We start from the raw sequence: 72,089 nt of genomic DNA on the forward strand, positions 1-72,089 counted from the left end.
GCACGGATGAAATGTTGAGCTGGCCTAGAAGACACACGTAAATCAAAGAAATGAGAGTAAAAGAAATGACAAGATAGTGTTTAAAGTGGTTCGGATGCTTAAGGAAGCAAGTCCTACGTCCACTGATGTTGTATTAATCATAGCGGTCAGGTCACGTTTCGCGAGCTGACTTTTACAAATGATTACAAGAGAGAGTGATCTAGAGAGAGCGTATATGCTGTTTCTTTTTTGAAGAGATTAGCTAATCCCAAAATTGAGAGAGGAATCCTCAATTTATAGTGGGATGGATTAAGGTTATGATTACTAAATCTGTGAGTTGGTGGGATTATCCGTACAAATATTCCTTTGTGTCCCATTGCCCACCTTCCAGAGTGATTTACACGATTTGGTGCAGGAATTGGACATGTGGAAGCTCTCCAGCTCCTGGCTGGTCTGGCGCGCACCCGTTGCACTGACAGGAGCACGCTGCTCCTTTCCTCACGTGACTCGGCTGCGGGTGTATCCATGTTCTGACTTTTGCATGCTGACTGGGCCTTACGTCAGCCCTGCATTCTCTATGCATAACAAAAGTCCTCTAGTTTTTAAGGTTCGAGGATCGAACCTTGGAAACTATAATTCATGCCGTGACTGGATGCTTTCGGGAAATTCTGGTGATTCCGACCTGTTTGAAAAGAGGTCGAGGTAGCACTTTTTGTGAATGCGACCTCGCATGGTCATCGCTTGTTAAGGATGAGCGACCTGACCTCTTCAGGCATTACCTGTTGTACTTTCGATACGGATACATTTAATGAACAGCCTCTGCTCTAACAGACGTGTCCTCTGCGTAATAAGTGCCAACCAGGCACATTAAATGCATGATATGCTGAAACGACATCCCTTATTAGAACATTAAATGCATGACATGCTGAAATGACACCCTTTATTAGAACATTAAATGCAAATTGGGGCGCAATTAATGCGGAGGTAGAGAGTGCCGTCGCTTTAGTTTTTCAACGGAAAAGGATGATGGTTTGGTTTTCTTGAATCGTGACAGTCACCCTTCCTCACTAATCTGCGACACGTGGTCATGATCAATGGTGAGACATCTTTCCACCCAAACGTCGTTTTGATTTTGGGAAAACCAAGCGCCATTTCTTTTGCTATAAAAACTCAAATCCATCTCAGGCAATGTCACTACACTCATCTTTTTCAGAGAGAGCAAGAGACTTTCGCAAGCTTGGATTCTTTGCCTTCCAAACCAGTGTGTTTCCAGTATCTAAAACAAAAGAAGCCATTTTCGTATTCCGAGAGGTGAGAATCGTTCCCTGTTTTTATTTTCTTACTCCCAATAGTTGTTAAATGACGTTAGTCTTTGGGTAGTTGATCGGAGACGAGACGTTCATGTTGGGTTCGAGCCGTGAATGGCGGCTCGAATCATTCTGTTAGGGTTTTTTCTAGGATTTAGGTAGTTTGTTTTCTTCCATGTCATCGTACGAAATAGCGTACGATGACTAAATGACCCCTTACCTCTCGCTTTTGCAGACTGTAGTAGAATGGACCCCTCAACGACCAGATCCGAGGAAGGGATCGATTCATCTACGCAAGGTACACCTGCGAGTCCCGCTCGTGAGGTCTACTCGATACTTACTGGGGAAGAGCTCGAGAGCGTGATAAAATAGTACGGTATTGATGTGGAGGTTTTCCACAATAGGACACGCTCATCGTGATATCCGTCAAGTGGAATGGCCGCGATCTCTGAGGAGATCTTCAAGGCTGGGGGGTTGATCCCTTTCCACCCTTTTGTCAGGTCGATCCTGGATTATTTTGGGATCGCACCGATGCAACTCATGCCGAACGCATACATGATTGCTGTTGCCATGTACATCGCATGTCGAGAGAACGGGTTGGGTGAGCTAACCACTGTAGAGCTCGGCTGCTCATATTTTCTAAAAAAGTGCAAGGACAAGGATTCCTATTACTTGTCCAGGTGAACTACCATAGCGGCGGGTATACACAGTTACCCTAGCAATGCAGGGACATATGAAAAAAAGTTTTTCTTCTTTCGTTACGACAGCCATTCCGCTTTCAAGACCCGAGTAGGTTCTTTTCCCCTGATTAATTCATTGAGGCTTTTTTTTTTTTTTTAACGACCTCTTTCTTTCTGGTAGTTAACAAGACGACCGATTTAGGGATACTCGCAAACCCATACAGAATCGTAGCCTTTGGCTTCCTGCCTGAAGCGAGTCGCAATGCGAAGAAGATCGTGACAACTGCGAATCTGCGGAGATACGGTTTCTTAAATGTAGATGCGTCCTTAGAGCTCCCATTGTGTAAGTCTTGCTAATTAGGTCATTTTTTTTTTTGGTCTGCAATGAACTTTTGCTAACGATGCTCATATGCAACAATCATGTCCCCGAAGGTGCCAGCGCTGCCATGACGAAGGCAATACTCCTTCCCGCGGGCGAGGACTGCTAGGGCGATCGAAGCTGCTCCCAGTTCTCCCCCGATTGAAGGGGTAACATCGGGCATTCTAGTGCGACCTGCTGGGACTTCCCAGCCTTCGGGGGGTACCTCGGTCTGACCAGCGGGCACTTCTTAGCCTTTGACTGCTCGCCCGAGGCTAAAGACAATGGCTCAGCGACCTAAGAAGAAGAGAAAGCAAATTCAGGTTGAGGAGTCAAAATTCGAGCCTGAGGGCGACCAGCCCAGGAGGTCGTGGCCAAACATCGGGCGAAGATCGGGTAAGGATCCGGCAAGTGACTCGACCTCTATCGAAGGCACAGAGAAGGAAACTCCAGTGCTGGACTCGATGGGAAACTTGCTGGAGCACTTACAGTCGATAGTCTACACTTTGCTAGAGTACGAGCTCTCGGGCGTTCGAGGAGTTCATGGGTTCCAACGACGTGGAACTGATGTCCACATCTCTCCAGCACTTAAGCAAGGAAAACGAACTATTCTTAGCGAGGACTTCTCTTTGTTCCTTTTGATAAACTGACTTGCTATTCTTTCTTGTTTGTAGGCCCTACTTTCCATGCAACTGTCCCTGCAGAAGGTTCGGCTGGGAGCTGCTAAGGGAGAGGTCACATTGAAGGAAGAGAATGCAAAGCTCAAGCGAGACTTGAAAGCCGCTGAAGCAGAAAGAGAGCTATCCATTGAGTTGGTGAACTGGTACCTAAGTGAAAGGAATGCGGCTCTTCGTACAATGGACTTCCAAAAGGTCGAGCTTGAGAAGCATGGGGAGGAGGTAAAGGAGCTCCAAGGAACCATAGCCAAACTCTCCAAGGAGGTCAGCGAGAGAGACCAGGAGCTCAAAACGACCTCTCTATGGGCCTTGTGAGCAGAACAAGAGAGGGAGGCCTCCGAGAAGCAAAGGCAGGCTCTCGAGACCGAACTCCAAGCAAGTCAGGGAAAAGTTACTTCCTTGACCGAAGAGATGCAGAATCAGGTAGTGGAGGTCGAGGCGAATGCTGCTGAATGGGCGATTGAGTCCATCTATGCCTTGCGGCCGAAGAATCTGCATATTGATATGTTCGATCTCCAAGAGGACTGACGGGAAACTTTCCTGTCCATGAAACTGGTCGATAATGAAGAAGCGACAGTCGCCCAATGATCCGACTAGGGGGAGGGTTGGGGATACGCCCTGGAGAAGCTCGCAGCCAACCAGCCTTAGGACGATGAGGTCGGTCCTCCAGGAGTTAGGAATCAGGGCTAGTAGTTGTATTTTTAGGGTCTTGCCTGCTATACTCTTTATTAATGAAATACATTTTGCCTTTACAATCTATTCCCTTTATTATATGAGTTCACATTCTAATTGTTTATAACATTGGGACAAATCTATGCGAACAAAATTACATTCGAAGACTATTACAAACGAACAGGATAATACACATTATTTACATTTACAAAGGTAAAAAAATAGTCTTTACAAGGAAGAGCTGAGCTCAGAATTACTGATAATATGGTTGGAGATGCTCAGCATTCCAAGCTCGGGGTACTTTGGAACCATTCAGCCTTCTGAGGTGATAAGTCCCCGGTCTTATCACTTTAGCGATGCGGTATGGGCCTTCCTAGTTTGGTCCTAAAACTCCCGCACTCGGTTCTCTAGTACTAAGAAGAACTTCCTTCAAAACAAGGTCACCGACCCGGAAGTCTCTTCTCCTGACCTTAGAGTCGAAGAACCTCTTCGTGCATTGCTGGCAGGCCATTACTCTTAGCTGAGCCTTGCTGCGATGTTCTTCAACTAGGTCTAAACTTGCACGCATAAGTGCTTCATTGTTGGCTTCGCTATACAGGTCCCTCCGAAGTGAACCAGTTCCTACCTCCACATGGATCATCGCTTCACAGCCGTATGCTAACAAAAAAGGGGTTTCTGAGGTAGAGGTTCTCGGAGTTGTTCTGTATGTCTATAGGACTTTGGGGAGGTCGTCGGCCCAATTCCCCTTGGCTACGCCAAGCTTTTCCTTCAGAGTGTGCTTGATGGTTTTGTTGACAGCTTCAACTTGACCATTTGCTTCCAGCCTTGCAACTGAGGAAAATTTTTTTGTGAATACCCAGTTCGTCGCAAAATTGCTTGAACCTCATTGTCGAACTGTTTGCCATTGTCCAGGATAAGAGTATAAGGAATCCCATAGCGGCACATAATGTTCTTGAAGATGAAGTCCTTGAGCTTTTTGGTTGTGATCGTGGCCAATGGTTCTGCTTCGACCTACTTAGTGAAGCAATCCACCGTGACCACGGCATACTTTACTCCCCCTTTACCAACTGGCATGGGACCGATGAGATCGATTCCCCACATGGAGAATGGCCAGGGGTTGGTCATGGTTATCAGTTGGTGGGAAGGAGCTCGTAGTACGTTCGTGAACCGTTGGGCTTGTCACACCTCTTGACAAAGTTGTAGGCGTCTTCTTGGATTAGGGGCTAGTAGTATCCTCGACGGACAACTTTGGTGGCGAGAGATTATGCGGCGGTGTGATTACCGCAGATCCTTTCATGTATCTCCCTCATAATGTAATCTGTTTCTTCAGTGTTTACACATCAAAGAAGAGGGGTGCTAAACCCTCGCCTGTACAGTTGGTCTCCGATAAGGGTATAACAAGCAGATCTTGTTCGGATGGTTCTCGTCTCGACCTTGTCATCAGGCAAGGTTCCATCTTTGAGATACCAAATGATAGGGGTCATCCAGGAATCTGGTTCTGTTACATTTATGGCCTGTTTGATTGGGTTGATACTAGGGATCTCGATGAATCGAATAGGAATGCTTTCCAGTGCATCTGAGTCTAATGACGAGGCTATCCTTGCTAAGGTGTCTGCCACAGAGTTGCTATCTATAGGAATCTGTGTGATCGTGAAGTGCTTGGATGGCTCGAGTGCTATCTTAGCTTTCTTCAGGTAGCTGATCATGTTTTCTTCCTTAGTTTGGTACTCCCCCAAAATTTGGTTGACCACCAACATGGAGTCACTGTAATACTGATCGCGATTGCACCCATTTCTCTGGCCAGCCACAATCTAGCGAGTAGAGCTTCATACTCGACCTCATTATTGGTTGCCTTAAAATTGAACCGGAGAATGCCATGAATGCGAGCCCCCTCGGGACTCAAAAGAAGACTTGCCCCTGCCCTTTTTCTGTTCGATGATCGATCGACGTAGAGGCTCCAAGTCGATAGATTTTGGACAGTTTCCTGAATGACTTCGCTGGGCTATTGCTCCAACTCATCCGTCGGATGATGTGAAAATTGTGATATGAAGTCAGCAACAGCTGCCCTTTGATCATTGCTTTTGGTCTGTACTTCAGATCGAACTGGCTTAATTCCATGGCCCACTTAAGCAATTTACCCGATGCCTCTAGTTTCTAGAGGACTTGTCTGAGTGGGTAATTGGTTATTACATGGATCGTGTGAGCATGGAAGTAAGGTCGCAACTTCCTGGAAGCGATTAGCAGGGCATAAGCTAATCATTCCATTTCTGGATACAATATCTCGACATCTAACAGACGCTTGCTCGCATAATATACTGGCCACTAGACCCTATCCTCTCCTCGAATTAAGGTTACACTGACCGCGAACTAAGAGACGGACATGTATAGGAGGTGGATCTCTTGCGGGAAAGGCTTGGACAGAAGGGATGGCTTCCCGAGGTGTTCTTTAATACTTTGGAATGCTTGTTCACACTCAGGAGTCCCCTCGAACTTTTTATTGGCCCTTAGGACATTGAAGAATGGCAAGCAGCGATCTGTTGCCCTCGATATGAAGCGACTTAGTGTCGTTATTCGCCCATTAAGGCTTATGACCTGCTTTTTGTTGGTCGGGCTTTTCATGTCGATGAGAGCTTGGATTTTCTCGGGGTTGATCTCAATTCCCCGTTGGTTAACCATGTATCCTAGGAATTTTCCTCAAGATACTCCCAATGAGCACCTGAGGGGGTTTAGCTTCATTCTGTAATATCGGAGGATGTCGAACATCTCAGCAAGATGCGCTATGTGATCTGAAGCGACATGTGACTTGACTAGCATGTCATCTACGTAGACCTCTATTGATCTGCCGATCTGTTCGGAGAAAATTTGGTTAACCAACCGTTGATAAGTTGTGCCAGCGTTCTTGAGGCCGAAGGGCATAACTCTGTAGCAGTACAACCCCCGATCTGTAATAAAAGATGTATGCTCTTCGTCCAGCATATACATCAAAATTTGATTGTATCCCGAGTATGCGTCCATAAAACTCAACAGCTCGTGCCCCGAGGTGGCATCCATGAGTTGGTCGATCCTGGGAAGGGAAAAGTTATCTTTGGACATGCCTTGTTGAGGTCAGTGAAGTCGACGTAGGTCTGCCATTTGCCGTTAGGCTTCTTTACTAGAACAAGGTTTGCAACCCAGGTCGGATAGAGTGCTTCTCAGATGGATCCATTTCGGAGGAGGTTATCCACCTCAAGCTTTAAGGCAGGATACCACTCCGGATTCATCGCTCTTCTCTTTTGGCGAACCAGCTTGGCTTCACTGTCGATGTTTAATGCATGGCAAATAATATCTAGGCTGATCCCGACCATATCCATATGTGACCATGCGAACGCATTGATGTTGTCTCTGAGGAAGCTGGTCAGTTCGGTGGCGAGCTAGGGATTGAGATTACTCCCATCCTTAATATTCTGCTCGGCTCGCTCTGGTCGACTGATACTTTAGACAGATCCTCAACTGGCCCATTGGAAGGGTATTCCTAAATACGAGGATCCATATTATCCTCGGTTGGACTAGGCTATGGCTTGATCTGGTTGATCGCCATCACCTGTCAGGGAATGCCGCGCGAGATACCTTTCCCTTTGCATGCCATCTGTACTGCTTTCATATAACAGTCACGAGATGTGCGTTGAGATCCGCTAACTTCCCCATATCCCCGTCGGGGTAGGAAACTTAATCTTCAGATGGTATATTGAAGTGACTGCCTTGAAGTTTGTTAGCAGAGGTCACCCCAGGATACCATTAAAAGCGGATGGGCAATCTACTACTAAGAATTCAGTTACCTTGGTCACTTCGTCAAAGTCACCTAGTGTGACTAGAAGCAAGATCGTTCCTTTGGGAATCAGATGGTCCCCTGGAAAACCATATAGGGGGAACGAGGAGGGCTTCAGGTTGGCCTCGTCCAAATTCATTCTTTCGAAAGTTGTCTAGAACAGGATGTTCACAGTACTTTTGTTATCCACCAACATTCTGTGGATGTAATGGCGCCCTATCAAGGGTGTAATCACAAGAGCGTCATCATGGGGATGATGCAATCGAACTGCATCTTTTTCAGAGAAGCTAATTTCCTCCTCCCTGCGAACCTTTTGTGGTTGCCACGTCATGTTCACCACATTGATAGGGTCATGATGGGCTGCGCAAGCATACATTTCCTGCATGCCTCGCGAGTTCCCCACAAAGTGCAGTCCATCGAAGATCAAATTGAGGCTGTATACCCTTTTGCAATCATGACGCTTCTTCCCCAGTTCCCCTTGATTTTTCTCTTGCGTGGGAGTGGAGTCATCAATATATTCCTTGAAATGCCCCTGCTTAATGAGGTCTTCGATCGCCTGCTTGAGAGCTCAGCATTCATCGGTGTGATGCCCATTATCCTAATGAAAGCGACAGTATTTTTTACTATTCCTGGCTAATGGGGGATTTTTCATGGGCTCTTCCAACTTGTCAAGAATAGTTGATACAGATGCATTCAAAGGCATATACTAATTTCTGTCATGATCGCGATGAGGAACTGGGGCGTAAGACTTTTTAGGCTCATAGTGCGATTTCTTTCATTTCCGTTGATCGTCAGTAGCCCATTTGAGATCAACTCTCCTGCTTTCCTCTTGACCAGACACACTACCTGAAGTGCAGGGGTTATGGCGGTGGATCGCCGCCATAAAATTTTCTATATAGAGGTACTTCTCTGCAAGGTTATAAAAGCAGGTGAGGAAAACATCATCCTCAACCTGTAGCTCTTTCCACAGGTCAGTCTGTGGATGAACTCCTACTATTATGAGAGTCCGAACAGACTCTTTAGGAGTGTGAGCTACTTTATTAAGCTCTCTGTGGAATCGATCGATGTATGATTAGAGGGATTCATCCCTCTCTTGCCTTATATTGCTGAGGTTGCTCAAAGGCATTGAGAACTTTTGGTTTGCTTGGAAGTGCCTGAGGAATGTCGTGCTCATCTGAGGCCACGAACTGATCGATCTTGCTAGGAGCGACCTGAACAATCGTTTGACATGAGCAGTTAGGGTCACTGCCAAACAATGGCATTTTGCCAAATCTGAAACCTGGTGAAACTTCATCAAGTCATTGAATTCATATAAGTGATCCTACGGATCAGAATTTCCATCGAACGCCGGCATGTCGGGCATTCTAAATCTTGATGGGAGTGGGGCAGCTAATACTATCGGAGAAAAGGGAGACGCTGATGCGACCTGTCCTTGCTCATTTTGCTGAGCTTTTAGCTAGTCTAAAGCTTGCTATAGCTCCTCAATCTGGGGTAGTGGAGCTATCTGGGGATTGCTTTCACCCATGCAAGTTCAACCCTTACGGTTGCGATTGAGAATAAGTCCGAAGATCGGACTCCTCTTTGCCTCAACCGATAGTTCCGGCTGCTTTCGATACATGCTGGCTAGAGCCATGTGATGGCGATGACTGGTGTGAGGAATTTGCATGATCTCCACAGTGGTACAAACTGCCTCGCATAGTGTGGGAACCTCCCGCACGACTATGTTCAAGATTATTTCTTTGGCTGTGATGAGAATCGCCTCGCCTAGTACTTTTATAGGGGTTTTCATGCGACGCGGCATGGGATGGTTCGGGCTATACCCTTTCACCGAGTCTTAACACCACAGGTATTCTACTCAGGGCGTGGTCGGTGTTTACCGGCCCTTTAGAGCTCTTAGGCCCATTTTTTGCCACTTGCTTACCATTCTTTCGGCGTACTGCAGTGCTTACGACATGGGCTATCGCCCTTTGCTACACTTTCGGGTGACCTGCAGGTGTTTTTGGCGGTTGCACTGCCTCATTTGATTTGGGTGGCACGCCTTGATCCAAACGGTCCAATCTTTGCTTGATCGTTTGGAGAGTATTGTTGAACCTCTCCAGGTAGTTCATGATGGCAAGGTCAAGTTGTGAACTTGACGGGATATCTCCCACGACATTCAGCGGAACCAATGATTCTCGGGAGAGGTATCCTCCTACATTTGGGGGATCTCCTTAGCACCCTGATTGGTCCGCTCAGTTTCAAGTCGGCGAGCCATTTGCTTTTGTAGGACCAGTAAGTTAGAAATTCTCCTGATGAAGGACGAATACTAAATCAGGCCTTTCCTCTAGCGCCAAACTATTTTGACACCAACCAAACGCAAGGTGAAATGCTGAGCTAGCCAAGAAGACACACGTGAATCAAAGAAATGAGAGTAAAAGAAATGACAAGATAGTGTTTAGAGTGGTTCAGATGCTTAAGGAAGTAAGTCCTATGTCCACTGATGTTGTATTAATGATAGCGGTCAGGTCACGTTTTGCAAGCTGACTTTTACAAATGATTACAAGAGAGAGTGAGAGAGAGAGAGCGTATATGCTGTTTCTTTTTTGAAGAGTTTAGCTAATCCCAAAATTAAGAGAGGAACCCTCAATTTATAGTGGGATAGATTAAGGTTATGATTACTAAATCTGTGAGTCGGTGGGATTATCTATACAAATCTTCCTTTATGTCCCATTGCCCACTTCCAAGTGATTTACGCGATTTGGTGCAGGAATTGGACATGTGGAAGCTTTCCAGCTCCTGGCTGGTCTGGCGCGCACCCATTGCACTGACAGGAGCATGCTGCTCCTTTCCTCATGTGACTTGGCTGCGAGTGTACCCATGTTCTGACTTTTGCATGCTAACTGGGCCTTACGTCAGCCCTACATTCTTTATGCATAACACTTTGCATCACAATGGATATACATGTTCAGACTACTTGTAAAGTTTATGTTTGTCAAAATGTGAAATTTGATGAGTCTTATTTTCCTTTTCCTCGTAAGTCTTGATTGACTTAAAATGCATAAATGATTTGCTTTTTTTGTTTTTTTAATACATCAATTTCCACGTTCTTTCCTTATTTGGTTCACTTCAAGAAAGTAAGCGTAAAACATCATTTATTTACTAAAGAAATCGATTATAATTTCAATGTGCATATATAATTCTTTCAGTTGTTAGTAACTCTTTTTGATTGGCAGTCCATGGTACTTCCACTCTTCATTTATTTACTCAAGAAATTGATTATAATAGTTAAGAACAGTAATTCCATCCAACACTTAGACCTGAAAAACCTTCCTACATCAAAATGGCTCTTTATTGTCAGGTAACTTCAGCGCCTTCATTAACTTTTAAAAGATTGTCGCCTTTAAACAACTCCTTAGTTGGATCATCCAGCAACATCGTTACTCGAGCTAGTAGATCAGTACTCAAATGTATAGCTGCAACCAAAATGTCTGATGAAACCATTGTTAGACGATCAACCAATTACCAACCTTCCATTTGGTCCCATGACTATGTTCAATCACTTACCAATAAATATGTGGTATATTTCCACTGGCAATTAACTTTTATTGTGCATATTGTTCTTATAAGTATTTATAAGTTATTAAAACTAATTAGTTCCGAGATATGCAGGGAGAACCGTTTACCAAACATTTTGAAAAGCATAAGGAAGAAGTTAAGCTGATGTTGAATTCGATGGATCCTTTACATCAGCTAGAGCTCATCGATGACTTGAAAAGACTTGGAGTATCTTATCACTTTCAAGATGAAATAAAAAGAATCCTAAATAAGATACACAACAATAATTCCAGCTATTATAAGCAAAGAAAAGAAAGTTTACATGCAGTAGCTCTTGAATTCAGACTTTTAAGACAACATGGGTATGATATACCTGCAGCTACATAATATATATCTATAACATACACTAAAAGTTGCAATTTGTATTCATTTATAGATAATTTCTACCAAATATAAAATTTATCTACCTCGATTTTCAAGGAAGCATACTGCTCAGGGTCTATTGCTTTTCTTTTTTGGCAAACCGGTTTGACCGCAGTGTTAATATTCAGTCCATGGCATATAACATTCGGGCTGATCTTGATCATGTTAGCATAAATCCATACGAACACGTCGATATTTTCCATGAGAAAACTTGTCAGGCCTTTGGCAAGCTGCGGGTTGAGATTACTCCTAATTCTCAACACTCGGGTCAGCTTATTTTGGTAGACTGACACCTCAGATGAATCCTCAACCGGCCCATTGTGAGGGCACTCTTGGATGCAAGGATCCATGTTATTCTCGATCAGGCCGAGCCGTGGCTTGATCCTATTGATTGCCATTGCCTGTTCAGGGATGCCAACTAGTATTCCATTTCCCTTGCACACCATCTGGACTGCTCTTATGTAGTAGTTGTGAGATTCACATTAAGACCCGCTTACTTCCCTTATCCCCATCAAGGTGGGGAACTTTATCTTTAGATGGTAGATAGAGGTGACTGCCTTGAATTTTCTCAATAGAGGTCATCCCAAAATTCCATTGAAGACAGACGGACAGTCTACCACCAAAAATTCAGTTATTTTAGTCACCTTGTTAGTTTCTCCTAATGTGACTAGGAGCGAGATCATTCCCCCAGGAAGTAGATGATTCCTAGTGAAACCATAAAGAGGGATAGAGGCAAGCTTCAAATCTGCCTCGTCTAATTGCTTTTTTTTTTTTGAAAGCTCGCTGAAATAGGATATTCATAGCGCTATTATTGTCCACCAACATCCTGTGGACTTCGTACCAACCTATTTTAGGCATGATGACGAGAGCATCTTCATGGGGATGATGCAATCGCACTGCATCTTTCTCAGAGAAGGTGATATTTTCCTCTCTGCGAACCTTAGTGGGTCATGGCATCGCGCTCATTACTCTTAAGGGGTCATGATAGGCTTCCTGAGCATACCTCTCCTAGGCACCTCGAGAATTTCCTACGAGGCATAGTCCTCCAAAGATGATCCCCATACAATAGAGGCCTTCGCGACCATGACGCTTCTTCCCAAGTTCTTCTTGATCTTTCTCCTGAACGGGAGTTGGGCCATTGCCATATTCTTTGAAGTGTCCCTGCTTGATGAGCTCTTCGATTGCCTGCTTGAGAGCTCAACAGTCATCGGTATGATGCCCATCCTCTCTATGATAGCTACAATACTTTTTATTGTTTCTCGCTGAGGGAGGATTCTTCATGGGCTCTAGCTCTCTGAGCAAGCTGGCCTCCTCTGACTTATCTAGAGTGACCGATACTAAGGCGTTTAGAGGGGTGTATTGATTCTTGTCGCAATCGCGACGAGGAACGAGGGCATAAGATTTCTTGGGCTCAAACCGCTGCTTCTTTCCTTTTTGTTGATCGTCATTAGCCCATTGCAATCAGCCTCCCTATCCTTCCCCCTGGCTGAGGGAATTGCTCGAGGGACTGGGGTCGTGGTGATTGAGAGCGGCCATGGAATTTTCAATTTAGAGATACTTTTTAGTGAGCTTGTAGAAGAAAGTGAGGGAAACATCATCCTTGGATTGCAGTTCCTTCCATAAATCTGTCTGTGGGCGAACTCCCTTGATAATGAGAGTCCAAACAGACTCTTTGGGAGTATGAGCCACTTTGTGGAGTTCCCTGTGGAATCTATCTATGTAAATTGGATGGATTCATCTATCTCCTACCGTATGTTACTCAGATAGCTCAGTGGCATTAAGAACTTCCTGGTCACCTAGAAGTGTCTTAAGACTGACGAACTCATTTGATGCCATAAGCTGACTGATCCCATGGGAAGCGACATGAACCAGTGCTCAGCATGAGCAGTTAAGGTAACTACTAAGCAACGAAATTTTTCCAAGTGAAAGACTTAGTAGAGTTCCATAAGGTCATTGAACTCATACAGATGATCCTGCAGATCTAAATTCCTATCGAATGCTCGCATGTTGGGTATTCTAAATCTCGATAGGAGATGAGCAACTAACACTACAGGAGAAAAGAGAGATGCCTCTGTGACCTTCCTACACCCATTCTGCTAAGCCTTAAGTTGATCAAGAGCTCGCTATAGTTCCTCAATCTAAGGTAGTGGAGCTGCCTGGGGATCACTTTCCGCAACGTGGGTTCGACCTTCAAGGTTGCAGCTGAGGAAATATCGCTAATCAGGCTCTTTCTCAACTCTGCTGAAAGCTCCGACAAACCTTGACATACGCTGGCCGGAGTCGTGTGATGGCATTGAGTGATTTGGAAAATTTTCTTGATCTCCACGATGGTACAAATTGACCCACGGACGACGGGGATCTCCTGCACGACAACGATTGAAGTCGTCATTTCAGTGGTATTGGGAATCTCTCCACCTTGCACTTTTATGGGAGTGCCCATGCGACGTGGCATGGGACGGCTCATGCTGTGATATGTTGCTAAGTTGTAGTGCCACGGGTATTCCACTCGGTGCACGACTAGTGTTTATTGGTACCTTGGAGTCTTCTGGTTCGCTATTTCCTTTCTTTGACATGCTGCAATATGTGCGGTATAGATTTTCACCCTTTTTCGTGCTTTTACATGACCTGCAGACTTTTTTGGTGGTGGCACTGCCTCGTTGGATTCAGGTGGCACGACCTAATCCAATCGATCAAGCCTTTGGCTAATTATTTGGAGAGTATTATTGAACCTCTCCAGGTAACTTATGACAGTTGGGTTGAGCTGCGAGCTTGAAGGAATATCCTCTATGATAGTCTGTTGGACTGGCAACACTTCGGGAGAAGTGTCCTCATGTACCTAGGTGATTTCTTTATTTTCATAGTTGGTTTGTTCAGATTCAAAACCACAAGCCATTTGCTGATTGGTATGACCAATTAGTCAGAGATTTCTAATAAAGAGTAGATACTAAATCAAGCATTTCTTCTAACACCAAACTGTTGATGCTTAATTTTGATACCAATGACTCACACGTGTAAAGTGCTAAGCGGACTTAGAAATCACACGTGATAAGGAAATGAAAATAAGACAATGAATGAGAAGTGATATTTAACATGGTTCGAATGCTCAAAAGCGAATCCTACATCTACTGCTATTGTATTCATAGATGGGTAAAATCAAATCTCGTGTAGCGAATTGAGTTACAATCTAGAGATAATACAAAAAAAGAGAGAATGTGTGTAAGCTATTTTAGAAAAAGATTAGCCAATCCCGAAGAATAGAGGGAAGTCCTCTATTTATAGTGGAAGATTTCAAGGTAATGATTACAAGTCTGCAAGTGGGTAGGTGCTGTGCAAATCCTTCTTTGCATCCCATTGGTTATCTACATGAGAAATATCCTCAACTTGTGTAGGGTTCGGATAGGTGGATAATCCCTAACCGCTCGCAAGCCTGGCACTCACTTACTACACTTACAAGAGCCATGCTTCTTACATCACTGCGTGACGTGGCCTCACTTGGACAGCAGGAAACCTTCCTGAGCCCTGATTGACTCTTGTTGATGAGAGTCAACATCAGCCTTAACTTTTCAGGCATAACATAATTAATTTCTAAACACAATCTCAAATATCAAAACAATTCCCAAGTACAATCTTCAGACATGAAAATAATTTGAATTAACAAAAATCTCTTATTGACATAATCAACACGGTACAAGCATAAAATCAATAACTTCAGACACAAATTCAATACAGTATAAAAAAAAAAAATCAATTTCTTCATTACACAAATTCAACACAATAAAACACAAAATCAAATTCTTCAATACACAACTTCCATCATAAAATTAATATCTATAGCACATTGTATTGAAGAAAGTTGATGATCTAAACTTGAATTTGCGTATGTTGAAGCCACCACCCATAATACCACTACTAATTCAATTGGTATCGAAGCCACCCACCCTTGATTTGAACAGTGCGTATTGAAGCCACCACCCATAGTACACTACTGATTCAAGTCCACATATAATTGAGAGAAGTTGCCCCTCACTTGCTTCTTTGTTGTGTCCTAATTTCTTGAATTTAGGATATGGAAAAAGAATGAGAGAGGGAAAGAAGAGAGAACAAAGAAAATGGCAAGAGAATGAGAGAAGAAGAATACTGAAGAATCCAATTCATCACAAGATAACACCTTTAGATATGCCCACCACCATTGGTAGGGTGAAAACCATGTAGAACTCTTCTATAGCCTTTAACATTTTCTTCAAATCTAACCTCTCTCCATCACCACCACTGTCTTGCTCAACGCCACTAATTTAAGAATATTGAAGAACCCGACAATGTGAAAATATGGCATAATAAAAACACAACGGTCAGAGATTCTCGCCTTTGTCTAGATGCATAGAAACTAGCAACTTATGCGTTAATGTTCTAGGAATCAACATTACACCTTTCACTCTTTCCGTTGTTGCCACAATTGTCGATTGCTATTGGATTGCTGGAGAGATGATAATCTCGGCCAAATTTGAACTGACCTTACACGACCATATTTGGCCTTCCTATTGCCGACGAACACTCAGCCAAGAAAATGGCCGTTACGCCTTTCAATAACGATACTATTTTTTTTCCTTATTTCTTTTACCTATTTAAAAGGATTATGAACGATCTAAATGATTCTTTGGTTTAGTTTTTTTGTTCAGGGTGCATTTGGTTTATATAATATTTTATGAGAAATGTGTTTGGTTGGTTCGAATAAATTGGTGAGTATGTTATATTAATATGTTTAGTTTGAAAGATAAATGGGTGAGTATGTTATTTAGATTATTAAATTTTCCTCCTTTTTAAATGTTAATATAATATTATTTTTATTATTATTTCTTGAATCATTTTTAACCTCCCACATTTGAAATTTTGCTAAAACAACCCAGCCATATAAAACTTTAATTTATAGCAAAATCACCTCCACCCACCCCAAGCCACTGGCGACAGCCAACCACCACTACTAGCAGCTATTGGAAGTCTCCGTAATGGCACACGACTGGCAGGATCTGGCCAATCGTGCACAGGTAAGACCGTTTTTAGAGATCCATGGTCGAAAATGATCAGATCTGGTCGTTTCATGGCCAAAGATATGGCCATAGAAACAGCCTTACCAACACACAACCAGCAAGATCCTATTAGTTGTGCACCATTATGGTGACTGCCGCCAACAGTGGTCTTTGGTGGTTGGGGGTATTTTCTTAACTTTTAAACCTTTTTGTGGCTAGGGTGTTTTAGTTAAATTCTCAAAAGTAGGGGGTCTAGGTAATGGCTATTTGGTAGACATTTGAGGGCAATTGTATCCAAAATGGTATTTGATTACGGCAAAATACATATAAGAATCAGATTACATGATAATCTTTTAATAACACCTCTTGGGAAGGGTATCTGATTACCCCTTATTTAACCAACAGTAAATACTATTTGCAATAAATGATACTTATAATTTTAATATTTGCAAATCAAACAAGGGAATCTTGAAAATTAAACGAAGATTACCCTCATAATATTATGTGACCTCAAACCAAACGGACCCTCAAGGTTATTTATATTGGGTGAAAAACCATGAATACTATTTTACTATTAAACTAAACATATGAAAACAAAATTTGGGTGTAACATTGATAGTCTCAAAAACTTGGGTGGGAAATTGTTGTTTCGTTAGTGGGAAAGTATGAGTCGACCTAATAAAAAATATATTATTTAATTAACATAGAATACCAAATTATGTAAGATTATACTAGACTTGATAGTCTAACATTTAGTTATAGTGATTTGAGGTTCTACGAGGCAAGTAAACTGGAATTTGTTTTAAAGAAATCATAGTAAGTATATGTGTTTTGTTTTGAAATATGATTGGTGAATCAATGATTATGGCTTTGCTTGTGGAGCTGATTATTGCTTGTAGGTCAGATTTTCATTTATATGTTCTGATCCAAGCATAATCAGATTTTTGTTTATATATTTTGATTATATTATGTTCAATTTCCCCTTTGTTATGGAAAGTCAACTAAGTTATGTGTTAAGTGAAAGAAACTTTGTGAAATGATATCGTGATATGTACATGTTTTGAAAGAAAATGTTTTACAAAAGGATTTATGAAAAACTCTGGTTTTCATACTAAGTTAACATTCACATATTATCGAAGAATGAATACACAGTCGATTTGGCATAAAGGGTTCTACGGTTCCAAGTTGTCTAAGATAATTATGATTTCAATTATTCCAATTAATATATAGTTGATGGATTTTTAATAACCATGATTTCAGTTGTGATTTGTTCACGTCATTAAAATTACTCCCTTAATATCTTTTAAATGTAGAGAGTGACAGTGATTTTACAGCTAAATCTCCTTCAAACAAAACCTAGATAATTTAGGAATTAATTAAATTAATGAAGATGATTGTATAAGGAAATTTCTCTTCTATATATTGGTTACAGTTGTCAGCCAAGTTGAGTAGCTTGCAAGTGGCTTAAGATCGGCTTGCATCAGCTATAGTATCTAGCGGAGTTTGAGCTTGCTAGATTTTGGCTCGACAAGCTCGAGCTCGAAAAGCTCGATTGGAAAAGGAAAAAAAGGGAGAATTGGAAAGTTTTTTTTGTGAGCTCGAGCTTACCACTGTAGCAAATGAGTCGAGATTAATTAACCCAAAACTCGACTCGGCTCAGCTCATTTACATCCCTAAATTATAGGGAAAGGTTTGTGAGCACCACATTTTTTACACAAATCATGACATAATTTTTGAGCCTTTAGCTTTAAGTACTTGAATGGTTGAGATTGAATCTTAATTATGTCATTTTAAAAGTGCATTAAATGTGCAATTTTTTATAATTTTAATATTCAATTAGAATTAAAATAAGTATCTTGGGTGCAAAAGGTATTTTAAGGTCTTACAAAACTAGGGACATAAATACTTGAGTCAAGCTTGTCCGAGTTGCGCCAAGGTTCTATGATGCAGTTAGAAAGCCTAGGTCATCTTACGATGCATTTAAAATAGGGCTAATAACATTACACCCCCTATAACTTGAAAAATTAGCACTTTGCATCCAATAACTATGGAAACTGCCAAGAACACCTACTACTGTTAAAAACAAACTAAATTAAAAACATAATTTCTTATTTCTTATTTCTTTGACATACTATAAGTTTTATTTCTTATATATTTTTTTGTTATTTTTTTTAGCATATTATATAACAAGCAAAATTACATTCTCGTACACATGCATGAGAGAAAAGCAATAGTACAATAGTACTTGAAGTCAGTTACGCTTCATCTTCGAAAAATTACTTATGGAGCAGGAGGCGAATTGAAGGGGAATGGAGGCAGTGGCTTTTTAAATGATTTGGAAGGAAAAAGAAACTTAGGCAAAGGAGGTGGAAATGGCTTGTCAAATGGTTTGGGAGGAAATGGCTTGTCAAATCGTTTGGGAGGAAATGGAAACCTAGGCAGTACAAGTGGAAAATGTTAGAGTAGGTGTATTATAGCCAATAATTTATCCCTTGTAAACATTATTTATAATGAATAAAGGTGCTTATTTACAAGCATCCATACTATAGCATCTATTTATTTCGTATAAATGAAAAATTGTGAGCAAAGGGAAAGTGAAATTCATTAAATTTTACACTTTGCACAGTATATAGCTTGCCATGATTGTTTAAACATAAATAGCCCTTATGATTGGAGCTGTAACCCAACAGAGCACATTCCTCAAAATGAAAAGAAAATTTGTGTTTCTGATAAGGCCTGATGAAGGGAAAGCATTAACAACCAAAAGTTTTAAGGGCTTTGCAATCAGGTACTTTATCAAATAACATCTGAAATGGATTGTTATGCACCAAAACAGCTGAAAGAAGTTGATTTATCAAGTATACGATTGTATGGAAGGTAAACCACCAATAACGAAGTGGCATAGAGGCTTTAGCCAACAGTGTAAGTCTAATTTTAATAGCATGTCAATACTTGTGTTCTACCTTGCTATTTTAATGATGAATATGAGGACATGGATGCCGGAAATGGATACCTTGTTGTGTAAAGTAAGCTGGACGGGTTTGAACTCACCACCCCAATCTGATTGAAAGGATCAAATTTTCCTATCAAATTGATGGTCTACTAATTTGGTAAAATGAATGACAATGGAACTCACTTCAGATTTGAATTTGAAAGGGTGGATCTAGGTATATATGGTGTAATCATCCACAAACAACAAGTAATATCTAAGACCAAAGGCAGAGGCAATGGGAGCTAGTCTCTAAACATCAGCAAACACCAACTCAAAAGGTTTAAAAGATTGAGAAGAAGAAGATGGCTAAATGTTAAGGTGAAGTTTCCCATATTGATAAGCTTCATAGAAATGGACTTTATTGATTTGAGCATGATGTTTTACATTCATGTCTTTCACAACTAATTTAAGAATAGAAAAGTGAGGGTGTCCTAATCTTCTATGCCAAAGTAAAATAACATCATCAACCATTGTAGATGGAAAGCTGTTTGCTAGCTTAGTGGCATTATTTTTAGAGTTATTCATAGCTAAAGTACTAGAGGTAACATGTAAAGATGGCTGAGAGAACACTCCAATAGGCTGAAAGGATTGTTGCCGGAGAGAATTTTGTAGAGATACTTCATCTAGTTTCGTTGTAACATGTCCAGTGGTAGGTATGGCAAGCTGGTACAATCTACTATTCAGAAATCCTTGAAGCAGAACTTCCTGAGAGATCTTGTCCTTAATAATACACCCATCAGTAGAGAACTCCACAACAACATTATTATCTTTTGTAATTTTTAAAATACCAAGCAAATTCTTTGTTACATGAGGCACACAGAGTATATTTTGAAGGTAAAGAGATCTATTAAGACAATTTGAGGGAAAAGCAGTCAAACTTGTGTGAGAGATACTAAGGCATTGTCCATGTCCAACTTGTAAAGTTTATGGACCATTGTATTGATTTTTCAAGGACAGATTCTGTATGTCAAGAGTGATGTGATGAGTTGCTCCAAATTCAATGAACCAATTTGGATCCATGACTATAAGAGGTGAAGCTATTTGTGAACGATGAGCTGTTGTAGAATTTTCTTTTTGGCGATTCTCAAAAGTTCTTTCAAAACCATATGTGACTGGTCCTAGAGAGTATTGCCGCTTTGAATTTGTTGTACTTGACTGGTACTTTGTTAGTGAAGCTTGATCACTTATCATGCTTGTGGGAACTACAAATTGGTTTGCAAAGAAAGGTGGATATGCATAGTGTGTATTTGCAAGGTAAGCTTGTGTAGAAGTTATGTTTGATGGAGAATTACTGTAGTTTGGTGCAGGTTGGTATCTATGATTTTGAGCTCCTTGAAAATTTGTGTCAAATTTGTGGTAGTGTTAGACATATCATTCTTGGCTGTAGAAATTTTGACCTCTACCGCGGCCTCTTTCAAAACCTATATTGATCAAGTGTAAGTCCTGACCATTTGTATAGAAGTTTCGTGAGTCAGTTTTTCCTTGGGATAGTGCATGTATAGGATGATTGGATTGTTGGATTGGTCTATTGAAATTTGGTTGTTGTGGTTGAGGATTAACAGGCTGTTTGTTGCAAGGAAAGCGGCTACTTCATGGAATCATATATTAGTTGAATGATGTTTTTCCAATCTCATCTCATGTTTGTGCAACAAGAATTGTGCTCTTGTAGTGGAACTTCTCGACTTCGAGAGGTTAAATTGGCTACTACTATGTCATGTTTTTTTCTCAGGCCATCAAGGATATACATGAGCCGTTCTTCATCATTTACAACCACTCTACTAGCAGTCAAAGATCCGTCAACTTCTTTCATTTTTAGTACACAGTCATTAATGCTTAGATTGTCTTTTCTAGTGGTTCGTAGGAGGTTTCGTAAATGCAAATATTTTGGCTTTTGAATCAGTGAGAAAATGCCTCTCTAAGGTTTTCCAAATATTAAAAGTTGTTTCGCTATTAGGAACATGTCTGAACATTGTTTCAAAAATAGAAGATATTAGCTAATCAAACAAAAATTGATCTATTTTCTTCCACATAGTATGTTATGCATTTATGATTTTCTTAGAATCATCATCTGAAGAGATTATAAGAGCTGGAGGACATGGTTTATCACCAATAACAAAGCCTTCAAGTTCATAGGCTTTTAACGTAGGAAGCACTTGTGATTTCTGATAAGCATAGTTCTTCTCTGCCAACTTTACGATAACATTAGGAAGTGCATTGGCTAGAGGAAAAGATGAGACTGAGATTGAAACCTTTCCATCTATTGATGTAAGTTGAAGCAGAAGACTTAGGATCAGCCACTTAACGTTTGTCAAACAAGCTTTGATACCATGAAAAGTTTACGGCAACTCTGAATAGAAACAGAGAGTAAAGAAAAGCGAAAAGAAATTGAGCTGGAATTATTGTTTTTTCCTTAAGACTAACTATCCTTATGTTTTCAATTTATACAGAGAAGAAACAAGGTTGATCCTTGTCAACACTTATCTCAGCCGTTCAATTTTGGTTGAACAAACACAACAACAATTCATTCTAACCATTTGATTTGTTTTCCTAATGTAAGTTGCATTGCAAATTGTCAATTTGCATAACAACCTACTCTGCAACTTGTCAACTTGCATAATAGTCTTCAATCCACTTGTAGTTTGTTGAAAGAGAACAAAAATGTGTTGATACATTTTGGCACCTAAATCATTTTGTTTTGCTTGAGCTAAAGCTTGTCTTGCACAGTAAACAATGTTTGTAGTTATAACTCATTCAACAGTGTTTTTAGTTATAACTGTGTATGTGATTGCAAATGCCCATCTCTACTCGTCGTTCCACCAAAAAAAAAAAAAAAAAAAAGACTATTAGACAGAGAAGACTGAAAATAAGAAGAAAGAAAAATTACTTTTATATGAAATAACTATGTATGTGATTGCAAAAGCCCATCTCTACTAATCATTACCAAAAAAAAAAAAAAATTATTAGACAGAGAAGACTGAAAATGAAAGAAAGATAAATGATTTTTATATGAAATAACTGTGTATCTCATTGCAAACGCTTATCACTACATAATTATGCATTTTTAGCTATAGTGTTCATTATAGCTAAAAATATAAATTTGCGTAGTTAAATGGTTTAGCTACAAATGCAATGCTTTGTAGCTTATCGTAGCTAAAAGTGGTGTAGCTAAAAGTTAATCATGTAATCTGTGGTCGTTGTTGATTTTCCAATTGTTGCTATTGTCATCTTCGGTTGCTGACATTTGTTACTCCATCATTCTTAATCTCTTCTTCTTACTTTATTCTTTTACAATAGTCTTGTACCATTGTATGAAAAAAATTTATGAAAGAATTAAACCAAGCACATAAACAATGAAAAAGTTTTTAAGAAGGTAATTTTGCAGTATTTTATATGATTTAATTTATATCATATCTCCTATAATTTTAACCGTATTTTATATGATTTAATTTGTTTTTTTCTATTTTCTTGCATTTTCTATATATAATTAATAATAAACAAATGTTTGTCATTCTCAAATATTAATAGTATTATTAACGCTATCATCGTTATCTAAAACATACATACAAGTCCATTTATACAAATATGTAACATTACTAATTTTTGTAATATCTCATATCATTTATATTTCATAAAGTGTTAGTTTTAACTTATCATGGAAAAGAAAAAACCTTAGAGATCCTTTAAAATAAAATTTTATTTTACAAAAGCCCAAACTCTTAGCTCATTGAAGAATTCTTTTAAGTTAACGATTGGTTAAAGGTTCCAATTGACTACAGACCTTGGCGGTGTGATTAATACTATGTTTGACTATAACTATTTAATTCATAAGTAATAAAAATATAATTACTCACGCGATAAATTAGAATATCTATAGTTGCATACTATAAGGATTGTAGCAAATTAATTTTCATGTTCTTTATTTGCTATAAATTCAAATAATTTATAGTTAATACACACATACTAGCTATATATTTGAACTAGTAGCTAATAATGATACTATAATATTGTTACTATCATGAAAATAAAATTTGTATAGCTAGATACCTTAATTAGCTACAAATTTCAATATTTTATAGTTAATGCACAAATAATAGCTATATATTGTAATGCCCATATTAAGACACGTAACTTTACTTATGTCTTAATGCCCTTATATTACTTATTTCAAGGTGAAAGATTGGAAGTTAGCATGAAGTAAATTTTTCATACTTCACCGCGACAATAGAATATTTTTGCAGCAACAATGAACTCACTGCCCAAATTCATGTTTGTAGAAATGTAGACTTCACCATGGCAAGAAAAGAAGTTCGCCACGGCAATGAACTCTTTGGAATTTTCGAAAAAAATTCTGGAGAACTTTTTTAGGGGTAAAATGGTCATTTCACCCATAATTAGTTGAAAGAGTGGGGAGTGAAAAGAAGTAGAATAACATAGAGAAGATAATAGAAATGACGGTAGTATTGTAATTGATTAAAGGGCAAAGATGAAAATTCTTAGAAAGTGCAAGGGTAAAATGGGCATCTATAGATATTATTGTGTAATATTAAGGATTCAAGAGAGGAACCCTAGCCATTCTATCCTCCATTCACGCCACCCTTACCCAAGTGCTCTCAAATTTTCTTCAACCAATTTCAAAGGAAGTCCATAGAATTTGGCTCACTTTTGGTAGAATTTCAATCCTAAGCATCCATAGGTAAGATTCTTGCATCAAGATGTGAATTTAATTTTAAAGTCTTGAATTATTTTTGTTTTTCTTGCTTTATTCTTTGGGATTCCTTTAATTCAAGTTCATTAACTGTTTAATTTTTGTTAGCTTGTTTTTAAACTTATGTAAAAATTTAACCTTAAAATTTTAAACTAGGGAATTGAAGTTTAGATTGATAATCTGTGAGATACTTGCTTTTCTATTGCATCAATTTGATTTTTGTTTGGTGCTGTAATACATTCTGTGAACTTTGAGGAGTAGTCTTTCCTTTCTGTTGCTATTCATAAGTTTTTGTCACATATTGTATACCCCAGAATAATTATAATTTATTTGTAATTATTTAGTTTCCTGCTTGACTTATTGATTATGCATTGAATTGATGGTAGGAAAAAATGATAGAGCTGCAAGATGAAACACAAGCAAGGGAAAGTGAAAAAACAGAAGCAGAAATATGTCAAGAAGTTCTGGGTAAAGCTTTTGGATATAACCAAAATTTTGCATTTTCACAAACTCAACATCATGATACTGCATCACAAGCAGAGTTAAGGTGCATAGTGTAACAACAACAAAATAAGATTAAACAGTTGGAGGAGCAGCTCATCTTATTTGATCAACAACCAAAAAAAAAAAAAAAATGCTTGAAGAACAACATTTTCATATGTTGGAGATGCTAAAGTAGATCACTATGGTAGCTGCACATTTCCAATGAGCTAGAGCTCCAACTCGACTGCCATCGCCATCTCCAACTGATGAAACACCTTCCTCATCTACTACAGCTATTTCATGAACCTCAACTAGTGACACTTGGATGCTAACAATATTAATGGTTAGTTTTTTTGTCATATGGGTAGTAGATATTTTGACATGGGGTAGGACCATCCTTTTGGACTTTTTAGGATTCCTTGCATACATCCTTTTAGATGGTGTACATGGGGTGGGCATTTTGTTTGTTAGTTATGCACGGATAGATAGCCACTGATGAAAATGTGGGGTGCATGCTTTATTTTTTGGTTATGCACAGTAAGAATAGTGCATTTTGGATTTTTATTGCTCATCATACATAAAAATCCATGTATGGACTATATATAGATTTATGAAAATATGATATTTGATGTTAGTGATCAGATTTTTATATTGTGTCAATTATTTTGTTGATGTTGAATGTATAAACTATGTTATTTAGGAAGAGCAAAAATAATGCTCTTGAATGTTAACCAATTAGCTATTAAATTATTAGTTGTAGAAATAATATAGCAGGAAAGACTAATAAATAATATATGACTAAAATAATTAGTTTCCAAAACTCATATACAATCGGTTACTATATTATTTAGATACAAAAAATTAATTTTAATGACTAAACATTAGCTACAAAATGTAAGAAACCAAATTGGGTATATACATTTCCCCACTAAAAACGAAATGTTTTTGCCACTAATTATTTTCTCACAAAAAAACACATTCTGCAACTAATTTCATAGTAGTGAAACGTAATTTATCATATTTGGATTCTACATTCAGCATCTAAAATGATTGCAATTAACTACTAAATTTTTGTCAGCAAAAGATATATTCGTCCACTAATAAAATAGTCGCAAATTTTTTTTACGAATTTACCCTTACACCTTCAGCGTCTAATTTTTGTGGCATTCGCAACACATTATTACTCACTACAAGACACATTTTGTAACTAATTGATTAGTCGCGATACAATTTTACCAATTTACCCTTGCACACTTAGCGTCTAAGCGGGGGACTATTTCAACCAACAATTAGTGACTAATTTGCTAGTTGCCAAAAAAAAACTTTCTGCGTCTAACCAACTTTTTAGACGCCCATACTTTCTGCAACAGAGATTTTGCAACTACATGGCGAGTACAAAATTTAGACACGTAAGACATTTAGTGTCTAAATTTTACTATTGGCATCTAATTTTGCTAGATGTGGAAAGCCATTTTTCTTGTAGTGTGCTCACATTTAAGGTAAGTAAATCCAACTTTAGCTTTGTTTGATCAATAATTGTGTAGAGAAAACTCTTATATGTATGTATGAATTTTGTATGGTGAGAATTATTAATTGAATGGATGTTGAATGATGGTTGAAATTCAGCCATGAGAAGCAGTGTTTATGTAGGGGATGTATTGGTGGAAGTCTGGATGAATTATGGAAGAATTGGAGTAAAATTGTGGAGTGTGATTCCTGGCCAGGTTTGATGTTGGTTTTAGGGAGTTTTGCTCCAAATTTTGGTGGCTTGGGATAGATGAGGAAGTGTAGCTAATTTACTGTTTGTATGTGCATGGAAATTGTTTGATGAAATTTCAAAGTGAAGTGCTTGCATGAGTATGTTAGCTTGTTATCTTGATATGAACTTGTTGATTGTAGAGAATGACATATTTATATGCCATATTGTGTTCTTGAATTTAAGCATTTGAATTTAGAAAGAATAGTGAAGAATAAGCCATATACATATATAAGAACACTAAAGAACAAAGAGAAAGAAAGAAAACTATTAAAGAACACATTTGAAGAATCTACAGAAACTGAATTTTTTATTTAAAAGAAAGATAAGAAAAGGTTGTTGCGATGGGGAACCTGTGAGTGATAGAGAAGCAGAAAAGTCCCACATGCACGCCGCCATCAATGAGAGGCCTCAAAATAGAAAAGAAGAATTTGTATAGTATGTTAGAAGTGTATGTGGACAAGGACTGTACCTAGAAAGAATTTCTTAGTACACTCAAACATCCAGGGTTCTGAATCCATGGCTCAACCAAGTTCGATCGGCAAATCAGAATAGAAACAGAAAAGAAAGAATAGAAACAAAAAAAGAAAGAATAGAAATAGAAAAGAAAGAATAGAAACAGAAAAGAAAGAATAGTATAACAATCCTAGAATCAACACAAGAAAGTTGTGAAACTTTCTAGGAAACCAAACAGAAAATATAGCAAAAAAACAGAACTCCTCTATTTGTATATTATCGAAACTGTTAAAAATTACAGGTTGAAGAATGAGAGAATGCTTTTATAGTACAAAAAGAGTCCACGCTAGCAATCCTTGTATCAAGAAAGACAAAAACTTAAATCTCGGCCATTGACTTAAAAAGCTTTATTCTCAGCCGTTTATGAAAAGATCTTTACTTTACTTCAATTTTTAGCACATATACTTTAGCTTAGTTACTCATCTTTGTGTAGACTTGTAGACTTGTATTCTTGCTGACTGCCACAACATCCTCCCTCAAGCTGAGCAGTAAATTCTTGCTGCAAAAGATTGCATGAAAGGAAGAAAAACAACAACACTATTATCAAGCCATTAACAACATCAGTATCAAACTAGAGCTACATATCAATCAGTATCTCAAGCATCGATCAACAACACTAATAGCAAAACAAAATCATAGATCATTTTGACCATAATCACAACATCCTCCCTCAAGTTAAGCATGAAGATTTTGTTGTGAAAGCTTGCACAAACACATTAGTAGTAAATGTTAACAATAAGGATTACATCCTCCCTCAAAATCTATCAGCAAAAAGAATCACTTTAATTTGCATTGTGCATCATGTTCTGTATTCTCAACTTTATTGAGATCAGATTGATTACTTTGTGAAAGAGTATTAGACTTCACATCCTCCCTCCAACTGGTAAAAGAAGTCAAATTGAGTTTTTTGCACAATGATTGAAACCTTGTGATAGGCAAACATTTAGTAACTAGATTAGCTACTTGACATTTAGAAGCAATATACCGAATAGCCAGTCGTTTAGAAAGAACCAAGTCTCGAACATAATGCACATCAATTTCAATGTGTTTAGTTCAAGCATGAAACACTGAATTAGTAGCTAATGCTCCTGCACTTTGGTTATCACACCATAAGACAGGTTGAGTAGAAACAGAAACCTATAATTCTTGAAGTAGTTGTTGTATCCAGATAAGATCTGTGGAAGCTTGAGCAAGAGATCTATACTCAGCCTCGGTTGAGCTTAAGGCGACAACCTGTTGTTTTCAGGAAGTCCAATTTACAAGATTACCAGCCAGGTAAATGCAAAAACCATTGGTAGATTTTCTATCATTAAGATCATTAGCCCAATCGGCATCATCAAAACCCTCAAGCACTAAATGTGGAGAAGATTGAAACTTGATGCCTACATCAAGAGTGCCTTTGACATACCTTTGTACCCTTTTGCAAGCAACCCAATGAGCAACTAATAGGCTCTGAAGGAATTGACTTAGTCTGTTAACCACAAAATCCAAGTCTGGTCGAGTCATAGTCAAGTATTGAAGATTGCTAATTAAATTTTTGTATAAGGTTGGGTTGTCAAACAAGACATTGTCATCCTTGACTAATTTGGTATTGGCAGCTATAGGGGTTGAGCTAGCATTAGCATCAATCATCTTTGCTCTTTTGAGCAAGTTAGTAGCATATTTAGATTGAGACTGCAGAATACAATCTGAAGTTCTTACTACTTCAAACCCAAGGAAATTGCTCAATTCACCTAAATCCTTTAAGGCAAAAGTTTGATTCAAATCTTGAACTACCTGTTGAATATAAGAAAAGTCATTACCTATAATTAAGATGTCATCAACATACACCAACAGATAAACTACTTTTTCTCTGGAATAATGGATGAAGAGGCTGTTATCAGATGAGGAATTCTGAAAGTTCTTTGCTTGGAGAGCTCCTTTGAGTTTGTCAAACCAGGCTCGAGGAGCATGTTTAAGCCCATATAATGCCTTGTTCAACTTGCAAACATGAGCAGGCTTGGTAGAATCAATAAATCCAGTAGCTTGTGTCATGTAAACTATTTCTGCAAGCTCTCCATTCAAGAAGGCATTATTAATATCCACCTGTTGAATCTTCCAATTATACTGAACAACCAAGGTTAGAATGATTCGAATAGTGTAGGATTTTACCACAGGAGCAAAGGTCTCAAAATAATTGACTCCAAGAGTCTGTTGGAACCCTTTAGCTACCAGCCTGGCCTTATATCTTTGAACACTTCCATCCATGTTATTTTAATTCTGAATACCCACTTATTATCAACCAAAGTCATCTATGGATGATGTGGAACTAATTCCCATATTTTGTTCATCATCAAGGCATCATACTCTGTCTGCATTGCTGAAAACAATTCTAAGTTGCTTAAGGCCTCATGAATATTCGAAGGCTCACAAATAGAAGCTATAGTGGCAACAAAAATATTGGTCTTGTGTAATGATGCAGCCTTTGATCTGGTAAGCATAGGGTGAAGATTGTGTGAAGTCGTGGATTGTGGCTGTAATACTTGTGGGTCATGAGCAAAAGGAAGTTGAACTTCTAGATTGATACCAGAAATAGATGTACTATTTGGTACCATCTCATAAACTCCTTGAAAGTGATCAACAGAGGACATAATGCTATTAGCAGATGCAATTTCATTGACTCATTGAGAACAATCATTTGAAGTAATATCTTCTTTTGAGTTGAATTTGACAAAAACTTTTGCAAAAGAAGAATCATTATGAGTAGGCAATATAGGAGACTGAACATCAAAATTTGGAGTATTTTGAAAACCTAAGTCAATGGGCAAGCTGCATGGAATCTGCTACTTGGAAGATGAAGTATGTGAGTCAGTGTTAGTCTGTTGACAACTGGATGTACTGAGCTGAATGTCCCTTGAAGGGAAATTATGTTCATCAAAGTCAACATGCTTGTAATGTATACTCTGCCTGTCTCACTCAAGTAGAGATAACCTTTGTGAGAAACACTATAACCTATAAAAATACAAGGCTTAGTGTGATAATCCATCTTGTGAGAATTATAAGGCCTTAAGTATGGAAAACACCTGCAACCAAAGACTTTCAAGAAATTATAATCAGGAGCTTTATGAAATAGCTTTTCAAAAGGAGACAAAGATTGTAAAGTTGGAGTTGGCAGTCTGTTGATTAAGTACACAGCAGTATGAAAGGCATGCCACCAAAATTGAAATGGCATGGAAGATTGAGCTAGTAGAGTTAAACCAATTTCTGTTATATGTCTATGCTTCCTCTCAACCTTCCCATCTTGCAGTTGAACATAAGGACATGGATGTCTAAATTATATGCCATGATTAGTTAGATAAGGTAGAAAAGATCTAAATTCTCCTCCCCAATCTGTTTGAAGACATTTCATCTTAGTCTCCATTTGTCTTTCAACAAGTACATGAAACTGGGTAACTATGGTAGAGGCTTCTAATTTCTACTTCAGTGGGTAGATCCAAGAATATCTACTAAAATCATCTAAGAACACGACATAATATTTGTATCCTTCTTTTGAAACAGCAGGTGAAGGACCCTATAAGTCAGCAAAAACCAATTCCAATGGTTTTGTACTAATAGTTTCAGAATGAGAAAAAGGTTGTTGATGTAATTTTCCTAATTTACAGGTAGAACAATGTTGAAAGGTAGAATCAGAAGCAGAAATCTTTTTATTTGAGACTTTATTTACAACAGTCTGTAAAATCTTAAAATGAGGATGACCAAGCCTCATATGCCATACAACCATGTCTAAATTTTGTCTAGTTTCAGTGTTGCAACAATTGTCAAACACAAGTCTTTTTCTTTGAGCTAGCTACTGTCAGATGGAAAGACTTATAACATTCTATTGAAACATGAGCATTTATTCTTGGAACTGAGCTACCTAAACTAGTAGTTTGCAATCATATCTTATATCTTTATTTTGAAAGTCAAAAGATCCCAAGGTCAACTAGTACAGTCCTTGTCTAAGCATGCCTTGTAACAGAGTTGCTTGTGTCCTCTTGTCCTTAATAACACACATATCAGTAAAGAATTCAACAATAATTGCATTGTCATGAGTAAGTTTTGAAATACTGATTAAATTTTTTGTGATATGAGGAACTACTAATACTCTCGTTATGAGCAAATTCTGTAAAGGCAATAAAGTAGGAAAAGAAATATCACTAGTATGAGTAATAGTTAGGCACTAACCACTACCAACTTGCAATTTTTCTATTCCACAATAAGGATTGCTAACATTGAGTGATTGAGCAGTTGAACTGATGTGAATAGTTGCACCAAAGTCAAGATACCATTGAGGATCTGCCACTGAAATTGGTTATGCAAAATAGGACATTGGAGCTGTACACTGATGATTTTGTTGTGATAAGTGAAGCTGAGGTGATATATGTGAGAAACTGTTTTCTTTTGTACTGTCTGTAGGATTGGAGTTCTTTTGCAAGCAATAAGCTTGATTTACTTGTTGCTGCTATGAAAAATTAGCTTGATTGGTTGCCTGCACTGGTTGATGATACTAAGTCTATTGAGATTGATTTTGTGGGGCATTGTAGGACATATCAAGTTTGTGGTAATATTCCACATACTTGACAGAAAATCCTTGGATTAAAGAAGTTTTTGCCTCTTCCCTTTCCTGGATTTGGATTGAACCTTCTAACATCTTTTCTGAGAGTAAAATTGAATTGATGGTGCTGATGAATGATTTAGGTTTTGAGTCTAGTGTTAGGCTGGAAAGTGACTTTCATTGAATGTGTTAAATGCAGGATTGAAGATTGGTGTTGGTGGAGTATTAAAGGCATGATCAAATATTTGTGTTGGTGGAGTATTAAAGGCATGATTGAATATTGGTGTTGGAGTAGGATATGATACTGGATTATTGAATGATGACTGTCCAGGATTAAGATTTTGCTTTTGTGCTAATAAGCCTGAATTTTCATGATAAATGTTGTGCACGCTATTATACCTTTCCAACCTAATTTTATGCTTATGAAGCAAGAATTGTGCTTCTTGCAATGTAAGATCATGTCCTCTTGCTGACAAATAAACTGACAATGTATCATACTCGGGACCTAGTCCATCTAATATGTAAGCCACTAACTCCTCAGTACTCAAAATCACTCCACTAGCTGAAATAGAATCTGCATAACCCTTTATCTTAAGAACAAATTCATTTATACTTAAAGATTCTTTCTTTGTGGTTTGCAATAAATTCCTCAAATGCATAGTCCTAGCTTTTGATTTAGTAATAAAATGATTTTCTAGAATTTTCCAGATTTCAAAAGCACTCGAGCACTTAGCAACATATCCAAACATTGACTCAAAAATTGATGAATACAGCCAACTCATAAGAAACTAATCAATTCTTTTCCATAAGAAATAGTCAGAGTTCGATTTTCTCACCAAATCTCCAGATTCATCATTTTTGTTTTGACAAATGGTTCAAGACAAGATCATTCTCCACTGACAAAACCTTCAAGTTGAAAGGATGTCAGAGCTAGTAGAACTTGTGACCTCCAATAATTATGATTCTTCTCTCCCAATTTTACCGCAATAGTAGGCAATGAGTTTGGAAAACTAAAATTCTTTAGTTGATTATCGATTTGAATCATCTGTTCAAAGTCTTTTATTGTAGTTTTGCTCTTAGAGTTTGAGGAGCTATCAAAATCATTCATGGCACTAGTCATCTATAGCTCTGATGCCATATAACAGTCCTAGAATCAACACAAGAAAGTCGTGAAACTTTTTAGGAAACCAAACAAAAAATATAGTAGAAAAACAGAACTCCTCTGTTTGTATATTATCGAAACTGTTAAAAATTACAGTTTAAAGAATGAAAGAATGCTTTTATAGTACAAAAAGAGTCCATGCTGGCAATCCTTGTATTAAGAACAACAAAAACTTAAATCTTAGCCATTGACTCAAAAAGCTTTAGTCTTAACCGTTGATGAAAAGATCTTTACTTTACTTCAATTTTTAGCACATATACTTCAGCTTAGTTACTCATCTTTCTGTAGACCTATAGACTTGTATTCCTACTGATTGCACAACAAATAGAAACAGAAAAAAGAAAGAAGAGAAACAGAAAAATAAGAATAGAAACGGAAAAAGAAAGAAAAACAGAAAAAGAAAGAAAAGAGAAAAGAAACAGAAAATAAATGAGAAATAGAAGATAGAATAAGAAAACAAAAAAACCAAAAAGAAAATGCAACTCCTAGAAAAAGTTTATTTGTTTATGCATGTGCATTATGTTACTTCCACTAACCAGAATCTCTTGTGTAATTCAGTGATATTTCAGTTTTTATTAAGTATTCTTACATGACAGTAATTGGGAACATAGAATATTAGAAAGAACGAAGAAGAATAGAGAAGCTTATTGTAAGAAATGAATCCTAGAATACAAGTAACAGAGGAAGAATAGTAGAACAGTGGATTTACTTACTAAGCAATTAGTGCTCACTCCGTTAATTTTACTATTTTTGCAGGTAATAGATTGGCAATACTGTCTGATAGCACTTTGTGTTTATTAATGTGATTTTGATACTTGATGTAGAGATTTGTACATAAAGTAAAGTTAGTTTTTGGGCCCACTATTACACACTTATATACATATAAGTTTTCTATGAGATATTTAGTGAGTTTTATTTTATATTTCCCAAAGAATTACTAGCTAGAGAGTATATTACATTTTTGGTATCAGAGCAACGGTTTTGGGAAAAGTAAGATTCTTTTATGAGAGTGATTTGATAGTGTGCCTCTCCCGCTACATTGACATACTGTAGCCGACCGTTGTAAGTTATTTCTTTCCTTACTTATAGTAGTTGAGTTAATTTAGTTGAGTAAAAGTTTTGGTGCTATGTAGATGAGACGTAAGACTCAATCAGGTAGTAAGAATGCATTGAGTACTGCTGAACCATCCAACTCGTTAGGATCTACTCCCTTGTCCTCGATGAAGCGAGGATTCGTAATTTTATACAGTAGGTAGTGGTAGAGAGCCAGGGGAGACCTATACCAGAGAGAGTTAAGACACCAGTTATTGTACCGACCACCAAAGAAGAAAAAGAAGCCGGTACCCTCGATAGTACAGAATCATCTTGAGCCCATTTACAGGTTACCTAGTTAGCATCAGCCGTCCAAATTCAGAGGTACGACGGACCAATAGTAGCAGAAGAGTGGATTAGGTCTATGGAGCATATAATGGCACTCTTTCCCATGACAGACTGGGAGAAGATTTAGTACTCTAGTTTTATGTTTAAGGCTAATGCCCGGATATGGTGGGAATTGATGGAGGATACTCATGATATAGCCTCTATGACCTAGAGAGATTTCAAAAGATTGTTTGAGGCAGAATATAATGAAAAGACTTAGGAGTTTATCAGGTTGCAATAGGGGACCAGTTCAGTGAAAGAATATTCTGTACGATTTAATTCCTTGGCAAGGTTTGCGTCAGGCATAATAAGCACACCAGAATTGAGGCTGAACAAGTTTGTGAATAGGCTAAAACCAGAAATAGCTCGAGATGTGATAGCAGGTGCCCAGTCCCCTCAGACTTACAGTGAGGCCTTGGAACGAGCCTTACGGGCTGAAATATTTGTGAATAAGCTAACCCAAACAATTCCATTAGTAGTAGTACCTAGTGTTCCACCTCTCGCTTCACAGAGAGATAGAGCTGATGCCCCCAATAATAGAGAAGTGAAAAATAAGAAAAGATTTCAGCCCAAGAAGAATATGAGGAATTGGCAGAATAAAAGATCGAGGACTACTGAGTTACCCCAATGTCAGAAGTGTGGAGAAATCATCCCTAGGAGTGCCTCAAAGATTTGGGCCAAAATGTGTGTTATAGATGCCGATAGCCAAGGCATATGATGAAAGACTGCAAAGCCCCTCTTGCACCCGTAGCACAGACATCCAAAGGTACTACTGCTTAGGTGCTTACAATAGCACAAAGTGAAGCTGAGGCTAGTCCATCTGCAGTTACTGGTCAGTTGCTATTTCATTCAGTTCCCCTTTATGCATTAATTGATGTTGGAGCCACACACTCATTTATTACACATGGGATCATAAAAAGATTAGGTTTGAAACCTAATATCGTGGGTCAGACCATTAAGATATAATTTCCAAATGGCGTTAGTGTGGTAACTCATGAGTTGGTTCCAAGGGAGTCTATAGCGATCTATGGAAGGGTGTTAACAATGGATTTGATTGTGTTTGATATGCCTGATTTTGATGTTATTTTAGGCATGGATTTCTGAGGGAGATATGGAGTAAAGATTGATTGCCGCAAGAAGAAAGCAAGATTTAATATTGATGATGGTGATAAGTTTAGTTTTGGCGAGGGTCACCAACTCAGTATGTTAATCAGTAGTGTAAAGGCCAGAAAGATATTAAGAAAATGGTGCTCTAGGTACATTGCCCATGTGGTGCAAAACGGTGATGTCCCACAACCAGAGATCCAAAGTGTGCCCGTAGTCCGAGAGTTTCTAAATGTATTTTCAGATGACTTGCTAGGTTTACCTCCAGAAAGAGAAATGGAATTTAGCATTGAGTTGGCACTAAGGACAACACTGATCTCTAAAACCCCTTTCTGGATAGCCCCAGCCAAACTTCAGGAATTGAAGAAGCAGCTCTAAGGACTCCTAGACAAGGGTTTTATTCGACCCAGTCATTCTCCTTGGGGTGCTCCGATCCTATTTGTGAAGAAGAAAGATAGGTCGCTACGGATGTGCATAGATTACAGAAAGTTAAATAAAGTGACAGTGAAGAATAAGTACCTGTTACCTCGCATAGTTGATTTATTTGATCGGCTTAAAGGAGTAGCATTGTTTTCAAAGATTGATTTGAGGTCAGGTTATCATCAAGTAAGAGTTGCGGAGCAAGATATTGCCAAGACTACATTTCGGACTAGATATGGGCATTATGAGTTTGTAGTGATGCCTTTCTGGTTGACCAATGCCCTAGTAATCTTTATGGATTTAATGAACCGGGTGTTTCATGATTGTCTTGATCAATTTATTGTGGTGTTTATTGATGAAATCCTGATTTATTCTAAGATAAGAGATGAGCATGAAGAACAATTAAATTTTGTGCTGTAGCAATTGAGAGATAAGAAGTTGTTTGTCAAATTTTCTAAATGTGAGTTTTGGTTGGACCAAGTTATCTTCTTGGGCCATACTGTCTCAAATGAGGGCATATCAGTGGATCCTAGTAAGTTGAAGGCAATCCTAGAGTGGCAAAAGTCGAAGACAGTAAAGGAGGTTAGAAGTTTCTTGGGGCTAGCTGGCTATTACAGATGATTCGTCGTAGGATTTGCTCAGTTGGTTAAGCCACTTACAGCTCTTACCAAATAGAGAACTCCTTTCATATGGTCGGATGCTTGTGAAGAAAGCTTGCAAGAGTTAAAAAGAAGATTAACCCATACGAGAGTGTAGATTATGATATTTATACAGATGCCTCACTTCAGGGACTTGGTGTTGTATTAATGCAGTTGGGTAAGGTAATAACTTATGCTTCTCTACAGTTGAGAGAGTATGAGATGAGATATCCTACGCATGATTTAGAGTTGGCAGCTGTAGTCTTTGCATTAAAAATATGAAGGCATTACTTATATGGAGCAAAGAGCAATATTTATACTGATCATAAAAGTTTGAAGTACTTTTTCACCCAAAGGGAGTTGAATATGAGACAAAGGAGATGGTTAGAACTGATAAAAGATTATGATTGTGAAATTAAGTATCAGCCTGGACAAGCCAATGTAGTAGCTGATGCTTTGAGTCAAAAAGCCTATTTATCCCAACTCACAATGCAGGGAGAATTATTAGAAGAGTTGTGTGAGGAACAGATAGAGGTGATACCATGAAGGATTTCCAGGTTAGAAATTCAGCCTACTTTACTGGAAGAGATTAAAGAAAAGCAAGATGTCAACGAGTGGTGTCAGAAAATAAGTCGACAAGTACCTGAGGGCAAGATGCCATAATTTCACTTTTTAAATGCTATCCTCCATTTTTGGAATCGCATATGCATTCCCCAAGATGCTGAGTTGAAGAAGAAGATTCTTGAGAAGGCTCATGACACACCATACACTGCTCATCTTGGAGGAACCAAAATGTATCAAGATCTAAAGAAGAGTTATTGGTGGCCAGGTATGAAGAGAGATATAGGAGATTATGTGGCTAAATGCCTGGTTTGTCAACAGGTGAAAGTAGAGCATCAGAGGCCATTAGGATTGCTTCAGCCACTTAGCATTCCTGAATGGAAATGGGAAAATATATCAATGGATTTCATCACAGGCCTTCCAAGAGTTCAAAAGGGATATAATGCGATATGGGTAATAGTAGATAGATTAACCAAATTAGCACATTTTCTTCCAGTAAAGAATAGTACCACCTCAGATCAGTTGGCCCAGATTTACATTAAGGAGATAGTTAGGCTCCATGGGGTGCCCAAGACAATAGTATCAGATAGAGATTCCAAATTTGTTTCAGCCTTCTAAGAAATTTCTTACAAATTTTAGTACAAAACTAGCATTTAGTACAACATGCCGTCCTCAAATAGATGGCCAAACTGAGAGAACAAATCAAGTACTTGAGGACACACTGAGAGCTTGTTGTATGGATTATAGAATGACCTGGCATGAGATGTTACCATTGGTGGAGTTTGCTTATAATAACATTATCAGTCTACAATTAAGATGGCTCCTTATGAAGCCCTGTGTGGTAGACGATGTAGATCTCTACTACATTTGAATGAGGTATGAGAGAAAGATGTTTTGAATATAGCTCTGGGGCTAGAGATAACTCAGAAAATGATAGAAGACATCAAGCTGATCAGAAATAGAATGAAACAAGCCCAAGACAGACAAAAGAGCTATGCAGATTTAAAGAGAAAACATGTAGAATTTGAAATGGGTGATAAAGTGTTTATTAAAGTTTCCCCATATAAGTGGATAATGTGTTTTGGCGGTAAAGGAAAACTAGTGCCTAGATACATTGGCCCCTTTGAAGTGTTGCAACGAGTAGGAAAGGTAGCTTATAAATTGGCGCTACCACCAAATATGGATAGAGTGCACAATGTTTTTCATGTCTCAATGCTTCAAAGATATGTCAGCGATCCCTCATATATATTAAAAGTAGAAGAAGTGGACTTAGAAGAGAATCTTGTTTACAAGGAGTGCCCAGTACAGTTATTGGATAGAAAGGTTAAAGAGCACCAAAACAAGAGTATTCCATTAGTAAAAGTCCTATGGAGGAATCATAAAGTAGAAGAAGCTACATGGGAGGTAGAGCAAGATATGCGGAATCGTTATCCTGAATTGTTTGTCTGAATTTCGAGGACAAAATTCTTATAAGGGGGGAGAATTGTAACGCCCACATTAAGGTACATAAGTTTACTTATGTCTTAATGCCCTCAGTATTAGTTATTTCAAGGTGAAAGATTGGAAGTTAGCATGAAGTAAATTTTTCATACTTCGCCCAAATTCGTGTTTGTAGAAATGTCGACTTCACTGCGGCAAGGAAAGAAGTTCACTGCGGCAATAAACTCTTTGGAATTTTTTAGAAAATTCTGGATAACTTGCTTAGGGGTAAAATGGTCATTTCACCCGTAATTAGTTGAATGAGTGGGGAGTAAAAAGAAGTAGAATAACATGGAGAAGATAATAGAAATGAGGGCATTATTATAATTGACTAAAGGGCAAAGATAGAATTTCTTAGAAAGTGCAAGGATAAAATGGAAATCTATGAATATTGTTGTGTAATATTAAGGATTCAAGAGAGGAACCCTAGCCATTCTACCATTCATTCACACCACTCTTACCCAAGTGCTCTCAAATTTTCTTCAACCAACTTCAAAGGAAGTCCATAGAATTTGGCTCACTTTTGGTAGAATTTCAATCCTAAGCATCCATAGGTAAGATTCTTGCACCAAGATGTGAGTTTAATTTTAAAGTCTTGAATTCTTATGGTTTTATATGCTTAGGGTTTAAGAGAAAGAGAGTTCTAGCAAAGGAAGGTTAAAGTGTCAGTGTTACTGACATTTAAGGTAAGTAAATCTAACTCTAGCTTTGATTTGATTAATAATTGTGTAGAGAAAACTCTTATATGTTTGTATGAATTTTGTATGGTGAGAGTTATTGATTAAATGGATGTTGAATGATGGTTGAAATTCAGCCATGAGAAGTAGTTTTTATGTAGGGATGTATGGGTGGAAGTCTGGATGAATTATGGAAGAATTGGAGTTGAATTATGCAGTGTGATTCTTGGCCAGGTTTGATGTTGGTTTTAGGGAGTTTTGCTCAAAATTTTGGTGTCTTGGGATAGATGAGGAATTCTACCTAATTTACTGTTTGTATGTGCATGCAAATTGTTTGATGAAATTTCAAAGTGAAGTGCTTGCATGAGTATGTTAGCTTGTTATCTCGATATGAACTTATTGATGGTAGAGAATGACATATTTACATGCCATATTGCATTCTTGAATTTAAGCATTTGAATTTAGAAAGAATAGCCAAGAATAAGCTATATACATATATAAGAACATTAAAGAATAAAGAGAAAGAAAGAAAACTATTAATGAACACATTTGAAGAATCTATAGAAACTGAATTTTTTATTTAAAAGAAAGATAAGAGAAGGTTGTTGCGATGGAGAACCCGTGAGTGACAGAGAAGCAAAAAAGTCCACATGCACACTGCCATCAGTGAGCGACCTCAGAATAGAAAAGAAGAATTTGTACAGTCTGTTAGAAGTGCATATGGATGAGGATTGTACCCAAAAATAATTTCAGAAGACACTCACACGGCCAGGGTTCCGAATTTATGCCTCGACCGAGTTCGATCGGCAAATCAGAATAGAAAAATAAAATAAAAGACGCCAAAAAAAAAAAAAAAAAAAAGAAGAGAAACAGAAAAGAAAGAATAGAAACAGAAAAAGAAACAAAAGAGAAAAGAAACAAAAAATAAATGAGAAATAGAAGACAGAATAAGAAAACGGAAAAACCAAAAAGAAAATGCAACTCCTAGAAAAAGTTTATTTATTTGTGCATGTGCATTATGTTACTTCCACCAACCAGAATCTCTTGTGTAATTCAGTGATATTTAGTTTTTATTAAGTATTCTTACATGATGGTAAGTGGGAACTTAGAATATTAGAAAGAACGAAGAAGAATAGAGAAGCTTGTTGTAAGGAAAGAAACCCATAATACTAGTAACGGAGAAAGAATAGTAGAATAGTGAGTTTACTTACTGAGCAATTAGTGCTCACTCCGTTAATTTCACTGTTTTTATAAGTAATAGATAAGATGTGGTTGGGTGGAACATCAAATAGCGGAGGAGATTGGCAACACTATCCGATAGCACTTTGTGCTTATTTATGTGATCTATTACTTGATGTAGAGATTTTTATATAAAGTAAAGTTAGTTTTTGGGCACACTATTTCACACTTATACATATATGTTTTCTATGAGATATTTAGTGAGTTTTATTTCACACTTATATACATTATTTCCTAAAGAATTACTAGCTAGAGAGTATACTACATATATCTAAACTCGTAACTAATAATGATGCTATATGTCATGTAAATAAAATGTTTATAGTTAAATACATTAATTAGCTATAATGTTTTATCATAGTTAATATATTGTAGGTAATGATTAGTTACTCCCACGATTTTAACAAGTTAAAGATGTATATAAGTGTGAGAAAAAGATAAATGATTTTTATATGAAATAACTGTGTATGTGATTGCAAAAGCCCATCTCTGCTTGTCCTTCTAGGAGAAAAAAAAAAAAAAAGGACTACTAGACAGAGAAGACTGAAAATGAGAAGAAAGATAAATGATTTTTATATGAAATAATTGTGTGCGTGGTTACAATCGCCCTTCTAGAAAAAAAAAATAAGACTATTAGACAGACAAGACTGAAAATGAGAAGAAGATAAATGATTTTTATATGAAGCAATTATGAGGAGGGAGAATTTTCAAAAATTATTGAGCAGTATCAACTCCTTTTTTAGAGTTTCACAAATTGCAATTGTATAAAGTGTTTGGGCTATAATTGCAATTGCATAAAATTCTTTCGCGCCAAAAACTTCTGGTGACCTCTTAACTAGTCTATAAATATCAGCTTGCATGTCTCAAGTTTATGACAGAGTGAACTTCACAAATTACTAATGGCTTTTTGTATTGCATCAACCTGTAATATTCCTTCTGGTGCTATTTTTCAACACCGTCAACGACTTGTTTCTAAAACACCAACCAGCAAAATCAGTGTGAAGAAGCAACTCCAGTGCATCGCTAACCCAGAACTTAGTACTTCAACTGTTGTAAGGCGATCAGGAAACTACAAACCTTGCATTTTTAACGAAGATTATCTGCCAAAATTGACTAATGAGTACACGGTAGTCATGTTCTTTTTTTCCTGTTTTATGGTTTTAATTTGTTCTTTGCTGAATTTAATTAGTTCAAGTTCAGGAACTAATTACAAAAAACTTAATTTTCTTCAGGGAGAAGCATACAGGAAAAAAGCAGAAAAGCTGACAGAAGAAGTGAGGATGATAATCAATAGTATGGACAACCCATTGGATCAGCTTGAGCTGATTGACAACTTACAAAGACTTGGAGTGGCTAACCATTTTGAACGTGAAATAAAGAACATATTGGACCGTGTCCACAATATCAGCGATCATAAATGGAAGAAAGGAAATCTATATGCAACCTCTCTAGAGTTTAGACTCCTGAGAAAACACGGCTATTATATTACTGAAGGTACTGAAGAATTAAAGTTCAAAATTAAAGTTCAAAAAAAGTAGTCATCATTAGAATAAACCAATATGTTTGTTCTACTTTCCTTATTGAGTGCAGAAGTTTTTGAGAGTTTCAAGGACAAGACGGGCAGTTTCTCGGCGTGTGTCTCTGATGATGTGAAGGCAATACTGAGCTTTTATGAAGCCTCATTCTATGGGTTAGAAGGAGAAAGTATGATGCAGGAGGCATGGGAATTCAGTTCTAAACATCTTAAAGATCTTGACGAAAAGGATGTCGACCAGAATCTTGTACCGCTTGTTGAGCATGCCTTGGAGCTTCCTCTTCATTGGTGGGCGCCACGATTCGAGACCAAATGGTTCATAGATTCATATGAGAGAAGGGAAGACAAGAATCACCTTTTACTCGAGCTTGCAAAGGTGGACTTTAATATTTTACAGGGAATTCACCAGGAAGAACTTAAAGACACATTGAGGTCAGTAACCCTTCCTCAACTTTTTGTCCTCGTTATTGCACAGCCTTTATTAATGAAACACTTATTGAAATTGTACCTTTTGCATCCCAACTAATGCAGCTATTTATGTTTCATTACAGCATTGATTATAAAATAAAGCAAATAAGTGAGTAACTAACTTATAATTAATTAATAAATGGCGTTGACACGTAAACAATTACATAAGTTGACATACAAAATTGAGATTCCAACTTTATATGAGTAATGTTGCTATTTGTAAAATATGAGTAACGAGATTTGACAAACAAGTTAAACAAAAAATTTAATCTCTTATATTGTTTAGATCTCTATGTCAACACTTATATTTGTAATCTATTTTTAAGGGAGTCAAGTTGATATGTTTCTCTTCTGCTTGTGAAGGTGGTGGGAGAATACTGGTCTTCGAGAGTTAACTTTTGCTAGGATCAACTTCATACCAGCATATTTATGGGGCTTGGGTGTAGCTTTTCAACCTCAGTACTCTTACTGCAGAAAGTTCGTTGCAAAGGCCGTTGCTCTAATTACATTAATTGACGATATTTATGATGTTTATGGTACATTGCCTGAACTAGAGCTCTTGACTGATGCTATTACGAGGTAATTGTTGGGCAAAATTTTCTTGTTATACAAACCTAGCAGTTCTAAGAAAAAATTATATGATGCTTTTATATTACACATGTATTTCAGATGGGACATTAAAGCAATGAAACAGCTTCCCAGTTACATGAAAACAAGTTTTCTCTCGCTGTTCAACTTTGTTAATGAAGTGGCTCATCACGTTCTCAAAGAAAAGAATTCAGACGTCTCAATGACTCTAATCAAAATGGTAATATTATATAATTCGTTTCTTCCTTTATTTTTATAATGTTTTATTGTTTAAATATCTCACTACTCGTCGCTATGTCATTTACATCAGTGGAAAGATATGGCGCAAGCCCAAATAACAGAGGCAAGATGGTACCACGATCAGTATAAGCCAACGCTAGATGAATATTTGAATAATGCTTATATATCAGTTACGGGTCCTATTATGGCAACTCTATCATATATATCGTCAGCAAATCCGATATTAGAGAAGGACTTAGAATTTCTAGAAAGCAATCCGGATATTATAAAATGGTCATCCACGGCTTTCCGACTTCAAGATGATTTGGGAACTTCACCGGTATAAAATCTAGCATTAATTTACTTACAATTGTTTTTATATACTTTAATTTGAATTCTCTATGAATTAATTGGTCGTGTTTCTTTCAATAAATAAATCAGGATGAGATGAAGAGAGGTGATGTACCTAAAGCAATCCAATGTTACATGAATGATACTGGTTGTTCTGAGGAAGTTGCTCGTGAATACATTAAGGATCTAACCAGGAAGATATGGAAGAAGATAAATGTATACAGAGCTGCAACAAATTGTCCCTTGCCTCAACCTATTGTTGAAATGATCATAAATCTTTTGAGAACTTCCCATTACTTTTATCGCCACGGAGATGGGCATGGTGGTGGAGGTCAAGAGATTAAGGATGTTATGTTGTCATCACTCTTTCAACCCATTCCATTGTCAGAAATTAAATAACATGTTTTTTCCGATATGTTCTTGTTGCAAGGAGAATAAGTGTGATCACCCGAGGTATCTTCATTAATAATTCATGCTCTGCAGATATCATCTGATATGTGGAGGCATTTATAAGTGTGTGACCTGATTGTTCCGAGAATGGTATATGTGATATAATCTACATATCGTATGTTTAAAAATAATGAAAATAATGTAAAGAATTTTCCTTTGAGACTACAAAATTTTCCTTGGGTTCCTTTGAGACTACAAAATTTTTACATTTGTCCACCGATGCGTTGTTACATGTGGAAAGGTCATTGATGATCACATAAAGAATTGTCTAACTCTCACATAAGGACATTAGTGTTAGCTTCAATCTTTTGTGGGGATTTAATTAGATGCTGGCAAATCTTAAATCACTATGAAAATGAAAATAATGCAAACAAAGGGCAAACAAATAACCATATACGCAAACACAATATTTATAATGGTTTACTCTCTGTATGAGAGTTATGTCCGCTTTACCGCTGTGGAATTTTTACTACTAAAAAAACCTCATTTCTTGACAGAATGAGTTGACAGATTTTCTTGACCGTTCTAGAAACATGTCAAGAATTATAATTCTTGATAAATTCTTGACAGTTTATGAACTGTCAAGAATTTGAAATAATCCTTAACCGTTTTGGATGATTCTTGATAATTATTAACTGTCAAGGATTTGGTCAAAAATAAATTGTATTATTTTTTTTCTTGATAGTCGTAGTCTCAATTCTTGAAAATTTTTAACCATCAAGGATTAAGTTGAAAAAACAAATATAAAAAAATTCCAAACACATTTTTCCCTAGTGAACATTCCCAAAGCCATGACTGATATTTTTGAAGAAAAAGAGAGACTGAATGCATGAAAAGAGAATTCCGTTGAGGAGTTTATATAGAAAGAGAGAGAGAGGTAATATTAATGGTTGCATTGAATGAAGAAGAAAAATGGAAACTGTGTTGGAAAGTAAATCAAACATATCAGTTTTACTAAAAGTTTCATTAGTGCGTTATCTATTAGATTAGTGTTTGATTTAATTGATGAATCAAGAGTTTTATAATTTTTATATATAGATTTGTTATTTATTAGTTTATTGGTGAGAAGAAATAACGTGACGGCAAGGTTCGTCGTCCCTCTTTTGCTATGTTAGCTTGATTGTGTTGGTATTATTTTATGTTTTATCAAAAATTACTTACAAAAGGGAAAGGTCTTAAGTCTTGATGGTCATGCCTTTGAAAGAGCAAAAATTGCAGGGTCAATTCAGCTTAAAAAATGTAACGCATGTAACATTTAGGAGAATTGAAATGAGTGCCATTTTCAGCTGCATGCATATATAACAAATGATAAATTTTCATTAGGTAATGCTAAATTATACAGAACTTGATAATCTAGGATTTAATAATATAGTTTGACAATCTGATTAAAATATGTTAAACCATACTTGATCATGCTAGATGGTGATAGACTTGATAACCTAGCCCATTTGATTATTTTATCTTTGTTAATTTTCATTAAGGACAATTAGGTTAAGTTGCATGATCTTATGACTAAATATGTTCTTAAAACAAAACTGTGATATTTTGGCAATTAAAATTAGTAAGGATGATTATATACGAGAATATTTCTTAATAAAAAAAATAGTTATATGGGGGATTTCTCTTTTATATGTATATTAGTTTTTCTCATTTTATTTTAATTTTCAGTTCGAATTAAAATAAGAATATTGGGGTGTAAAATGTAAAGGGTATTTTAAGATAATAAATACTTAAAGATATTTGAGGTATTAGAAAATTAGGGGCATAAATACCCGAGTCGGACTTGTTCGGGTTAAACCTAGATCCTAGGTAGAGATGGCAATGGGCCGGTTCAAGACCGGGTACCCCTTGACCCGGCCCAAGCCCGACCCCACATTAAAGGCTCAATCCCGACCAAGACTTGTCATGGGGATGATAGGTAAAGCCCAAGCCCAAGCCCGGCCTGACGAGCTTTTTGTGATCTCAATCCCGGGCCAAGCATGCCTATATTTATAANTTGGGACCGAGTACCCCTTGGCCCAGGCCCAGGCCCAAGCCTGACCTCATGACAAAAGCCCAGTCCCAGTCCCAGCCCAGACTCGTCACCGGGATGACGGGTAAAGCCCAAGTCCGGCCCAACAGGCCTGGCCCAATCCCGCCCATTTTTATAATGTGAATATTTAAATATTAATAAATCTCAGTTTATATATATATATATAGGATAATTCTGTAATTAAATATATAGTATAAGGCTAATTTCGTAAAATTGTCAAGTTGGGCCGAGTTGGGCCGGGACTAAAGACATACTCATGCCCGGCCCATACCTGATGGTGGGCCTTAAAATCGTCTCAGACTCAAGCCCAAGCCCGCTAACATCGAGCAAAGCCCAGCCTTTTCGGGACGGGCTAGGCCATATACCCGAAAATATCGGACCCGTTGCCATCTCTAGTCCTAGAAGCATTCAAAAAGCATGGTCTTTAGATTCATTTAAAATATAGGGTTAATGCCATTGATTTTCATGACGAGTAAGTTCATTAGTTTTTCAAAGATATTTTTTCTTTTGAATAATCGTGAGGAGAAATTTCATTATTTTTTCTGATTTTAATTTAATTTTCAATTCGAATTAATATAAGAATCTTAGGTGCAGAGTGTATTTTAAGCTAATACATACATAAAGAGAAGGTTTATTTTTATATGAATTTTGCCTCTCTTTTTTCTTTTTTTCTTTTTTTCTTTTCAAAGTATTGAAAATGAATGGTATAGGCGAAAAAAAAAAATATGCATGTGACGTGTTCGTGTAAAGATAATATTTGAAAATGTATAAAATGAAAACATCTTTCGGAATATTGTTTGCAAAACCAAGAGAAGAATGAAAAACAAGAAATTTATCACTTCCATAATTGATCGATGAAGGTTGTGTTTGTTTGAGTATTTAGAATACTATTTTTGAAAAAGTTAAGTTAGGTTGTTTTTACGAAAATAAGATTTGAATTTCTATATGTGTTTGGCAAATTTTTGAAAAACATTTTCTAAAAATATTTAAATCATTTTTTAACCCCTACATTTGTTAATTCCACAAAAAAAGTTTATAAATTAACGAAAATACTCCCGCTCACCCAATAATTGTTGGCAGCCGACCACCACTACCGGATGGTGACTGAAAGTCGCTAGAATGGCACATAATTGATTGGATTTAGCCGATCGTATGCCGATTTGGCCTTTTCAACCAAATCCAACCAGAAACGGTCAGATCTGGCCATTGATGATAGCTAGATCTAGCCAGATATAGTCGTTAACGATCAAATCTTTCACCATAGATATGGCCGTTCTGGCCAAATCCATGGTGGATATGGCTAGAAATGGATAGATCAGTGTATGACTGGCCAAATATGATCGGTCATATGTCGTTACGACACCAGCATCCAACTACGGAAGCAACGGCGGCTAGCGACAGTAGTGGCTACTGGCGAGTGATAGTGGTTTGTGTGGCTGGTGGTGTTTTTGTTAATTTGAAAACTTTTATTGAGAAAGGTGGAGGTATTTTTCTTAATTTTAAAATTTTTATTAAGGAAAATAATTGTTAATATTTTTAGTTAAATAGAATAGGGTTGGATTTTAAGAATATTAACAAATGCATTTTTCAATTTTTTTTTTTTTTTTTTTTGATAGGATAATAGGATAAGATACGGTTTGAATAATGCCCCAAACACAGCCAAAAAACATTTCAAATCAATTCATCTCAAAAACTTTTCTTTCATAAATCAATAATTAATTTTTCGTTTACAATTTCGGATTAAAAACTCTGATTTGAAATGAAAGTTTTTGTTTTAAAGGAGAAAAAAATAAAAAACAAATAAAATAAATGATTTTTTCGTTTAAAAATTCTTCTTGGCGTTGCTAATTCATGTAATGTTCAATCTGTTTTTCAAACTCTTTATCTTTTTGTTCAAGTGTCGAATTTTTCTTTAATTGGTGATTATGGTTTGCTATGTGTTTTAGGTTCTGATGTGAAATTTTATTGTGAGAAGTTGTTGTTTTGGAGTTTTGATTTGGAAGTGTTGAACTGGATTTTGTGATTGACTTTACTGGTGGAATTTGCCATTTTCACCTTGCCCACCACCTGCTTAAGAAATTGCACAGGCCACTCTCACCATCATAAATGAGCTGGCTCAAGCTCGTTTATCGAGCTTGAGTTCGAGCCAGCTCAATCTTCCACGAGCTCGATCTTAAGCACATTTTGCCAGACTCGTCAAGCTTGAACTCAACACTGTTCAAATCAACCCTGACTCAGTTTACCCCAAAACTCAACACGATTTACACCCATAGGCCCATCTCTCCTGGTTTCCTGGGTAAAAAAAAAATGCAATAAAATGAGCTAATATGCAAGAAAAGGTAAATAACGCACCCTAAATTTAGTAGTTTTTAATATTAAATTTTTGAATATATAATATTAACAAATTGTTATATTGAGATTCTACAAAATCAAATTAAAATATCAAAAATGATTAAAAATAATAAAAAGAAGGAAAAAGTGTAAAGAAAACATGACAGTTGTAGTGTTTGGATGCAGCCAAATTGCAATCGTGTAAAATTTTTAATAAATAAATATATATTTCTTATCATATTAGACTCTTAGACATTTAATGATGTATCATTAACACACTTTGACGTTGATTCTGTTATCTAGAAGTTAGAATCAAGAAATTTGAAGACAAAAATACCTCAGATTATGTTATTGAACATGTGGAAACTAATAAAATAAGACAGATGACTAATATAACTACTATTATGTCCTAAAAGGTGCATTTGATTTAGGAAATATTGAATTATTGAGAATATTAGATTACTAGAAAGTTAAATTACCTTGAAGATTATTATGAATCTTTAGGAAAATATGTTTGGTTAATTGAAATAAATTGGTGGGTATGTTTTATTAATATGTTTGTTTGGGAGGAATAAATTAGAGGGTATGTTATTTAAATTACTGAATTGTCATCTAATTAAATGTTATTATTGAATATTGTTATTTAAATTATTATTTGAATTATTTATAACCCCCTACATTTAAAAACTTAGCAAAAATAACCCCATAATAAAAGTTTAGAAAATCAATAATGCACCCCCACCAAACCAACCACTACCGACTGCTGGCAATCGACAACCTAACGGCATACGGAAGGTAGGAAATGGCCTTCATGCTACGTATGGCCATTTTTGGCTAGAGATCAGGCCATTTCCGGCCAGATCTCTGGCCGGAAATGGCCATATTGGCACACGATGGCCATTCCGATGGTGGCGACGATTGGCGGCCGATGGTGGTTGCCAAAAGCCAGTAGTAGCAGGTGGGTAGGAATGGTGGCTTGGGTGGGCTACAATTTGTTTTGAATTCAAGAGTAATTTTGTCCAAAAAGTTAATTAATTGGGGTGAAATAGTAAAAGCCATATTCATGTAAATTAATTCAAAAATGAGAGTATTATTGTCCTAAAAATTTATTAATAAGGAATAAAATTGTAACCAAAAAAAGATTATCTTAGTAATCTTACAATACCTAAGAAAATAGAGGTAATCAGATTACTTCTAATATTATCAATAGTAATTACTATTAGGTTGCGTTTGGTTCGGGGTGATATAAGATTAATCCTATAATATTTGTTTAGTTTTCAAGATTCCCTCGTTTAGTTGTCAATAGGGATGGGCACGGGCCAGGGCGGGGCCGGGGACCACTGTCTCCGGCCCTGGCCCGAAAGCCCGAAGGGATTCCTCGATCCCGGTCCAAAGCCCGTTTGGAGAATCCTCGAAAAAGCCCATTCCCCATTTGGGGGTTTTTTGTATTTTTGTATCCTTAATTTTATACTTTTATTATTCTTTTCTCCTAGTTATATATACCAACCAAAAAAAAAATTAAATATATAATATACATATTAAACATAAAGACCATATTATCAAAAAAGAAATTAAATCTATAATGTACATATTAAATATAAGTATAATATTATGCATTATTGTCTTAAGTAATAAGAATACATATATAATGTCTCTTTAATATATAATATAATATATTATATATGATACATTATACACATATATTATAATATATTTTAAATAAATAACTACCATACATATTATAATAAATTCTAAATAAATAGCCATCACAATTCACAATATAACAAAGGTAATTAGGTAATAGAATTGAAATAATGATTTAACGAGGGACAAAAAAAAAAAAAAATTATAGTGATTTATTGATTCATTATAATCAATCAAAACAACAAATAATATATTACATATATATTATATATTAACGTAAGATTATAGATAATAGCATATTATGTATAAATTATAATGGACAATATATATATGTTATATATATTATACTTATTATATAGTATATATCATATATAATATACAATGTATAATATATAATATATAATGTCAAATGTATACCTTATATAATATATAATGTTAAATGTATACCCAATAGCGGATCCAAGAATTTCTTTTAAGGTGGGTCAAAATAAAAACTAATTATACATTAATAGTTTTGTCCATTAATATTTTTGTTAGGGTGGGCCAAAATATATAAATTATACATATTAATATTTAAAAAAAAAATTGAGGGTGGGCCATAAAGGGGCTGGATTCGCCCCTGTGTATACCATATATAATGTATAATATATAATATCGAATGTATAACTTTTGTTTCATAGCATTATTATATTATGTATAATATATATATATATATATAGTACAAATATTTATAATGATTTATTATATTTAATCTAGTTTTATTTATTACCTATTTGTATATAGTTTCATAAAATACTTACACAATTATAATTTGTTATTGTATAATGTATAAGTGATTTTCAAATAATAAAATTATTATAGGTATATATGATTGATTTTCAATTATTAAAATAAATAAATAAATAAATAAATATATATATATATATATAATGCCGGCTTTGAATAAAAAAGAACTAACCATTCCCGCTAAAATTCATTTAAAGCCAAAAAGTCGGTCTTGAAGTACCATTTTTTGTCAAAACAAGACCAGTTAGTAGTACTTTCATTCATACATATTTTCTCCTCGATCTTCACATAAGCTGTGAAAAGCCCTTTCCTGACACCCTTTCGATTGCTTAAGTTGGTGAAAATGCTGTTTTGGCTGTTTTGTGGGGTATTTTGTGAGTTTCTTGGAGAGCTGAAGGTTTTGGCGAAGCTTGTGAGCCGGAAAATAGAAAGAGGCTAGGGAAGGGTTCAGCTGCAAGCAAGTAAGCGGAATGACGAGGCAGGGGGAGGACAAGACAATCGGGAAGGTTCAGAGACGGTTGAGGAAAAAAAATGGGATGCTTCCCCGGTCCTTTCGATATATATATATATATATATATATATATATATATATGCACGGGACGGGGAAGGGGCGGGGAGAGCTGAGGCAAAACCAATCCCGGCCCGAAGCCCGAAAAATTTGGGGTGGGTCGGGGCGGATCCTCGGGGGGCCAGGTTTTGTGCCAGTGTTTATTGTTGATAATATTTAAGGTAACCAGATTACCTTTCCAAGGGGTGTTAATATAAGATTACTGAGGTAATCTTAATTTTGACCCTATTTTGCCCTTAATCTTTTATCATTTCGGACACATTTGCCTTCATATGTCTACCAAATAACAATTACCCTAGACCCCCTATATTTAAGAATTTATCTAAAACACCCTTGCCACAAAAAGTTTAAAAGTTAAGAAAATACCCCAACCACCAAAGACCACCGCCAGCCGCTAGCCGCTAGCCGCCACCACCACTGGCCGTCAGTGAAAGTTGTCATATCGGCACAAGACAGGCAGGATCTTCTCGGTCATGTGCCGGTAAGGACGTTTCCGACCATGGGTTTGTGATCCATGGCTGGAAACGACCAGATTTGGCCATTTCACAGCCAAAGTTGTGGCTGTGAAATGCCATAGATCTGGCGGTGAAACGAACATATTCAAGGCCAAATCTAGCGGGATTAGGCCTTATTCGCGCACGACCAGCCAGATTCGGCTGGTTGTGCACCATTACAACAACTATCGGCAGTGGCTTGGGGTGGGTCGGTGTGATTTTGCTACAACTTAAAGTTCTATATGGTTGGGGTGTTTTAACAAAATTTCAAATATAGGGGGTTAAAAGAAATAGTTTAAAAAATAATAAAATAAAATAATATTATATTATTATTTAAAAAGGAGGGCAATTTAATAATCTATATAATATACCCACTCATTTATCCTTCTAACTAAACATATTACTGTAATATACCCGCCAGTTTATTCCAACCAACCAAACACATTTCTCTAAAGATTCCCTAGTAATCTATCTTTCCATTAATACAACATTCCTCACTAATATAACATTCTCTAAACCAACCGCTCCCTTAGTATTTTGAAGATTACTAGAATCTTATATTACTTGATAGCCAAACATGGTAATCAAATAATATAAGATGACATAACCTAGTAATCCCACATAACCCCCAACCAAACCCCTCCCAAGTATTTTTTAATAGTACAAATTTATTTATTCATTATTTAGATATACTTACCAAAAGGTTTGTAAGTTTTAAAATTTGCTCTTTTAACCCTTTGACTCTAACTTCTACATTACGGAGTTAGCCCTGAGGGTGTTTGTGATACAATATCAAAAGTCCAAGGTAAAAAAGTATGATAAAAATTGGGAAAGTTTTCATCCTAGTGATACAAACACAAACCCTTAGGGTGATTTACATAATTTTCCCATGAATATAAGTTCTTGCTTGATGTAGATGCTGAAAATCTATGGTTACATAAAGGATGGATCCTGTGAGGTTGAGGCCACTGACAATCTACTAGACCTACACTACGAAGAGACAAGCGTGAACCTTACGGGAAACACCAGGGTGGTGTTTTTCGTAGGCACTCTGATGCTGAAGTCAACAAGGCTAAAAGAGGTCATTTAATAAGAATTAATAGAAAGAAGGATTACTGGGAGTTTTGTCAGAGACCAGGAATACGGCGAAGGCATTAGGCTCTAAAGAGCAAAAACTTAGGAGCAAGTAGGTGGTTTTAAGTAGTGGAACTTGAATGAATTATGAGAGGGCAGACTTCTGTTTATATAGTGAAACCAAAGGGTTGGACTCCTAGTAGGACACTAAGCCCTACTTTGGGAGATAATCCCTATCAGGAAAGAAAAATGATTTCTTGTCCTTATCAGATTAGGTTTACTAGTTTGAGTAAGATTCAAAATCTTATTAGAAGAGAAAATAGAATAGGATTCTAATTTCCTATTTATGGATTGTAGTAGGCTAATGGGCCGGAACCCAATTTAGCTTAACTTGTAGGATAGTCCAACTCATAAAGTGGGTAGTTCACAATGTGACTTTAAGTGTAGGCCCGACCGGAGTTGGGCTAAGGCCATAGGCCATAAAATGTTTATTTCGTTATTGGGCCTCGTCAAGCCCAAGATGATTTTTTGCCTATACAGTTAGCCCCCAACTCTCTAAGTCAAATGGTATTTAGCTTAGACAGTAAATTTAATCGAATGAGTACGAACTAGGTGGATTAGTGCTAGCAGCTCGTTAGATTGAATGGACCATTTTTGGTATGTGAAAGTTTGCTTGACCGACCTGAGTTAGGAGGAGTTTGCTCATTGATAATACTATTTTTCCCTATGATTTTGCATTTAATGTCAATAGGATTTAGGATACTTCTCATATACTTTAGGCCATCGTTGCTACTTAATTCTATTAATTTTTCTTTGCAGGCCTAAACAATGATTTTGAGCATAAATGATGATTTTGAGTGTAAATTACGTAACTTGAGCTTGGAAACTTGGAATAACCTGAATTTAGAAGCTATGGAAACCTAAGAAGTAGAGTTACAATTTAATGATTGGGGTTTTTCCTAATTCTGATAGGAAGAAGGTGAAACATTGGCTTGAAGTCGTGAACAACACATTGGGAACTGAAGAAAAACATCTTTAGACATGCTTTGGTATATTGGCCATAACTTGAGCTGTAGACCTTGGATTTGGATGATTCTTGAACAAGTAGAAATATAATTTAAAGGAATACAATTATTATGCTAACCACTTTTTCAGATTCAGATTTTATCATGCTCAAATTAGGCCAGAAAGATCCTCGCCAGGGCAAAGAAAAAGCGTCGCCGCAGCAAAACTGCGTCAGATGCCCAAAAAAAAAAAAAAAAAAAAAAACAACGCATTTTGGCTTATTAGGGCTTCATCCTTAAATGAGAGAGGTATAAGTTGGCATGAAAAGGAAGGGAAATGGATCTTGGTTCTTCATTTGGGAGGCAGCTCTTGGAAGGAGAAGATTATTGAAGATTTGGCCTTCAAATTAGAGAAGATTTCTCCATATTTTGCTTGTTTTTCAATGATGAACCTTGATTTAGTTTGTTTTTGTTATTTTGTTTTGTTTTGAGTATGAACTGAGTTGTTTAGCTAGGGTTTGATGTAACCTTGATACAATGATTCAAATTCATATGAATTGATTTACTTTGAGTTTTAATTTCATGATTGAGTGTTTATCTCTTTGCTAATGACTTTTGGATGGTTGATCATCATTCAAATGTATGTTGTTCACAATGAGACTGAGAAGTGACATGTCATATGTGCCTTTTGGGATAAATACCATAGATTGACCAAAAACTAAAGATAGATAAATGAGATCTATGAAATCTAGATATAATTTTACAAAGCTTAAGAGTTAAACTTCAATTTTTGGGTTCGGAAGGTTAATAGGAATAGTAGGGTGGTATAACTTGAGAAGGAGTACTAAACAACTTAGGGAATTTGATTTTCAATCAAGGAATTAGAACTTGGGTAATAGATTCTATGATTTGGATTAAAGAAAAGAAAGATGTCGACGAGTGGTATTAGAAAACAAGTCGACAAGTACCTGAGGGCAAGATGCCAGAATTTCACTTTTTAGATGGTGTCCTCCGTTTTCGGAATCGCATATTCATTCCCTAAGATGCTGAGTTGAAGAAGAAGATTCTTGAGGAGGCTCATGACACACCCATACACTACTTATCTTGGCGGAACCAAAATGTATCAAGATCTAAAGAAGAATTATTGGTGGCCAGGTATGAAGAGAGATATAAGAGATTATATGGCTAAATGCCTAGTTTGTCAACAGGTGAAAGCAGAGCATCAGAGGCCATCAGGATTGCTTCAGCCACTCAACATTTTTGAATGGAAATGGGAAAATATATAAATGGATTTCATCACGGGCTTTCTAAGAGTTCAAAAGGGATATAGGGCAATATGGGTAATAATAGGTAGATTAACCAAATCAGCACATTTCTTCCAGTAAAGGATAGTGCCACCTCAAATCAGTTGGCCTAGATTTACATCAGGGAGATAGTTAGACTCCATGGGGTGCCTAAGATATCATATAGAGATTCCAGATTTATTTCAGCTTTCTAGACTAGTCTACAGAGAAATTTAGGCACCAGACTAGCATTTAGTACAACATACCATCCTCAGACAGATGGCCAAACTAAGAGAACAAATCAAGTACTTGAGGACATGCTAAGAGCGTGTTGTATAGATTATAAAATGACCTGGCATGAGATGTTACTATTGGTGAAGTTTGCTTATAATAACAGTTATGATTCTACAATTAAGATGGCTCTTTATGAAGCCCTGTATGGTAGACGATATAGATCTCCACTGCATTGGAATGAGGTAGGAGAGAAAGATGTTTTGAATACAACTCTTGGACCAGAGATAACTCAGAAAATGATAAAAGACATCAAACTGATCAGAAATAGAATGAAACAAGCCCAAGACAGACAAAAGAACTATGCAGATTTAAAGAGAAAAGATGTAGAATTTGAAGTGGGTGATAAAGTGTTTAATGCGTTTTGGTGGTAAACGAAAACTAGAGCCTAGATACATTGGCCACTTTAAAGTGTTGCAATGAGTAGGAAAGGTAGTTTATAAATTGGTGCTACCACCGAATATGGATAGAGTGCATAATGTTTTTCATGTCTCAATGCTTCGAAGATATGTCAGCGATCCCTCCCATATATTAAAAGTAGAATAAGTGGACTTAGAAGAGAATTTTATTTACGAGGAGCGCCTAGTACAATATTGGATAGAAAGGTTAAAGAGCTCCAAAACAAGAGTATTCCATTAGTAAAAGTCCTATGGAGGAATCATAAAGTAGAAGAAGCTACATGGGAGGTGGAGCAAGATATGCGGAACTGTTATCCTTCGTTTGAATTTCGGGGACGAAATTCTTATTTGGGGGGGGGGGGGGGGGGGGGGGGGGTGTTGTGGGATGTGTGGTGGTGTGTTAAATGTAATAATTGATTGTATCAAGTTTTCAAAATACTGAAGTTAATGGTGCCTCTCTCTGGGTAATGGTTTCCAGAGTGGTGAGGTAGAATTTAGGTGTTTGCTGGCTGTTCACTTATGGTGGTTTCCCTTGGGAGTCTAGTGGACCATATTGGCCAGCCTGTTTGGCCCAAAGAATGGGGAAATATCTTTTTTCTACAAATGTATAGGAATGGTACCATCTAAATTTATTGTTTGTGTAGTCTATGCCTTTCATCCGAGAGACTCCTCTCATTGTCTTGCTAAGGGCCGTCTGTTTTTGCCCTTACAATGATTTATGAGCTTAGGTCCACTGTCTTGGATCCACTATTGGATGTCTTAGGATGACGTCATATTTATTTTCAGTTAAGTGGGACTTAGTTTTGTTTGACATTCTTGATCTCAATATACAACTAGTTGGAGGTGAAATTTTTATGTCTGATCTGTTCCTTTCTTTTGTTTACAGTGCATCAGATTGGAAAGTGCCAACCACTTTCATATATGGTGTCAAAGATTGGATGAACTATCAAGGTGCGCAAGAAGCCCGCAAGCATATGAAAGTTCCTTGTGAAATTATTAGGGTCCCCCAGGTATATCTCTTCTACTCACTCTCTCCCACTGCCCTTTTTCTCTCTGTATTTATTAAGGCTGATAAATTCTTTATGATAAAAATATGCAGGCTGGGCATTTTGTGTTCATAGATAACCCAAATGGTTTCCACGCAGCCATGTTCTATGCTTGCAGGAGGTTTCTTTCACCTGACCCCGATAATGAATCTTTTCCTGAAGGTCTTTCATCAGCCTAGAAAATGACAGGTTTTACCTTTCCCTGCCAATTTGTATAATTTAATTACATGAATTAATCGGTCAGATAAGCAAATTCTTTCTGGCAATAAGACATTCTTTACGCCCATGTAGTCTCCAGCCTTGTACATTAACACTGAATAAGTGATTTGTAATGTTAATGTGTAGATTCTTTTATGCCTTGGTTATCTATTGTCTAGATTTATTCATGCATACCAGATATTTATCTTTGAACCAACTATAACATTTTTGTGGGCAGTTGTAGAAATAGAATAGGATCAATGTAAGACTTTAATCATGCCAGCGATTGCCAGCCAGGCTGGTGATTGAGGAAACTCATGCTGCTCGTAGCAATTAGCTAGCTGGAGCCCAGGGACAATCAATAGTTTACGAGTCTGCAACAAAATAAGGAGCTCACTGAAATTTTCTAGTTTGAGCTTATTAACTCCTCCATAACCAGCCTAATTGGTGGGAAGCTTTGGTTTAAATTTGAGAGCAANCCACATTAAGGTACGTAACTTTACTTATGTCTTAATGCCCTTAGTATTACTTATTTCAAGGTGAAAGATTGGAAGTTAGCATGAAGTAAATTTTTCACACCTCGCCGTGGCAATAGAATATTTTTGCCGCAGCAATGAACTCACTACCCAAATTTGTGTTTGTAGAAATGTAGACTTTGCTGCGGCAAGGAAAGAAGTTTGTCGCAGCAATGAATTCTCTGGAATTTTGGAGAAAATTCTGGAGAACTTGCTTAGGGGAAAAATTGTCATTTCACCCATAATTAGTTGAAAGAGTGGGAAGTGAAAAGAAGTAGAATAATACGGAGAAGATAATAGAAATGAGGGCATTATTGTACTTAACTAAAAGGCAAAGATGGAATTTCTTAGAAAGTGCAAGGGTAAAATGGGAATATATAAATATTATTGTGTAATATTAAGGATTCAAGAGAGGAACCCTAGCCATTCTACCCTTCATTCACGCCACCCTTACCCAAGTGCTCTCAAATTTTCTTCAACCAATCTCAAAGGAAGTCCATAGAATTTGGCTCACTTTTGGTAGAATTCCAATCCTAAGCATCCATAGGTAAGATTCTTGCACCAATATGTGAGTTTAATTTCAAAGTCTTGAATTCTTAGGTTTTATATGCTTAGGGTTTAAGAGAAAGAGAGTTCTAGAAAAGAAAGGTTAAAGTGTTAGTGTTGCTCACATTTAAGTTATGTATCTTGTACGTATATCCAACTCTAGCTTTGATTTGATCAATAATTGTGTAGAGAAAACTCTTATATGTATGCATGAATTTTATATGGTGAGACTTATTGATTGAATGGATGTTGAATGATGGTTGAAATTCAGCTATGAGAAATAGTGTTTATGTAGAGGGTGTATTGGTGGAAGTCTGGATGAATTATGAAGAACTGGAGTAGAATTGTCGATTGTGATTCCTGGCCAGGTTTGATATTGGTTTTAGGGAGTTTTGCTTCAAATTTTGGTGGCTTGGGATAGATGAGGAAGTGTAGCTAATTTTGTGTTTGTATGTGCATGCAAATTGTTTGATGAAATTTCTGAGTGAAGTGCTTGCATGAGTATGTTAGCTTGTCATCTTGATGTGAACTTGTTGATGGTAGAGAAGGACATATTTACATGCCATATTGCATTCATGAATTCAAGCATTTGAATTTAGAAAGAATAGCCAAGAATAAGCTATATACATATATAAGAACATTAAAGGACACAGAGAAAGAAAGAAAACTATTAAACAACACATTTGAAGAATCTACAGAAACTGAATTTTTTATTTAAAAGAAAGATAAGAGAAGGTTATTGCGATGGGGAATCCGTGAGTGACAGAGAAGTAGAAAAGTTCTACATGCACGCCGCCATCAGTGAGCGGCCTTAGAATAGAAAAGAAGAATTTGTACAGTCCGTTAGAAGTGCATGTGGATGAGGATTGTACCTAGAAAGAATTTCGGAATACGCTCACACGGCTAGGGCTCCGAATCCATGCCTTAACTTAGTCCGATCAGCAAATAAAAATAGAAACATAAAAGAAAGGATAGAAATAGAAAAGAAAGAAGAGAAACTGAAAAGAAAGAAGATAAACAGAAAAGAAAGAACAAAAATAGAAAAAAAAAGAATAGAAACAGAAAAGAAAGAATAGAAACAGAAAAGAAATAAGAGAAATAGAAAAGAAAGAACAGAAACAAAAAAAAAAAAGAAGAGAAACAGAATAGAAACAAAAAAAAGAATAGAAACAGAAAAAAGAAAGAAAAGAGAAAACAAACAGAAAATAAATGAGAAATAGAAGACAGAATAAGAAAATAGAAAAACCAAAAAGAAAATACAACTCCTAGAAAAAGTTTATTTATTTGTGCATGTGCATTATGTTACTTCCACTAACCAGAATCTCTTGTGTAATTCAATGATATTTCAGTTTTTATTAAGTATTCTTACCTAACGGTAAGTGGGAACTTAGAATATTAGAAAGAACAAAGAAGAATAGAGAAGCTTGTTATAAGGAAAGAAACCCAGTATACGAGTAACGGAGGAAGAATAGTAGAATATTGGGTTTACTTACTGAGCAATTAGTGCTCACTCTGTTAGTTTCACTACTTTTGCAGGTAATAGATGAGATGCGGTTAGGTGGAACGTCAAGTAGCGGAGGAGATTGGCAACACTGTCCGATAGCACTTTGTGTTTATTTATGTGATTTTGTTACTTGATGTAGAGATTTGTATATAAAATAAATTTAGTTTTTGGGCTCACTATTACACACTTAATCATATACATATATGTTTTCTATGAGATATTTAGTGAGTTTTATTTTATATTTTCCAAAGAATTACTAGCTAGAAAGTATACTATATATATTTAAACTCGTAGCTAATAATGATACTATATGCCATGTAAATAAAATGTTTACAGCTAAATACATTAATTAGCTATAATGTTTTACCATATCTAATACATTGTAGTTAAATGATTAGTTATTGTCACGATTTTAATAAGTTAAAGCAAAATATGAATATTAGGTCCGAGAGAGAAAATCTTATCACTAAAATTATTTCAATTAGTTATAAACATTAACTATTGTAGCTGTAAATATGTATTCACAATAGTTTTCCTTTCTCAAGCTAATTTTCATAACTATATGGGTATAATGTTGTAGTGGATCTCTACTCGTCCTCCTAGAAGACAAAAAAAAAAAAAAAGTATTTTAGGCAGACGAGACTGAAAATGAGAAAAAAGAATTTTTATATGAAATAATTGTCTATCTGATTGCAAATACCAATCTCTACTTGTCATTCTAGGGAAGAAAAAAAAAAAAAAAAAGATAAATGATTTTTTTATGAAATAATTGTGTATGTGGTTGCAATTAGGACTGTAAACTAGTCGAGCCGAGCTAAAAGCTTGTTTAGAGCTCGACTCGATAAGGCTCGGTTCGACTCGACTCGAACTCGGTTCATTAACCGAGTCGAGTTCGAACACAGTGAAGCTCGGCTCGTGGGCTCGCGAGCCTGGCTCGGCTCTGCTCGATTAAGCACTGTACACTTAATAGGGTGTTTTGGTGATTTTTTAAACTATTAGGTATTAAACTGATATTTTCAGTGAAAAAAGTTTAAAAAAATGACAGTCCCCCCCCCCCCCCCCCCCCCCCACCCCCCCCCCCCCCCCCCCCCCTTATGGACCTTCCCCCACCCCCCCCCCCCCCCCCCCACCCCCCCCCCCCCCCCCCCCCCCCCCCCCCCCCCCCCCCCCCCCCCCCCCCCCCCCCCCCCAAAAGTGCAAATTTGAAATAACATGATACACCAAAACAGAGTGTCAATTACTCAATTTAAGTTCCCCATCCCAGTTGCCCTAAATCCCAAATCGCGAACCAGACACTCTGAAATCGGTAATTACTAGGAATGTTATTTGTATATATTCAGAACTGTTTTTTGATTTTGTGAGGTAATAGACATTTTGTAATGTTCAAAACTATCATGGTTAATTCAACATTGGATGTAAATATGAAATGTTGTACGCAGGCAGATTGTTGTAAAAAAGGGGAACTTGGCTCGATCAAACTGGATAAATGGTGGTTTGATCGAGCCTTATCGAGCTCGACAAGGCTCGCGAGCTCGATATCGAGTCTCAATTGAGCTCGCCAGGCTCGAGCTCGAGCTCGAGCTCGACACTATTGTAAATGAGCCGAGCTCGATAAGCCAAAAGCTCGACTCGGCTCGGCTCGTTTACACCCCTAGTTGCAATCGTCCTTCTAGAATAAAAAAGACTATTAGACAGAGAAGACTGAAAATGAGAAGAAGATAAATGATTTTTATATGAAGCTGCAAAAATTATTCAGCATCAACTCCGTTTTTAGAGTTTCACAAATTGCAATTGTATAAAGTGTTTGGGCTAAATTGTAATTTTATAAAATTCTTTCGCGCGAAAAACTCCTGGTGACCTCTTAACTAGTCTATAAATATCAGCTTGCATGTCTCAAGTTTATGACAGAGTGAACTTCACAAATTACTAATGGCTTTTTGTATTGCATCAACCTGTAATATTCCTTCTGGAGCTATTTTTCAACACCGTCAACTACTTGTTCCTAAAACACCAACCAGCAGAATCAGTGTGAAGTAGCAACTCCAGTGCATTGCTAACCCAGAACTTAGTACTTCAACTGTTGTAAGGCGATCAGGAAACTACAAACCTGGCATTTTTAACGAAGATTATCTGCCAAAATTGACTAATGAGTACACGGTAGTCATGTTCTTTTTTTCCTTTTTATGGTTTTAATTTGTTCTCTGCTGAATTTAATGAGTCCAAGTTCAGGAACTAATTACCAAAAACTTAATTTTCTTCAGGGAGAAGCATACAGGAAAAAAGCAGAAAAGCTGACAGAAGAAGTGAGGATGATAATCAATAGTATGGACAACCAATTGGATCAGCTTAACCCATTGGATCAGCTTGAGCTGATTGACAACTTACAAAGACTTGGAGTGGCTTACAATTTTGAACGTGAAATAAAGAACATGTTGGACCGTGTCCACAATATCAGCGATCATAAATGGAAGAAAGGAAATCTATATGCAACCTCTCTAGAGTTTAGACTCCTGAGATAACACGGCTATTATGTTACTGACTGAAGGTACTGAAGAATTAAAGTTCGAAAAAAGTAGTCATCATTTGAATACACTAATATGTTTGTTCTACTTTCCTTGTTGAGTGCAGAAGTTTTTGAGAGTTTCAGGGACAAGACAGGCAGTTTCTCGGCGTGTGTCTGTGATGATGTGAAGGCAATACTGAGCTTTAATCTCTTATATTGTTTAGATCTCTACGTCAACACTTATATTTGTAATCTATTTTTAAGGGAGTCAAGTTGATACGTTTCTCTTTTGCTTTTGAACGTGGTGGGAGAATACTGGTCTTCGAGAGTTAACTTTTGCTAGGTGCAACTTCATAACAGCATATTTATGAGGTTTGGGTGTAGCTTTTCAACCTCAGTACTCTTACTGCAGAAAGTTCGTTGCAAAGGCCGTTGCTCTAATTACAGTAATTGACGATATTTATGATGTTTATGGTACCTTGCCTGAACTAGAGCTCTTGACTGATGCTACTACAAGGTAATTCTTGGGCAAAATTTTCTTGTTATACAAACCTAGCAGTTCTAAGAAAAAATTATATGATGCTTTTATATTACACCAAGAATTCAGATGGGACATTAAAGCAATGAAACAGCTTCCCAGTTAAATGAAAACAAGTTTTCTCTCGCTGTTCAACTTTGTTAATGAAGTGGCTCATCACATTCTCAAAGAAAAGAATTCAGACGTCTCAATGACTCTAATCAAAGTGGTAATATTATATAATTCGTTTCTTCCTTTACTTTTATAATGTTTTGTTGTTTAAATATCTCACTACTCGTCGCTATGTCATTTACATCAGTCGAAAAATATGGCGCAAGCCCAAACAACAGAGGCAAGATGGTACCACTATCAGTATAAGCCAACACTCGATGAATATTTGAATAATGCTTAAATATCAGTTACGGGTCCTATTATGGCAACTCTATCATATATATCGTCAGCAAATGCGATATTAGAGAAGGACTTAGAATTTCTAGAAAGCAATCCGGATATTATAAAATGGTCATCCGCGGCTTTCCGACTTCAAGATGATTTGGGAACTTCACCGGTATTAAATCTAGCATTAATTTATTTACAATTGTTTTTATATACTCTAATTTGAATTCTCTATGAATTAATTGGTGGTGTTTCTTTCAATAAATAAATTAGCATGAGATGAAGAGAGGTGATGTACCTAAAGCAATCCAATGTTACATGAATGATACTAGTTGTTCTGAGGAAGTTGCTCGCGAATACATTAATGATCTAGCCAGAAAGATATGGAAGAAGATAAATGTATAAAGAGCTGCAACAAATTATCCCTTGCCTCAACCTATTGTTGAAATGATCAAAAATCTTTTGAGAATTTCCCATTACTTTTATCGCCACGGAGATGGGCATGGTGGTGGAGGTCAAAAGATTAAGGATGTTATGTTTTCATCACTCTTTCAACCCATTCCATTTCCAGAAATTAAATAACATGTTTTTTTCCGATATGTTCTTGTTGCAAGGAGAATAAGTATGATCATGTCATAAAATGCAAAATTTAAGGATTTGAAATGTATTGTGTTATAATTAACATTATGAATGATTCATGCTTTGTAGATATCATCTGATATGCAGAGGCATTTATAAGTGTGTGACCTGATTGTTTCGAGAATGGTAAATGTGATATAATCTACATATCGTATGTTTAAAAATAATGTCCTTGGTTTCCTTAGAGACTACAAAATTTTCCTTTGAGACTACAAAATTTTTACATTTCTCCATTGATGCATTGTTACATGTGGAAAGGTCATTGATGATCACATAAAGAATTGTCTAACTCTCACCTAAGGACATGAGTGTTAGCTTCAATCTGTTGTGGGGATTTAATTAGATGCTAGCAAATCCTAAATTCCTATGAAAATGAAAATAATGCGAACAAAGGGTAAACAAATAACCAACATACAAACACAAAATTTATAATGGTTTACTCTCTGTATGAGAGATATGTCTACTTTGCCGCTACAGAATTTTCACTACTAAAAAAACCTCCTTCCTTGACAGAATGAGTTGACAGATTTTTTTGACCGTTCTAGAAACATGTCAAGAATTGTAATTCTTGACAAATTCTTGACAGTTTATGAACTGTCAAGAATTTGAAATAATTCTTAACCGTTTTGGATGATTCTTGATAGTTATTAACTGTCAAGGATTTGGTCAAAAATAAATTGTATTATTTTTTTTTCTTGATAGTCGTTGTCTCAATTCTTGACAATTTTTAACCGTCAAGGATTAAGGTGAAAAAACAAATATAAAAAAACCCAAACACATTTTTCCCTAGTGAACATTCCCGAAGCCATTGCTGATATTTTCGAAGAAAAAGAGAGACTGAATGCATGAAAAGAGAATTTTGTTGAGGAGTTTATATAGAAAGAGAGAGAGATGATATTAATGGTTGCATTGAATGAAGAAGAAAAATGGAAACTGTGTTGGAAAATATATCAAACGTATCAGTTTTACTAAAAGTTTCGTTAGTGCGTTATCTATTAGATTAGAGTTTGATTTAATTGATGAATCAAGAGTTTTATAATTTTTATATAAAGATTTGTTATTTATTAGTTTATTGGTGAGAAGAAATGACGTGACGACAAAGGTTCGTCGTCCCTCTTTTGCTATGTTAGCTTGATTGTGTTGGTATTATTTTATGTTTTATCAAAAATTACTTACAAAAGGGAAAGGTCTTAAGTCNATCTAGCATTAATTTATTTACAATTGTTTTTATATACTTTAATTTGAATTCTCTATGAATTAATTGGTCGTGTTTCTTTCAATAAATAAATCAGGATGAGATGAAGAGAGGTGATGTACCTAAAGCAATCCAATGTTACATGAATGATACTGGTTGTTCCGAGGAAGTTGCTCGTGAATACATTAAGGATCTAACAAGGAAGATATGGAAGAAGATAAATGGATACAGAACTGCAACAAATTGTCCCTTACCTCAACCTATTGTTGAAATGATCATAAATCTTGTGAGAACTTCCCATTACTTTTATCACCACGGAGATGGGCATGGTGGTGGAGGTCAAGAGATTAAGGGTGTTATGTTTTCATCACTCTTTCAACCCATTCCATTGCCAGAAATTAAATAACATGTTTTTTCCGATATGTTATTGTTGCAAGGAGAATAAGTGTGATGATGTCATGAAATGCAAAATTTAAGGATTTGAACTATATTGTGTTATAATTAACATTATGAATGATTCACCCGAGGTATCTTCATTAATAATTCATGCTTTGCAGATATCATCTAATATGTGGAGGTATTTATAAGTGTGTGACCTGATTGTTTCGAGAATGGTATATGTGATATAATCTACATATTGTATGTTTAAAAATAATGTCATTAGGTTCCTTTGAGACTACAAAATTTTTACATTTGTCCATCGATGCATTGTTACATGTGGAAAAGTCATTGATGATCACATAAAGAATTGTCTAACTCTCACCTAAGGACATGAGTGTTAGCTTCAATCTGTTGTAGGGAAATCCTAAATCCCTATGAAAACGAAAATAATGCGAACAAATGGCAAACAAATAACCACACACACAAACAGAAGATTTATAATGGTTTGCTCTCTGTATGAGAGCTATGTCCACTTTGCCGCTGTGAAATTTTCACTACTAAAAAAACCTCCTTCCTTGACAGAATGAGTTGACATATTTTCTTGATCATTCTAGAAACATGTCAAGAATTGTAATTCTTGACAGTTTATGAACTGTCAAGAATTTGAAATAATTTTTAACCGTTTTGGATGATTCTTGATAGCTATTAATTGTCAAGGATTTGGTCAAAAATAAATTGTATAAATTTTTTCTTGACAGTCGTAGTCTCAATTCTTGACAATTTTTATCTGTCAAGGATTAAGTTGAAAAAACAAATATAAAAAAACCCAAACACAATTTTCCCTAGTGAAGATTCCCAAAGCCATGGCTGATATTTTTGAAGAAAAGGAGAGATTGAAGGCATGAAAAAAGAATTCTGTTGAGGAGTTTATATAGAAAGAGAGAGAGGTAATACTAATGGTTGCATTGAATGAAGAAGAAAAATGGAAACTGTGTTGGATTAGTGTTTGATTTAATTGATGAATCAAGAGTTTATAATTTTTATATAAAGATTTGTTATTTATTAGTTTATTGGTGAGAAGAAATAATGTGACGACAATGTTCATCGTCCCTCTTTTGCTATGGTAGCTTGATTGTGTTGGTATTATCTTATGTTTTATCAAAAATTACTTACAAAAGGGAAAGGTCTTAAGACTTGATAGTCATGCCTTTGAAAGAGCAAAAATTGCAGGGTCAATTCAGCTTAAAAAATGTAATGCATGTAAAATTTAGGAGAATTGAAATGAGTGCCATTTTCAGCTGCATGCATATATGACAAATGATACATTTTCATTAGATAATGTTAAATTATAAGAACTTGATAATCTTGGATTTAATGATATAGTTTGACAATCTAATTAAAACATGTTAAATTAAACTTGACCATGCTAGATGATGATAGACTTGATAACCTGGCCCATTTTGGTTATTTTATCCTTATTAATTTTCATTAAGGACAATTAGGTTAAGTTGTATAATCTTATGACTAAATATGTTCTTAAAACAAAATTGTGATATTTTGGGAATTAAAATTAGTAAGGATGGTTATATATGAGAATATTTATTAATAAAAAAATAGTTAGATGGGGGATTTCTCTTTTATATGTATATTAGTTTTTTCTCATTTTATTATAATTTTCAATTCGAATCAAAATAAGAATCTTCGGGTGTAAAGGGTATTTTAAGCTAATAAATACTTAAAGATATTTGAGGTATTAGAAAATTAGGGATGTAAATACCCGAGTCGGACTTGTTCGGGTTAAACCTAGGTCCTAGGTAGAGATGGCAATGGGCCGAGCGGAGACCGGATACCCCTTCGCCCGGACCCAAGCCCAACCCATGATAAAGGCCCAATCCCGGCCCGGGCCCATCACGTGGATGACGAGTAAAGCCCAAGCCCTGCCCGACGAGCTTTTTGTAATTTAGTATCGGCCCAAGCCTACCCATATTTATAATGTGAATTTTAAATATTAATAAATTTTAATTTTTTTTTTATATTTAATTCTAGAAACAGATTTTAAATATTAATTTATTTTTTAATACTCACCAAATATTAATAAATTTCAATTTTTTTATACATATGTGGGATAATTCTGTAATTAGATATATAGTACAAAGATAATTTAATAAAATTAATAGTAAAATTGTCAGGTTGGGCCAGGCTGGGCCAAGACTGAAGACATACTGATGCTTGGCCCATACTTGAGGGTCGGCCTTAAAATCAGTCTCAGGCCCAAGCCCAAGCCCACTAACATTAGGTAAAGTCTAGCCTTTTCGAGATGGACCGGGTCATATACTCAAAAATATCAGACTCATTACCATCTCTAGTCCTAGGAGGCATTCAAAAAGCCTGGTCTTTAGATACATTTAAAATATAGGGTTAATGCCATTGATTTTCGTGATGAGAAATTTCATTAGTTTTTCAAAGATATTTTTTCGTTTGGAAAATAATAATCGTGAGGAGAAATTTCATTATTTTTTCTAATTTTACTTTAATTTTCAATGTGAATTAATATAAGAATCATAGGTGCAAAGGGTATTTTAAGCTAATACATACGTAAAGATAAGGTTTATTTTTATATGAATTTTGGGTATCCTTTTTTTTTTTTTTTTTTTGAAAGTATTGAAAATGAATGGTATAGGCGAAAAAATAAAAATGCATGTGACGTGTTTGTAAAAAGATAATATTTGAAAATGTATAAAATGAAAACATCTTTCAGAATAGTAAATAAATAAATTATGCAATAAAATGAACTAATAGGCAAGAAAAGGTAAACAACGGACCCTAAATTTATTAGTTGTCAGTATAAAATGTTTGAATATATGATATTAACAAATTGTTATATTGAGATTATACAAAATCAAATTAAAATATCTGAAAATGATAAAAAATAATAAAAAGCAGGAAAAAGTATAAAGAAAACATGACAGTTGTAGTGTTTGGATGGAGCCAGAATTGCAATCGTGTAAAATTTTTAATAAATAAATAGACATTTAATGATGTATCATTAACAACCTTTGACGTTGATTCTGTTATCTAGAAGTTAGAATCAAAGAATATAAAGACAAAAATACCTCAGATTGTGTTACTGAACATGTGGAAATTGATCAAATAAGACAAATGACTAATATAACTACTATTTTGTCCCCAAGTATTTTTTAATAGTACAAATTTATTTATTCATTATTTAGATATACTTACCAAAATGTCTATAAGTTTTAAAATTTGCTCTTTTAATCCTTTGACTCTAACTTCTAGATTACAGAGTTAGCCCTGAGGGTGTTTGTGATACAATATCAAAAGTCCAAGGTAAAAAAGTATGACAAAAATTAGGAAAGTTTTCATCCTAGTGATAATGTAGACGGTAAAAATCTACGATTACAGAAAGGATGAAACCTGTGAGATTGAGACTACTGACAATCCGTTTGGGAAACAACGGGGTAGTGTTTGTCATAGACACTCTGACGCTCAATTCAACAAGGTTAAAAGAGGCTATTTAATAATAATTAATGGAAAGAAGGATTACTAGGAGTTTTGTCGAAGACCAGGACTACGATGAAGGCGTTAGATTACTAGGAGTTTTGTCGAAGACCAGGACTACGATGAAGGCGTTAGGTTCTCGAGAGCAAGAATTTAGGAGCAAGTAGATGGTTTTAAGTAGTGGAGCTTGAATGAATTATGAGAGGGTAAACATCTGTTTATATAATGAAACCAAAGGGTTGGACACCTAGTAGGACATTGAGCCCTGCTTTGGAAGATAATCTCTATTAAGAAAGAAAAATGATTTCTTGTCCTTATCAGATTAGGTTTACTAGTTTGAGTAAGATTCAGAATTTTATCAGAAGAGGAAATAGAATATGATTTTAATTTCCTATTTATGGACTGTTATAGGCTAATGGGCCGGAACCAAGTTTAGCTTAACTTGTAGGATAGCCCAACCCATACAATAGGCAGTTCACTAGATGACTTTAAGCGTAGGCCCAACCGAGGCTTGGCTAAGGCCATAGGCTGTGAAATGTTTATTTCGTTATTGGGCCTCGTCAGGCCCAAGACGATTTTTTGCCCATACAATTATTCCTCTACTCTCTAAGTTAAACAGTACTCAGCTTAGAGAGTAGATTTAATCGAATGAGTACGAACTGAGCAAATTAGTGCTAGCAGCTCGTCAGGTCGGATGGACTATTATTTGGAATGTGAAAGTTCGCTCGACCAACCTGAGTTGGGAAGAGTTTGCTTGACTAACTTGAGTTATGAGGAGTTTGCCCGTTGATAATCCTATTTTTCCCTATGATTTTATATTGAATTTCAATAGGATTTAGGATACTTCTCATACAATTTAAGTCATAATTGCTACTTAATTTTATTAATTTTTCTTTGCAGGCCTAAACGATGATTTTGAGCATAAATGATGGTTTTGAGCATAAATTGCATAACTTGAGCTTGGAAACTCAAAATGACCTGAATTTAGAAGTTATGGAAACCTAAGAATCATAGGTACAACTTTTATGTTTTGGATTTTCCATAATTCTGACTGGAAAAAGGTGAAAACTTGGCTTGATTTCGTAAACAGTACGTTGGGAACTGAAGAAAAATGTCTTTGGACGTGCTTCAGTATTTTGGCCATAACTTGAGCTATAGACCTCGGATTGGGATGATTCTTAAACGAGTAGAAATATAATTGAAAGAGATACAATTATTATATTTACTACTTTTTCAGATTCAGATTTTATCATGCTCAAATTGGGCCCAAATGATACTCGCCGCGGCAAAGAAAAAGTGTCACCATGGCGAAATTGCGTTAGATTTAAAAAAAAAAAAAAATGACGAATTTTGGCTTACTAGGGCTTCATCCTTAAGTGAGAGAGGTATAAATTGGCATGAGAAGGAAGGGAAAATGATCTTGGTTCGTCATTTGGGAGGCAACTCTTGGAAGGAGAAGATTATTGAAGATTTGTGCTTCAAATTAGAGAAGATTTCTCCATCTTTTGCTTGTTTTTCAATGATAAACCTTGATTCAGTTTGTTTTTGTTTATTTTTTTAGTATGAACTGAATTGTTTAGCTAGGGTTTGATGTAACCTTGATACAATGATTCAAATTTATATGAATTGATTTACTTTGAGTTTTAATTTCATGACTGAGTGTTTATCTCTTTGCTTAATGACTTTTGGATGCTTAATCATCATTCAAATGTATGTTGATCACAATGAGACTGAGAAGTGATTTTTGATAAATGTCTCTTGGGATAAATACCATGGATTGAGCGAAAACTAGAGATAGATAAACGCGATCTATGAAATCTAGATAGAATTCCACAAAGTTTAAGAGACCTTGAACTATTAAACTTCAATTTTTGGGTTCAGAAGGTTAATAGGAATAGGTGGGGTGGTATAACCTGAGAAAGAGTACCAAACAACTTAGGAAATTCGATTTTCAATCAAGGAATTAGAACTTGGGTAATAGATTCTATGATTTGGGTTAGCGTATCTAGGTGAAATCAACACCCTAGCATTTTTTAGCATTGTTTAATTAGTTAGGTTGTTGGGTTTTTCTTTAACTTCATTATTATTTATTTATATTTTGTTAAATTTTTTTTAGTTTATTAATTTTCCATCAATCCAATTTATTGTTGCTTCAATTAAGACTTAAACTAGAGAAATTGGTATTTAGTAACACTATCCTTATGGGAACAATACTCTACTTATCAATTTATTACTTTTTGCGACTAGTGCACTAACTACGTATGCATGTTTGTAAAATCACGCATCACTTGAGCAACCTGAGTTAGAAGGAGTTTGCTCTGAGTTGGGAGAAATGTGAAGACTCGCTCAACCAACTTAGGTTGGGAGGAGTTTGCTCGACCAACCTGAGTTGAGAATACTGAGTATCCTGGAGAGTATGTTGTTCCTTCTGTAGATGTATGAATATGTGAATCATAGCCCTCTAAGGGCCGAGTTGATTCAACTTGGTTCATTCACATGTGGGTTCGTGCGAAGTATTATAGAGTCATTTCAAGATGGTGATGTGTACCTCCCACTCGGCTCAACTCATGCTAATGAGTGGATGGTGCTAGCCGAGAGAAGAATTTGTCGGTGATAAATATGAGATGGTATGCACCTCCCACTCGGCCCGGCTTATGCTGATGAGTAGACGGTGTATGCTGAATGGAGCTTGTATGGAGCTGAATGATGGTGCATGACCGAATGAACCTGTGTGGAGCTGGTCTTTGGAGCTGGAGGTTATGCACATGAGGTTGTCGATAGTCGTTTGAAGGTGACTCAGCCGAATGGAGAAGTGTTGCATGATGTGCATGTGCAAGACCAAATGAAAAATAAAACTTAAACGGAGAAATGACATGCATGGTTTGCAAGTGCAATACAAAATGAAAAATAAAACTTAACTGGAGGAGTGACCTGCATGGTGTGCATGTAAAAAGAGATGGTTCANTTTTTTTTGATAATATTGCAGCTGTATTATGACTTTTAACTTTTGATTTCATAATCACATCTTCTGGCAGTTTGTTGCTGTTAGTTTGGGACAAAAAATCATGTTGAATGTGCTCATTGTTCTCCAGATGTGTAGCTTCTTATTCTTTCTGGTTTGATGGATTTACTGAGGTATTTATGAGCAAATATTATTTTCTACAGATTTCTACAACTTAAGTGTTTGTTGGATCTTACCATGTCATCTATCTTTGCAAAATTAAAAAAGCTCAGCCTTCAGTTAAAGTATTAGTACTGTTGTTACTAAGGAGGAAGCATATGCTACACAAGAAATTCAAAGCATATGGTACTAAGGAGAAAGCATTACAGAATAGACCTAAAGAAATTAAAGATCCCGATGATTGGATATATCTTTGTGACATTTTTTCTAATGAAAAGCTTCAGGTAAGGTCAACATCATATTTCATGTTA

General features: G+C 36.3%; 3 protein-coding genes and 1 pseudogene across 3 annotated transcripts in view; all 4 read left to right on the forward strand.

Moving 5' to 3' along the window:
* The first annotated feature begins 41,067 nt into the window (after window positions 1-41,067).
* On the forward strand, window positions 41,068-43,856 carry LOC116120605 ((R)-limonene synthase 1, chloroplastic-like). Its single transcript, XM_031406570.1, has 7 exons — window positions 41,068-41,310; window positions 41,416-41,677; window positions 41,774-42,149; window positions 42,549-42,764; window positions 42,855-42,993; window positions 43,084-43,332; window positions 43,434-43,856. Exons 1-7 carry the CDS (start codon window positions 41,083-41,085, stop codon window positions 43,740-43,742), a joined length of 1,779 nt encoding a protein of 592 aa, XP_031262430.1. The 5' UTR covers window positions 41,068-41,082; the 3' UTR covers window positions 43,743-43,856.
* A 12,264-nt stretch (window positions 43,857-56,120) lies between these two features.
* Window positions 56,121-57,375, forward strand: LOC116120606 (probable 1-acylglycerol-3-phosphate O-acyltransferase). The gene is made up of 2 exons (XM_031406571.1): window positions 56,121-56,708; window positions 56,798-57,375. The coding sequence occupies exons 1-2, from the start codon at window positions 56,463-56,465 to the stop codon at window positions 56,921-56,923; spliced, it is 372 nt and encodes a 123-aa protein (XP_031262431.1). The 5' UTR covers window positions 56,121-56,462; the 3' UTR covers window positions 56,924-57,375.
* A 4,661-nt stretch (window positions 57,376-62,036) lies between these two features.
* LOC116120557 lies at window positions 62,037-65,163 on the forward strand (annotated as a pseudogene).
* A 6,465-nt stretch (window positions 65,164-71,628) lies between these two features.
* LOC116120612 overlaps window positions 71,629-72,089 on the forward strand; it is a 1,766-nt gene continuing 1,305 nt past the window's right edge. The window contains exons 1-2 of the mRNA XM_031406578.1: window positions 71,629-71,792; window positions 71,892-72,062. Of these exons, the coding sequence (XP_031262438.1) occupies window positions 71,730-71,792; window positions 71,892-72,062 (234 nt within the window). The 5' untranslated portion in view covers window positions 71,629-71,729. The remainder of the gene's footprint in view (window positions 71,793-71,891; window positions 72,063-72,089) is intronic.

This window comes from Pistacia vera, unplaced genomic scaffold (assembly GCF_008641045.1).
Source record: "Pistacia vera cultivar Batoury unplaced genomic scaffold, PisVer_v2 Contig94, whole genome shotgun sequence".
NCBI classification, from domain to species: domain Eukaryota; kingdom Viridiplantae; phylum Streptophyta; class Magnoliopsida; order Sapindales; family Anacardiaceae; genus Pistacia; species Pistacia vera.

Coding starts and splice junctions, on each gene's coding strand:
- LOC116120605 (XM_031406570.1), top strand. CDS start 41,083: ATGGCTTTTTGTATTGCATCAACCTGTAATATTCCTTCTGGTGCTATT. Junction 41,311..41,415: donor AATTGACTAATGAGTACACG/GTAGTCATGTTC, acceptor AATTTTCTTCAG/GGAGAAGCATACAGGAAAAA. Junction 43,333..43,433: donor ATGATTTGGGAACTTCACCG/GTATAAAATCTA, acceptor TAAATAAATCAG/GATGAGATGAAGAGAGGTGA.
- LOC116120606 (XM_031406571.1), top strand. CDS start 56,463: ATGACGTCATATTTATTTTCAGTTAAGTGGGACTTAGTTTTGTTTGAC. Junction 56,709..56,797: donor AAATTATTAGGGTCCCCCAG/GTATATCTCTTC, acceptor AAAAATATGCAG/GCTGGGCATTTTGTGTTCAT.